This window comes from Neolamprologus brichardi, chromosome 3 (assembly GCF_056152115.1).
Source record: "Neolamprologus brichardi isolate AB-2024 chromosome 3, ASM5615211v1, whole genome shotgun sequence".
In the NCBI taxonomy this organism is placed as follows: domain Eukaryota; kingdom Metazoa; phylum Chordata; class Actinopteri; order Cichliformes; family Cichlidae; genus Neolamprologus; species Neolamprologus brichardi.
The window spans coordinates 19,898,673-19,951,232 of record NC_142106.1 but is presented as its reverse complement, the minus strand read 5'-3'; the positions used below and the strand labels follow the sequence as shown (position 1 = coordinate 19,951,232).

Here is a 52,560-nt window from a genome sequence, read left to right as displayed (position 1 = left end):
AGCTTATCTCCAGCGCGGCCTTGTGGGCAAGACCGAGTCCTGAGAACGAGCGGACTTGTCACTGTCACTGTCATTTCGTCTGTGGCCTTTAGGGGGAGCCAGCAAGTCGTGGCGCAATGTACGAGGAGATGATTTGACGCTCTGAGACTTCCTCTGTGAGGAGGGGGAGAGTTTTTGGACATCTGAGGATCTTGCTGACGCATGGACTCTTAGTGATCTTGATCGCGTAATAGGCAAGGAGGTGCTGGATGGGGTAACAGAGGAGGAGGTCTTGGAAGAAGGTTTGGGGGAGGGGTCTGACCCAATGTTGGGGGAGTGGGAAGCAGCAGGAACAGCAAGGTTGGTGTGAGTACGTCTGAAAGAAGAAGAGGCTGTGCTCCGTGCAAAACCCGGAGACACAGATGATTAGGAGCTAGTGGCTTTGCGCAAAGGAGTGGCAGGAGCACTGACGCTGCCTCCTCCTCCACTTCTTCCACCCTGAGAGAGTGCCCGCAGTGTGGAGCGACAGATCTTCTCCTCCTGCTGGGCTTTAGGTTTCATTAAGGGCTTTTGGCTGGACATCTTTCCTTGAAAGTCCTTGTTCTGTTCTCGGGCAGATGGCTGACTACCTGAACATTCTGGTTCTTTGAGTCCTTTGGATCCAAGGTCTTGGGGATCCCAGATTGTCGGGATGAAGGAGCATTTGCAGGCCTCGCTACTCGTCGAGGGGAAGCACTGCTTCGTTTTGAGGGAGTCAGACTGGTGGGCACTGTGGCGGTCACTCCATCACTGTCCCTGTTGGTGGACACTTCTGCTTCTTCCTCTTCCTCCAGTTCTTTATCTTTCTCAGAAGCATCTGCTGTGAGAGCAGGCACTACATTAGGTGTTGGAGATTCTTTCGGGCGCAACACGGAAGAAGAAACAAGCAGTGATGTGTCATCACAGCGGGGGACAGGCACTGGTTGGCTGCTGATGGGTACAGGCACTGGTTTTTCATTGGCCGGTTGAGGTTCTGAAGGCATGTCATTGGCTAAAGCAGAGGAAGTTTGTTTGTTTCCTCCTTGGTTATCACCCTTATGCTGATCTTTTTCAGTTTCTGCATAGGTGCTTTGTGTGTCACTTGTAGCCTCGCACACACCCGTCACACACCATACAACCACCTTATCCTCTTGCCCCTCATCGCCCTCTCTTGGTGTTGAAGAAGAGCTGAGCTCACCGACTTGCTCATCAGATTGTTTTGGATTTACAATCAGTTGGCCATTATTATGCACCTTATCAACTTGCAATTCATCCCCTTTCTCTTTTTCCAAATCTGTGATTGTCACATCATCTTGATGAAGACCAACATGTCTGTTTTCGTTATGACTTGTGAGGGTGTCGCCACTGCCAAACACTTTTAGCTCAGGAACCAACGTGCATTTCTCTAAAACCACCACCATGTTTCCTGTAGCAGTGCTGCTCTGTTGAAACCTCTTATCAGTGCAGTCAGTCCGCTGAGTTAAAACCAGTTCAACATCTTTTGGTTTGCTTGTTGTAAGTGTTGCATGGCTGCTTAAACCCATGCCAGGTTGATCACTGCTGCTTTTGTTGTTGTGTTCAGATTGCTGGTTTGAGTCAGAGGTAGGTTTGACTGCAAGTTCATTTGCACGATTAGTGGCATTTGCACAAGTCTGGGTAGCATTTTGGCTGAGGTAAGTGGCAGTTGCATGGGTTTTGTTTTTTGGACTCCTTTTGGAAGGTGATGAGGAGTTTTGTGGTGCCGTCTGGGTGGACACTGGGAATCCTGGACTTGAGGGAGATGGAAAACTGCTCCCTTTGCCTCTTTGCTGAATGTTTTTGCGATCAGTCGCCTTTTCCAGGAAAGTGCTTAGTTCCTGCTCAGCAGCAATAGATGGTGAGCAGGATGGAGACTTCCGGGAACGACGTAAGCTCCCAGCACGTCCCAGAGGACTGTGGGAGTTGTTCACTGGTGAGCGAGGGTGGGACCTAGGGGTCAGGAGTTCCATCAACAGTCCGGCCTCGTCATGCCGCGACAAAGCAGTGGACATGTCAAGCTCACTGTGGCAGCGCAGCCCAAAGACTCCATCCACCTATAACGGGAACAGAGAGTCGAGTCATTAGACATCTTTGATTGACTTTGTTTTACAGTGTCTGCGTACGACATCCTACTTTTTCTCTTCCAGCCCAGGAGTGCCTCTTCTTCTCCTCCAGCTCTTGTATCCGCTGACGACAAGCCGCCTCCTTCGCCTCCCTCTCCATGTTCTCCTTCAAAAAGAGAAAGAAGTTATTTTCCTGATGCGTGTGACTCTTCTGGTCCTCCATAGCCTACAGATATTATGCATGTTGATGCATCAGATCCTGATGCAAAAATCAAAGCAAACAAAACAAAAAATAAAACAAACTGTGAACCATTGGGCCTTAAATACAACTTCTCCTCTTATGCCTGATTTATGGTCTGGTGTTTGTGTCTCTGTCAACAGCTCATCGTGTGAGAGGGGTTTGGGAATTCAAACTACTCAGAGGCAATAGAGACACACTTGAGCCAAAAAGCCAACAATGGTGACATTGTTGGCAATCACACAAAACGGAAGGTTTAGAAAATAATATGTTACACTGTAAATCAGAAGCGTTATGAAATATGGGATGAAGACTAATGTATCAGTTGAAGTATACCAACAGTTTTAACCACATCTACTGGATCTTGTGTGGATTGTTGTACAGCTCGTGTAATGGATTTGCATTCATAGTTGTACCTTGACAGCATTTGTGAACCTGGAGCAGAAGGTGTGGAAGATGCTGAAACAGTCGTCCAGCCTGAAAGTGTCTCTGTCCTCGCAGAAAAAGTCGATCAGCTCGCTGCCTTCCCTCTTTAGCTGTTGCCGACTGCCGCGGAGTGAGCAGAGAGATGATGTGGCATGCTGAGACAAACATAAAAACACAAACGTGAATAGGCACGAAATTACTTTTTAAATTACACACTTATTTAAAGATTATATAAAACTAAAATACTGCCATGTGTGTTACCTGCAGAAAGCTGTCCAGTTGCTGCAGCAGCTCTGTGTCTCTCTGGATGCTCTCCTCCACTGAGTGTGTGCGAGATGTCAGCAAATGCAGCTCAGCATCTAATGTTTCCAATGAGATCCTACCAAAGGAAGGAAAACACAAATCCATTTAGCCTCATTTCTGCTCTGGTTTCATTCATTTTGTGTCTGGTGTAATTTAAGTATCAAATGAAGGACTGAAAAGAAACCAGCAGGGGGCGGTGTTCACTCAGATTCTGTAGCGATGTAATAAGATGATGGAAAGAAGGAGTATAATAAATAAATCCCCACCAAACAGGTTGATGGAGAAATGTAGTGGTGTATATGGACAACTGTAGTATTTAATATGTGAATAATATGAAGTGATGTCTGACCTGGCTGCAGCCTGGATGTGACTCAGCTTGAGAGGAAACTCCAAGAGCTTCTCATCTTTTTTATGGGCTTCCTAAAGAAAAACAAAACATTTGTTTTTTGTTTTTGAGCTCCCAGAGGTTTAACATTTAGGTTTTAGAGACATTAAACTCAACATTCATACAACTCTCACACATCACTCTGTTTAATGAGCTAAACTAACTGACATGGATAGAATCAACCCATAAATTTAATGAAGAAATGGAAACCATCTGCAACATCAAAAAATAACCACAACAACATGTGAAATGGTGCAAAGGGGCAAAAAATATCAAAGATGCTCCATCCATCCAATCATGAGACCCCCTCTCTCCAGCTACCTCCTCTTGCTCATTTTGGTGGTACAGAGGTGCTCTCAATCCACATAAAGAGACCCATTCTCTGCCCCAGGGTCCCCTTCTGGTAGACATTGCATGAAATCACCTTAAAGACATAATCTCACCAGCATATTTAGGCCTTCTACCAGTAGGACTTACCTGGAGCTCTATTCTGAGCCCCTCCTGAACTACTGAGCATCTCACTCTCTGAAGCTGAACCAACAACTTGTCAGAATAAACTAATTTTGTTGTATCTCCAATTTTATTCTGAGGGTTCGAATTTATATCGACTAGTTACTCAACATCTTCCCCTTCAGCTTCAGGTCTGCTAATTTTCATTGTAACCACTTCACACTGTGCTTCAAACTCCTACTGTCTCAAGAGCTAATTTCATTAATAGATTAATCAAAAAAAGGATTGTATCATCTGCAAAAAGGAGAGACGTGTTTCTGAGACCACCAGATCTGAAAGAGTCTGTACAAAACCAGCAGTGGCGGAGTCCACCACTCTCCAGGAATAAGTATGAGTTATTGACTGTAATGTGAACCAAGCTCTGGTTGCAGTTGTCCAGGTACCAAGTAGCCTGTAACAATGGCAAACACCCAAAGCAACACCAGGATGACAACCACATCATAGCATAGATCTTCCCTGGAAACTCTAAAGGTGTGATTCCCCATAAAAATACATCCTGTGGTCTTCCTTCCTAAAAAAAGAGGGACCACATCTCCAGCCTACCCATCCAGAAGTAGTGTCCCTGACCTCCTGCCAATGAGTGCCAACCAGCACAGCCGACTACATCCAGAACCTTGAGCAAATTCAGATGAATCTCATTCACCAATGGTGCCTGACAACCAAAGAGCATTTTAACTGTTTTTGTGTCTTCAGCCACACTGGCGTATGTGCAAAAATGAAATGAACAAAGACGTTACTCACCAGAGCGACAAAGTGCAGCAGGTTCATGCCTGGTTTGTTAGCTTTGGTGTCAGCCAGAGACAGGAGGGACGACAGCTTGAAGCCTACTGCGTTTCCTGCATAACCTCCCTGCAACGCACATAGAACAGAAATTAAACTCATAGTGGTGAACATTCAAACACTTGAACAACAGAATCTGAAGCTATAAAACTACATTTCCCACAAAGCAGTTGGTCTCCATAGTCAACCTGATACGAGAGAGAAGAGACAGCGAGTCTCCAGTTTGACTGTACACCTAACATGTATCGCCCAATTATCAGCTCTTTCTGTTAAACATTTATCAATTAAATGAACATAAATACATTTTTTCTGCAATCATTGTGTCATGACAGTCAAATGAGCTCATGCATTCAGACCCTGAGATTTTAAATGACAGCTTATTTACATAATCTTAGTATCTGACACTAAAATACAACTTCTGCTCAAACTAGCAATCTAAACCGTGAGAAATAAAAGCAGTACTTCAACAGCAGAGTGACTGGCTGTGATAAAAACTGCAGATCAACCTCCGAACAATTTAACACAGACAAACATTTTTAAATGTGCTTCGAAAAATGACCACAAGCCATCTGCTTGAAACCACTCCTCCTCTTGAAACAAGTCAAGGACCTGAAGATGTGGCCTGTGATGTCTGCACTGGGAGGAAACTGAAAGCCATCAAGTCCTGTTTATCTTGTCTGGCCTCTTACTGTGAGAAACACCTCCAACCTCACTATGATGCAGCTCCATTAAAGAAACACAAGCTGGTGGCCCCCTCCAAGAAGCTCCAGGAGAACATCTGCTCTCGTCATGATGAGGTGATGAAGATTTTCTGTCGTACTGATCAGCAGAGTATCTGTTATCTCTGCTTGATGGATGAACATAAAGGCCATGAAACAGTCCCAGCTGCAGCAGAAAGGACTGAGAAGCAGAAGGAGCTCGAGGTGAGACGACTAAACATCCAGCAGATAATCCAGGAGCAAGAGAAAGATGTGAAGCTGCTTCAACAGGAGGTGGAGGCCATCAATCTCCTCTTCTGCTTCTTTTTAACAGCGGACGTCCTTCAGGATCTCTCTCCACCCAACCAACATGGAGTCTACTGCCTTTAGCAGATGCTGCTCTGCACTTAGTTTCCTTTGACTTTCATGATAAAAAGTGACCACTGCATGAGAACCATGAAATACTCTTCAGACTATTACACAAATTTCACTCTGGGATTCACAATGTTTAGTTTCATAAGTATTATATGTCTAAATTATATGAAAACAGACATTCACTTTTTCTTGAGCCACAAGCATGTCTGCAAGAAAAATGTCATCTTCTGCTCTCCCTTTGTCTCACTGAGCAGCCATTTCAACTCTACTACATTAGGAAGATAAACAAAAAGACCAAACAATAGATGTGGGGCTGGCAAAGGCACTTCCATGCTCACAAACAATTAGAGTGTTTTTGACAGTGAGAGACAGTAAAGTGAAGATAATAATTACCTGAAATCAGCAAGACTTCCAGAAGAGCTTTGGAAAGAAAGACAAGAGAGAGAAAGTGTGTGTTTGTTAGTGTATAAGTGTTGGTGAAAGAGAAGTGCAGAGATAAGAATGGTTTGTGTTTGTATGAAGAAGGAACATGTGGCGGTAAAGGGGACAAAGTGCTGCTCGCAACAGGTGGAAAAAGAGGAAAAAACTTGTATTCTTATATAAAAAGCATGGTTAATTCTGTTGCGGCAGTGATTATAAATGCAAAAACAAAACAAAATGCAAGATTTTTTTTTGAGATATTTATTTTTTGCAGGAACACTGCTTTATATATGCTTTAATTAATGCAGCAGCCTCTGCTGTTCTGACAGTTACAAGTTTAGAATCTGGTCATGTGACTATAACCATGAGACATTTATGTCCAGAGTTCACTAATGTTGGACTTTTCATTTATTTATATAGAAGAAAGGGTTAACAAGTTTAAACGTTGAGGTGAGCAGTAAATAAAATGGTTAAACAAACTGCTCCTCTTCCTGGAGTGAAGCACAGCCTGATAACCCTCCCTCTTCTTCCTGCTCTTAAACACAGCACCTCCTCTCTGTCCACGTGTTTCCTCGTTCCCTCCCCTTCAGATCTGCACTTTGAAGATGGGTGTAACCAACATGTGGTGACGTGTAAGAGCTGACAGGCTCCATTCACTGCAGAAACATGTTGTTGAGATCAGAGCTCAGACTAGTTTCAGTTTTAAGGAAGAGAAACTCACACAGTCACTGACACTGAGAGGAGAAATGGCGCAGAAAGGAGTTCAGCTGGACCGAGAAACCTTTTCTTGTTCAATCTGTTTGGATCTACTGAAGGATCCGGTGACTATTCCCTGTGGACACAGCTACTGCAGGAACTGTATTAAAAGTTTCTGGGATGAAGAGGACAGGAAGGGAATCCACAGCTGCCCTCAGTGCAGGAAGACTTTCACACCGAGGCCTGTCCTGGAGAAAAACACCATGTTAGCAGCTTTAGTGGAGCAGCTGAAGAAGACTGGACTCCAAGCTGCTCCAGCTGATCACTGCTATGCTGGACCTGAAGATGTGGCATGTGATGTCTGCACTGGGAGGAAGCTGAAAGCCATCAAGTCCTGTTTAGTCTGTCTGGCCTCTTACTGTGAGAAACACCTCCAACCTCACTATGATGCAGCTCCATTAAAGAAACACAAGCTGGTGGCCCCCTCCAAGAAGCTCCAGGAGAACATCTGCTCTCGTCACGATGAGGTGATAAAGATTTTCTGTCGTACTGATCAGCAGAGTATCTGTTATCTCTGCACAATGGATGAACATAAAGGCCATGAAACAGTCCCAGCTGCAGCAGAAAGGACTGAGAAGCAGAAGGAGCTCGAGGTGAGACGACTAAACATCCAGCAGAGAATCCAGGAGCGAGAGAAAGATGTGAAGCTGCTTCAACAGGAGGTGGAGGCCATCAATGGCTCTGCTGATAAAGCAGTGGAGGACAGTGAGAAGATGTTCACTGAGCTGATCCGTCTCCTCCAGAAAAGAAGCTCTGATGTGAAGCAGCAGGTCAGATCCCAGCAGGAAACTGAAGTGAGTCGAGTCAAAGAGCTTCAGGAGAAGCTGGAGCAGGAGATCGCTGAGCTGAAGAGGAAAGACGGCGAGCTGGAGCAGCTCTCACACACAGAGGATCACAACCAGTTTCTACACAACTACCCCTCACTGTCAGCACTCAGTGAGTCTACACACTCATCCAGCATCAATATTCGTCCTCTGAGCTACTTTGAGGATGTGACAGCAGCTGTGTCAGAGACCAGAGATAAACTACAGGACATTCTGAGAGAGGAATGGACAAACATCTCACTGACAGTCACTGAAGTGGATGTTTTACTGTCACCAGCAGAGCCAAAGACCAGAGCTGGATTCTTAAAATATTCACATGAAATCACACTGGATCCAAACACAGCAAACAGACATCTGTTATTATCTGAAGGGGACAGAAAAGTAACAAAAATGAAACAACAACAGTCTTATTCTGATCATCCAGACAGATTCACTGGAGGTTATCAGGTGTTGAGTAGAGAGAGTCTGACTGGACGCTGTTACTGGGAGGTGGAGTGGAGAGGGGGAATAGTTTTAGTAGCAGTCGCATACAAGAATATCAGCAGAGCAGGGTGGGGCAATGAATGTGTATTTGGATATAATGAGAAATCTTGGGCATTATATTGTGACACAAACAGTTATATATTTCTGCAAAACGATGTCCGAACTGTCCTCTCAGGTCCTCGGTCCTCCAGAGTAGGAGTGTACCTGGATCACAGAGCAGGTATTCTGTCTTTCTACAGCGTCTCTGAAACCATGACTCTCCTCCACAGAGTCCAGACCACATTCACTCAGCCGCTCTATGCTGGACTTTATCTTTATGGAGATGGAGCCACTGCAGAGTTGATTAAAGTCAAATAGAGAAGACAGGTTCATGTTGATCCCTGACCATTATATGTACTTGTGTGGTTTCTAAATGAGGCTTTACATTTTAGAAGCTGAGAAGTTCAGTGGTCCATTGATGTGTGAAAATAATATTGCACTGATTCAAACTGTACTTACATTTATATACCTTACATCAATATAAATCTGAATTTGTTCTTATGGCTGATAATCATGTGAGTTTAAATGATACTACTCTTCATATTCAGCATGTTTGAAATCTGTCATCAGTCTGGTTAGTGGTTTTATTCTGTAGTTGCTGTAGTGGGTTGTCAAATGCAACAATATATTGGAGCTGCAGTGATTCATCAGTTAGTCAATGATTAGAGAATTGATTGTTTTATCATTATTTTAGTCACATTTAAAGCTGGTTCCAGTTTCTGAAATGTGAAGATAGTTGATTTTCTTGATCATATATGACTGTAAACTTAATGTCTTTGAGGTTTGAACTTTTAAAATGCAACAAAAAATTAATCCTTGAGCTTTTTGATATCATATTATCATTATTATTATTTTTATTGTATCTACAGTGATGACATTTAATGTCTTTTTGAGATGAAAAGCTTGATCACACTCAGTTATTTATACATTTAAATATAAAAAAACAAATCAGTGTTCCCCAACCCCCGGGCCCCAGACTGGTACCAGGCAGCAAGAGAAGAAAACATTTTTGTACCGATACTGGTTTTATTTTGTTGTATTTATCCACAACACCTTAATAGCCGGTTGGTGACACACAAAAGGTTGGGGACTGTTGAACTAAATGATACAGGCCTGTATATTGTGGAGGATAGACATGTGTCTTTGCCCTGAGCTGTGTCTGGCAGGCAGAGCGTCTCCACAAATCTGATGCTTCTGATTTGGAGAAAATGAGCTGAGGGAGACACCTGGTGGACAAACACAGACATGACAGGAAGAAAGACTAAAGTGCAGAGTGGATACAAACATCTGCAAATACTTGTTGGAAAGGATTGTCATGCTTCAGAAAAACACACAGCACACACTCTAACAGTCCTTTATTTACACTGAAGGAGACACGTGAAGAAACCAAATCACACAATAATGAAGTGAACACATTTATAGCCAGTGTTCAAGATGATGGATAGAAATGAAAATCATGGAGCATTTATGCATTTTTATGTCTGTCTTACAGCAGAAGCAGCATTTACATGAACTCACTGGCCTTTTCCCACTGAACACTCTCTTCTTCATCACTTCATCTTCCTCTTCTGATTGATGCTGAGCTCCAACCCTTTTTACCTCCTGGAGATTCATATTCACTGAAATTTTACTCATGACTCAGAAACTGTTCAGTTATTCTTCATTTATTAGTCTATTTATCAGGAACCTTTGTTGATTTTACATGTAAAGGATTTTCCTTCTATCATTGAACCTTTTAAGGGTTTCCTCATCATAGTTTTGGGGAGTTTTTAATTAGATTTACAGTTTCAGAATAACTTTGTGATGTCAGATTAGAAAGTCTGTGTCCAACCCTGGTGTTTGATCAGATGTTTGATCCTTGCAGGGTTGGATTTTTTATATGAATGTTGAATTTGTTGTTTTGGAACTGAGTTAGATTTTTATTGATGGATGATTCGTTGTAAAAAGTGGATCTACCAACAGTTTCTTTCTTTGTTATTAACCAGCAAGAAGACTTTTTCCCAGAAATAGAGTTTTGATTAGTGGAATCGACAAACAGTTTGAGGCTGATTTGGCTGATATGGGTGAATATTGTGCAGATAATGATAATGTGAGACACTTACTGACATGTACAGATGGATTTTCTAAGTATGCATGCAGGTGTCTTCAAACCAAGGCAGGAGCATCTGTTGCATCTGCTTTTGAGGATGAGTGAGGGACGTGTACCTGTTAAACTTCCAACAGATGAAGGCGAGGAGTTTAATAATAAACATTTCCATCAACTGATGGTTCAGTTTAATATCACACATTGATTAAACCAAGTTTTGTGGAACGTTTTAACAGAAGCTTTAAGGACCGTATGTGAAAATACTTCACATCTGTTAACTTATGAAGACATGTAAACGTGGTCCAGGACCTTGTGCTGTCAAAGCCAAGCGGCTGGTGTACAAAGGTTGGAGCCAAAAGCTGACTCAGTACATGTTTGTTTGATTTGAATGTTTGAAACTTGATTTATAGCAGGGATCATGAAGGTCGAGGCGAGACATGGAGGGAATGACATGGGAGCAGGACTCACTGTCTTCTTTGTATTAAATGCTGAAGCAAAGCTACAGAGAGGGGCGTTTCTCCAGGATTGCGGTGGAGTGAGGAAAAGAACAACATGTCTGAGGTGAGTTTCTGGACTTACACTAGGAAAATAAAAAAATGGCTCTATTTTCTGTTGCCTACATTGTAGAAGGTGACTTTGTCTCTAAACAGGAAAATGGGCAGTCAGGGGTTAAAGTGGATTCAGCAGGTGGAGGAACCCTAAAATCAGTTGCAATGGCTCAGTGTGGGGAAAACATTCACGACTCAGTATAATTACTGCTGAGAGCTCCAGTAGATTTTCTGAATGTACAGCCTGTGATCAGCTGACCTGCTGCTCTTTGTGGATTTACACAAGTGAATTCAACCAGATGTCAGCAGATGTTTCATTAGTTGACTGATTTCCATCCTCTACACTGACAGTAAACTGTTTATGCTCTTTATATTAGACACTATTCAGCTGGTATGAAGGTGAAATTCAGTGAATCTAAGCATCATCAGCTTAACTTCAAATTCATCTCTGCTACACTTGATGTATCCAAACTCTGAGCATGAAACCACAGCCACTGTGCAGCAGTCACACACTGTTCTTTACTTTAAATCCATCACAGTGCAGCAAACTAACCTGTTTATCCTGCACTAACCTGCAACCTTTAAATAAACCAGTTAGTCTGCCTCAGTTTGTTTAGCAGCACGTTTCACAATATGAAAAAACATAATGTCACATGTACAGAACCAATATCTGATTTAAAAACATGAAGACTTACATGTGAGCTTTACAATCAGTCGTTGGGCCAAAAACAAGAAAAAGGAAACACTTTAAGCCCTGACTATGACACATGGTTTTACCACTTTTATCTCTTTTTCTGTGATATTCCTGGTGATTAATACACCAACAGGAATGAATTTCATGTGTTACTGTTTAATCTCAAAGCAGTTTGATTTGAGGCTCGCAGTGACAAAATAATAACTCCCCTTTAAGGTGTTAAACCTAAAGTAATGAAGGTCTCCTAAAGGTCTCTTAGTATTAGACTCTTGCTATTTCTGTGCCTTCATTCTAATGTGTACACTCTGTGTTTAGTTCCCCTGGACGTGGCCCTGTTTTCCTGGAGCAGATCCTTAGTTGTGAATGATTGGAGAGTGGCTATAGCGAGCAGTGAGTGAGCGAAGAGAAGCTTTCCCTGTCCTCCTCACCTTGGATTTCCTGGAGCCTGGACCCCGTCACACTTGTATATAGCACAATTCCCTGCACTGTCTGCATACCTGGTGTAATAAATCCCACTATTTCTCCTCAAAGTGAAGAGTCCTGCGTGTGAGTCCTCAGTGAACGGTGACATCATTAGTACAGTAACAAAGTATTTGTACTTCATTACTTCCTTCCTCATGCTGTAACCCTCGATTTCATTTGGTGTGTTTTTCCATTTGATGAGATGCAGCTTTCCACACCATCTTTTCAAGGCCCTATTGCTGATCACCACACTGTGTTTATGTGCTAAAAGAGAAATCATTTCCTGCATCGAGACTAAACGGATTCTGAAGCACAATTACATTAACTCAGAGGGTATAGCAACTGTTGCAGTTTGTCTTGAAACAACTGTAATCTCCACATTTGGACTTTTTTCTCAATTGATTTACGATTTTAATCTCAAAATTGAAAGTTTATTTTCAATGTTTTCTATAATAGTTTTTCTTAATGTGGCTGTACAGTTTTTACTAAACTAACTACCTTTAATTTACTAAACTCCCACCGTAAGGGTGTGTCTTAACTGATGAAACTGTGTCGTACTCAGGCTCGAACATCTGATTGCTGCCTTTTATAAGCTTTATTGCACAAGCTAACACCAGTACAGTAACCGTGCCTTTACAGAAGCCAGGTAATCAACTGAAAGACACAAAATAAAACAACCTTATCATTTTGGAGACATCCCCTATTGCCGCATGCTCTCCCTCCCGGAAATGGAGCAGCACTGCCCTAATGGGATTCAGAACATCTGGGCCTTTCATCAAGATGCTGTTCAAACTAACACCTCTGTACATCTGGCTGCTGTCCCAAACGAGCCTCACCGGCGTGAGTGTGGGTTGGCCGCCATCAAATGGTTTATCCACCACACGGCTCCTTTCCATTCGTCCAACACCGTCTGGGAAAGCTGGATAGCGGCCCCCCTAGCCAGCATGTCACGCACCTGCTTAGCATAAGCTGCCTTCCATAACGGATCTTTCTCGAGGCGCTTTTCTGACTTCAGGAAAGTCGCCTCCACAGCTTTGCGGTTGTTAGGCAGGGTCGCAGGGTCCTCTTTCCAGGGATATTTAGCATCCCAATGGGGCTTGTCACTATGATCGTCACTCAGTTTGAAGGTTAGACCTCCTCTGATGATCTCCAACTCTCTTTCATCAGCAAGTGACATTTCCTTCCCTCCAGGGGCGCACTTCCCGCAGCGGCACCCGCCACACATGGGATCACAGGCGGCACCAATACTGTCCCACTGCAGCCATTTGATGATCTCAGTGTTGGATGTAGCCGTGGTATCAACCTCTACGCTGTTCTTCGGTTTTGGGTAGCAGTTACGGAGGGCCACAACTCTCTGAGACTCCGCCCTCATGGAGCACGCAAAATGGGTTGATGAGAGACGTGCAGTCACCTCCACATCTTCAAACAGATCTGGGTGTGCGCCACTGATGGTTTTCCCTAACGGACCATCCCACAGAACCAAGTCACCGCACCTCATCATTCTCTGGGGGGCTAGACGACCCTCCCGGGTGCTGATGAGTAGCTCAACCTTTTCCGGGCGGATCAGTTCCCCCGGTTCGATGGAGCCTGGGAAGAACTTTTCCAGGCGCTCCAAGTCCACAACGTGACACACATTGGCAATCTCCTCTAATCCATAGCAAACCATCTCATGGAGTCGCCATGTCCCCTTCTTTGTGGCTACCTTTATGCTCACCAGGTATCTCTTTGTCTCTACTTTTGCCTCCATGCCACCAACACCATGAACAACTAAGGTGATTGGTTCACCAGGCAGACCAAGCCTCTCCGCTGCCTGGTGGGTGATGTAATTCGTGTCAGAGGCTAAATCGATGAGTGCTCCAATCCAGTCTCCCCTCTTGGTGGTGACGTCCAACAACATCATGAGCTCCTTCAGACAACTCTCATCTTCCGAGCCTCTGCCAGCCCACAACTTTGAAGTCACTTTGTTTGTGCAAGCCTTCCGAACAGCCTCCAGCTGCTCCGGGGACAGACCTAGGCCAGCAAACACAGCCTCTTGCTCTTCCGTCGGGCCTCGGGGTTCTCTCCTTTTATCCCCTTTGGTCCCTTGCCTAGCTGCATCTTTCTTAGTTGGGGTTTTAAGACACAGGAAGAAATGGTGATCCGATGAGGCATCACCCCTTCTGCATCCCTCATTACGACACAGAAAGTTTTTACTACACGGGTCATCACTCCCATGGGAGTCCAGACACCTGGGACATACTTTTGTCTTTTTCATGTAAGCTCTCCGCTCTGACGGGTTGGCCTTTTTAAACGTCTTACAGCGGTATAAACGCCCTGTGTGACCCTCTTCGCCACACAAACAGCAAGGATTCTGTGACAGCTCACCTCTCGTCTCGCTCGCAGTAGCCTTGGTGAACGAACGTATCTCCATCCTCCTATCTGGTCTCTCTTTTGGTTTCTCGCAGGGGGCTCGGATCAGCTGCCCTGGTAGTATTAGACTGTCTGATGGATTGCAACTGCTCCAGTTGCACCAGAACTGTCTTCTGATCTTTCAGGAACTGCCATAGCTTATCAAACCTGTTCTGTGCACTGACATCATTGACAGGATCACATCGGTACAAAAGCCACCTTTCTTTCATACTGTCCGGCAGCTTACTCTCAAGTGACCGGATCACTAACTGTTTTTTTATGGCATCTTCACAACCAAGGTCTATTAGGTCCAACAGCGCCCTCTCTACAGCTTGGATCAACTGTAAAACCTCTCTGGGTTTGTTGTTGCGCACGCCCGGTAACTCCTCTAGTTCAAGTACAATGTCATCTGCTATCTGTGATATGTCACCATAACAGTCCTCTAAAACCCGGAAAATCTCGCTCGCAGTACGGCAGTGAGACAGCCTCAGTTCACATTTTACTGGATCAGCAATACTGTCCATCAGGTGGAAGAGCCTGCACTCCGGGGGAACCTGTGGGTTCCGCTAACGCTTGGAGGGTCCCCCAGTTACTCTTCCAGCGCCAGTAGCTCCTCCTGTCCCCAAAGAACTTTGGCAGGCTCAGGGGTGCGAGTGCGATCCTCGTTCCGAGTGATCCTTGAGAGACGGTAGACGTGCTCTGTCCTGCCCCAGCGCCATCGGGTCTCACATCATGCATTCCCTGAAGCTGCTGTGGCGTGCCTGAGAGGCCAGGGTTGAACACAGGACTCACCAGTCCCTGGGATAGTGGTCCCTGTGGTGGCGCTTGAAGGGCTGCAATGGAAGGACCTGCAGCTCGTGCTCCATCGGGGCCACCTTCATCAATGACCTGGTTACTACTTCCCACTGCAGCACTTTGGTATGCAGCAGGGTGCACGTCAGACTCGAGCGCACCACCGGCACGCGTTGGGCCATCATCTCCACCGGCAGCGCCACCTTCATCACTGCCTTCACTGCTAGTCCTGCTTCTAAGGTCGCCACACCCAGATCGCCTTCTTCCATCTAGGGTGGTAGCCTGCACCACCATAGCTACTCTCCTCCTTTCCTTGAGCTCTTTGAGACAAGCTCGCATAACATTCACTTCTTTCTCTGGAAGATAACAATCCCACTTATGCACAAACTCACTCAGAGCTTCCTCTCTGCCTTCCACAGCAGGGAGCATTGAATCAAACTGATCCTGTTTTATTTGACCCGTTTTGAGCGCCTCCACCTGGCTAATTGCATCTTTTAGGTCAACTCTTAGACTGTCCAACTGACCTGATGCACAACGAGACCATGAAAATTCCATACTGACTTTTTCCTTCTTGTTTATTACCGGCGTTATTCCTTTGCCCTCAACAAAGATGGCGGCGACCCACTTCCGGTCACTTAGCGGCTAGTAACTGAATTAAAAGTCAGTTTTCGGCGGCTGGTTTATCCTATGCCAGCGCCCTAATAGTCCCAGCAAGGAAATCCAAACACAGTCTCTCACGTACGACGGCTTGACGGTGTTTTGGGGACGAAGTCACGTCGATCGGCCGTGACGATCGGGCGGGCTCCGTCTAATTACTGGATTCTCCGTAGCCGACACAGACCCTCCGCCACTTCTCCGTTGCAGGGGCTGGCTAAGTGTTGATTACTGTACAGTTTTTACTAAACTAACTACCTTTAATTTACTAAACTCCCACCGCAAGGGTGTGTCTTAACTGATGAAACTGTGTCGTACTCAGGCTCGGACATCTGATTGCTGCCTTTTATAAGCTTTATTGCACAAGCTAACACCAGTACAGTAACCATGCCTTTACAGAAGCCAGGTAATCAACTGAAAGACACAAAATAAAACAACCATACAACATTAACAAAGCAACACTATTAATGAAAGTACAGTTTGGTAATAGTCATATTTGTATCTTTAACACATGACTTAGTTAACACAGAAACTCACCAGCTCTTCCGGGGCGCGGAGGGCCCTCGGGCCTCCGGCCTCTGTGCCTGCGGCTCGGTTCACTCTGGCATAGCTGGCACAGCTGGCTGCCGGCGGAGCCGGCGGGCACGCCGGTGCAGCCCCCTCTAGCTTCTGCCCGGTGGCTACTGGGTGACCCCCCGTCTGGGGATCCTCAGCCCTTCCCATGAAGGTGGCACGGATGCCCCTCCGGTGGTCCTCCTTGGGCTCTTGCACTCTGGGGCCTCTGGATGTCTGGGGCCTGGATCTCCTCCATGCCTGCTTCATGCCCTGGGGGACAGGGCTATGGCTCTCTACATCCTCTTGCAGACCATTACATGGGGAAACCATTTGAATACAAGCGCGCCGATCCACACAGGTGTGCACACGGGTGTTCACTGTTCGTAGACTTAAATCACACCTTTCTTGGCTGCTACTTCAAAGCACATTGTGCGCTGTCTGTCCTGCGTGCTGCACAACAACATTCAATATTTAGTATTTACTGCTGTTTACACTTAGCTAGATTAATGCGATGGTGTTGTGTTTAGTATGTTGCTTTGTTTTGTTTTTTTTGCTTGTTTTCTATTCTTTTTCTCTCAACAGGTGATCCCGGAGATATTTTTTCCCCCCTTTCTCACTGTCCCTCTCCCCTTCTGTTTTTCTTTTCCTTCCTCTTTCTTTCTCCTTTTCCTATCCCACACTCATGTCTGTCCCGTCTGTAACAACTGGAAATAAAATAAAATAAAAAATAAAAACAAAGGTCGATCAAATGGACCAATACGGCAATGCCATGATGATCCATTTGGCAAAATAAATCCATTGGGTATCCTTGTTGGTCTTCAGACAACAATTCTGACGGCTAAAGAACCAAATGGGACAGGCAAAAAAAAAAAAGAAACTCACCAGCTCGGCTTCATCAGTCATAACAGCAATATCAATGAAAAGAAGATCCGGCAGGTAGGATCTATGAGCGGCCGTTAACACGTACAATCCCAGACTTAACCCCATACACACACAGAGGGTCCACAACACTCACATTTCCAGAGTGTAACAACCAACCACCTGTGTGAAATCTGAAATGCCCATGGTGTTGATTCTATAATATATATTTAGCTGAAATCTACACATTTATTTGGGGAAAAATTGTTATCTGGCTGTGGTTCTAAAGATCTGTGATCGTTAAGTGTTCACTGACACCTGATTTATGCATACACAGTTATTGTGGTTCATTTCATTATGTCTTGGATTTGTCTGAATGTTGTGCTCCTTTATCAGTCTTTGCTTCCTGCATGTACAGCTTATGTGATTATTGACCAGGAGGGTTTGCAATTTCATCAAAACATGAGTTGTTTGTTGCTTTGATTATGACTTGGCTGACTATGGCTGCTTATACATTGCAGAGTCAGACTGTTACATTAATACACTATTAGTGTTTGTATATTGAGCCCGGATAGCTCAGTCGCTAGAGCATCAGCCTTTTAATCTAAGGGTCCAGAGTTCAAGTCCCTGTTTGGGCGCCAGTCTTTACTGAATTTTGCAGAGGAACCCACCTGAGGGATTAATAAAGTTTTATCTTATCTTGTGTAATGTAGGGGGGAAAATCTTATAGTGACAAATATTTGACATGATTGCCAAGTTGTCAAAGCACCGTGTCAGGTCTTTGAAAACTGTAATGCCCTTTCAGCTTCCTGCTGGACTAAACATGCCTTGTTGTTTCTTTCAAATCTGTCTAAACACATGCATGTTGTATTAGTTGATGAATTAAAATGGAAAATGGTGCTTTTGCCACTGAAGTCTGAATATGTGCCACTGGCAATGCAGTACTAGTTGACTTCTGTTTGCTTTCCCCCCAGTATGCTATGATTTGCAGTTGTTGATTTTCTGGTGGAGGTGGATACAAAATTATTTGCAATTGGTTTACAGGACTGGTGAAGGACTCTTGTTTCTGGTCACCAGGGAGAGTCAGTATCACAAAGGCTGTGAAGGATGGAGCTGCTCTAGATCAGAGGTGTCAAACTTAATTGTACAGGGGGCCAAAACTCAAAGCACACTTTAGGTTGAGGGCCAAACAGGGTAAGCATTTATTGAAAACACTAAAACAATGTTTTTTAAACATAAATATGAATAAAAACAGACAGGAATATTGTTTCAGAATAAATACACTTAGAATAAAGAATAACTTCTAATAACCGTCATAAGTTTTCAAACATGTCTTTTCCTATCGTTGTACCGTGCATCAATTTAACGTCCAATATTTCCTCTGAAACGGGCATATTGGAGTTCACTTCACGGATGAAGATGGCCAGCTGTGTAAAGCCATCATGTCTGTACTTTTATCCACAGCAAGAGAGTATGCTATAAAGTATTTGCTTCTTTCACTCATCTCTGTTCTTAAATCAGTGGTCATCTCACAAACCCGATCAGCAACCGTATTTCTACTCAAGCTCACATTTGCCAATATCTGCATTTTGTCTGGACACAAGACGTCACGCACCTTCATCATGCAGCTCTTCAGAAACTCTCCCTCAGCAAATGGCCGGGCTGATTTGACTATCTCCTCTGCTTCCACAACAGCTTCACTTTGTGATTTTGCTCTGGTGAAAAAACATCTGCTGAAATGTCAGATTACTGTGTAGCTCTTCTACTTTCTGTATGAGAACTGTGAATACATGGAAGGAGGTAACACAGACGATCGGGTAAAGACTGAAAGAAGGCACACAGACTAAATACACACAAAGGAGATTAGTGAAAGTGGAAACACATGAAGAAACAGCTGACACAAATGAGCATAATGACACCGCAGGGGAAGTGAAACTAAAACACGCACACACACGGCAAGCTTGTCAACATAGGAAACATGGACGAGATGATTCTACAAGAGAGACTTAAACACAAGCATACTGAAAATAAAAGACAGAACGTATAATACTGTGAACAAGAACAGACACAAGGGAGGAAAGAGAAAAATGTATATTGATTACAGAAATAATACAGAATGGCCTCCTCATGATTTAAGGCAATTTTACATTTCTACAGCAGATGTTTTTTACATTGTCTTATTGTATAAAAGTTATTACATAATAAACAGAAATCACCATGTCTAACAAGTCTCGATCAAAGCAGTGAGAATAAGACGAGACTTTGTTAAGTGGGGTTTTTGTAACGCAGGTTTAATGACAGAGAAGATTTTGAGCTTAAAGTTCAGTCACTTTAAAAATAATGACGGGAACTTTGATGCTTCACACTCAGTTTCTACTTGATATCTTTTGATTGTCTGAGCACTAAAGTTACTGAGATTCAAGTGAACATCTCATGATGTGTTTTCAGTGCTCTAGTCTGACAGTAAAAGTATATTTCAAACACAGGAAGTCAATCACTTATATAACAGATTCATCCACTAGTCCTAACAGCATCATTTAAAACATGTCAATAGAAAATGTTTTAAAAACAGAGACTATTATCTTCAACACAGACCAGAATACAGGAGGGATATGCACTATAAGCCCAACCCAGTGTGAGGGTCCATGTTTCCACAGTGAGTAAATAAATACAGTACTATATGCTGCTCAACTAATAGAAAGCTGAATTTAGTTTAAAATACACTTAATGACAAAAGATACTTGACTGTTGATTTGGTTTAGCATTAATAATCTTGGAGGTTAGACGACCTCTGGAAGATGGACTAGCTTTAGATGAAAACCGTTTTCGTGTCTCTCCTCTTCTGCTTCTTTTTAACAGCGGACGTCCTTCAGGATCTCTCTCCACCCAACCAACATGGAGTCTACTGCCTTTAGCAGATGCTGCTCTGCACTTAGTTTCCTTTGCCTTTCATGATAAAAGTGACCACTGCATGAGAACTATGAAATACTCTACAGACTATTACACAAATTTCACTCTGGAATTCACAATGTTTAGTTTCATAAGTATTATATGTCTAAATTATATAAAACAGATATTCGGGGGCTTCCGGTGACGCCATGATCTAGTCAAGCAGCATAAGGAACGAGCTCCGTCCAAATTAATACATTACTCCTAACTACAATTTTTAAAACTCGCCAAATTCCATTCCAACCAGCATGGCATTGTCCCTGAGAGGCAAGGGATCCAGCAAACAGGATCAAAATAAAGATAAAGGCGAGCATTTGAAGCAACGAACTTTGTCCTCGAATGCAGATGCTAATGCTACTGCTAGCACTCGTGATGCAGATACGAGGATATTAGCAGAACTGGAGAAGATAAGAAAACATAACAAAGACGGGCATAGGGAAACACAGCAAGCTCTGACGAGACTGGAGGCGTCTTTCAAGATTTTGAGAGAAGATATGACAAAGCTGGAAAACAGAACAATGGAGATGGAGGAGCGGATCGGCGACAACGAAGACTCCACCAGGCGTCATGAACGAGCCCTCCGGTACTTGTTACATAGAGAAATGGATCTCACAGCACGATGCGAGGACATGCAAAATAGACTAAGGCGAAACAACCTGAGGATCTATCGTGTCCCAGAAGGGAGTGAAGGGAGAGATGTTAAGCTGTTTGTACTAGAGCTGTGTAAATCAACTCTTCAACTTCCCGCTGATCTTAACATTGGAATAGAGCGAGCACACAGAGCCCTTGCTGCTAAACCCAAGAACCCCAACGCAGCACCGCGGTCACTGGTGGTCAGATTCTGGGACTTCTCTGTGAAAGAGACCGTTCTACGACAAGCCTGGGACCAGAAGTGTGTCTTATATAAGGGCACGCAGATATATTTTGACCATAATTTTTGCCCGGAACTGCAAAAGAGGAGGGCACTGGTATGAGATGCGGTGAAGCAATTAAAGCTGAAAAACATCAGAGCCAAGTGTGTGTTTCCAGCAAAACTGAGACTGTTCAAGGATGGTGGTGAGAAGTTTCTCAAGTTTGACAGAAGCCCTGCCGACGCTTCAAGAGCTGGGGATACAAGTGCGAGTCGACCAGAGGGAGCGCATAGAAACGGAGCTATCCCGGTGCCGATGGTCCGCTGAGGGAACTAGGGCAGGTATGACCCTTTCCCTCGCCGAAATGAAAACTTTCTTTATGGAGGACTGAGATGTCACTCCCGCCAAGTTCATTTTAGTTTTTCTTGGACATAAATGTTAGGAAGATATAAAAAAAAACTAAAAATTTTTTTCGCTTGCCCCAGGTCTCGGGTAAGGGTTAATGGTCACTGCTCTGACTTCTTCTCTCTAGGCCGTGGCACTAGACAGGGTGAAGTGTTATCGCCGTCCTTATTTGCTCTTAGTATTGAACCGTTAGCTGAACTGGTCAGATCCAACCCTCTCATACAAGGAATTAGAGATGAAACCAATACACAACATAAGCTGTCACTTTTCGCAGATGATATTCTGCTATTTTTAGAGAATCCGGTCACCTCTGTCCCAGCCCTTCTGAGCAACCTTAAAGATTATGGTACAGTGTCAGGTTATAAAATAAATACAAATAAATCTGAGGCGTTAATGATTGTTGGCAACTGGCCCACACAGCTAGATCATCTTGTATCTTTTAGACACTCCAGACAGGGCTTCAGATACTTGGGGGTAATTATTACTCCTAAAACCAATCAGCTACTTGCACTCAATTATGATCGGTTGTTCAAGGAGATTAGGGGGGACTTGGACAGATGGAACTTACTCCCACTCACTTTTATGGGGAGGATTGAATGTATAAGGATGAATATTCTTCCACGCCTATTATTCCTATTTCAGCACCTACCCATTTTGATCCCTCAGTCTGCATTCAAATTATTAGAACGCATTACATCTAAATTTATCTGGCAGAATAAACGACCAAGGGTCAGACTCAAAGTGTTAATGTCTGAAAAGGAAAAAGGGGGCCTCAAGTTGACTAACTTCAGAATGTACTATTGGGCAGCTCAATTAAAATCAATGGCTGCCTGGATTATTCGTGATTCAGAAATGCAGTGGGTATCTATGGAAGAGTATTCATTACCAGGTATCGCCCTTCGGAGTCTCCCATTTCTCAACCCACAATCACGGAAAAAGATTAAAATAACTAACCCACGGGTCAAGCACACCTTAAAGATTTGGAACCAAGTGTTAAAAATGTTAAAAGGGAATTTGACCATGTCTCGAGCGGTTCCCATAAATGGAAATGTTGAGTTCCTTCCATCGTTGTCAGATCGGAGTTTTGAGAGGTGGGCGGAGAAAGGATTGATTACAGTCAATCAGCTGTTTGAAAAGAATGCTCTTAAAAGTTTTGCCCAGCTAAGGGCTAAATATGCTTTATCCCCAGGGGACCATTATAGATACTTACAGTTAAGGGACTACATTACAAAGCATAAAGACTGGGACAATACTAGAAGAGAACCAATCGGGTTGGAAAACCATTTTATAAAACTGCTTGAAAAGTCAGGTACATTGAAAAACCAAGTGTTTTTGATCTACCAGAAACTGCTGATTGACATGTCTGATAATACCTATCATATAAAACAACAATGGGAAATGGAACTCAATATAATGTTGGATGATGTCACATGGGAGAGTGTCTGTTGTGGCTGCCATAGAGGGGTGGGTAGTCAAATGTGGAAGGAATTGGACTGGAAGGTTAAATTAAGATTTTTTAGAACTCCACTGAAAACCTTTCTATCCAAAAGTAATGTCAGTGATAAATGTTGGAGAGGGTGTGGGTCTGTGGGGGACCAGACGCATATTTTTTGGGACTGTGTTTAGATACAACAGCACTGGATGGATGTCAAGAACATTATACAAAACATATTGTCAGTCAACCTCCCAATGGATCCTCTGATCTTTTTGTTGGATATCTTTCCTGATGGTTTCTCCTATGAACAGCACTTTCTCCTGCATCTCCTCCTCATGACTGCAAGAAAAATGATAACAATTCAATGGCTCAAGCCAGAAACACCCACAGTGGCTTCTGAAAACTAGACACGTCTATACGATGGAACGGATAACAGCTCAACTACAACTAAAAGTGCCAACCTTTGAGAAAAAATGGAGACTAATTATAAAATATGTTTGTATGTTTGTGAGCACTTCCATGCTCACAAACAATTAGAGTGTTTTTGACAGTGAGAGACAGTAAAGTGAAGATAATAATTACCTGAAATCAGCAAGACTTCCAGAAGAGCTTTGGAAAGAAAGACAAGAGAGAGAAAGTGTGTGTTTGTTAGTGTATAAGTGTTGGTGAAAGAGAAGTGCAGAGATAAGAATGGTTTGTGTTTGTATGAAGAAGGAACATGTGGCGGTAAAGGGCACAAAGTGCTGCTCGCAACAGGTGGAAAAAGAGGAAAAAACTTGTATTCTTATATAAAAAGCATGGTTATTTCTGTTGCGGCAGTGATTATAAATGCAAAAACAAAAATAAATGCAAGAATTGTTTTTGAGATATTTATTTTTTGCAGGAACACTGCTTTATATATGCTTTAATTAATGCAGCAGCCTCTGCTGTTCTGACAGTTACAAGTTTAGAATCTGGTCATGTGACTATAACCATGAGACATTTATGTCCAGAGTTCACTAATGTTGGACTTTTCATTTATTTATATAGAAGAAAGGGTTAACAAGCTTAAGTTGAAGTGAGCAGTAAATAAAATGGTTAAACAAACTGCTCCTCTTCCTGGAGTGAAGCACAGCCTGATAACCCTCCCTCTTCTTCCTGCTCTTAAACACAGCACCTCCTCTCTGTCCACGTGTTTCCTCGTTCCCTCCCCTTCAGATCTGCACTTTGAAGATGGGTGTAACCAACATGTGGTGACGTGTAAGAGCTGACAGGCTCCATTCACTGCAGAAACATGTTGTTGAGATCAGAGGTCAGAGTAGTTTCCGTTTTAAGGAAGAGAAACTCACACAGTCACTGACACTGAGAGGAGAAATGGCGCAGAAAGGAGTTCAGCTGAACCGAGAAACCTTCTCTTGTTCCATCTGTTTGGATCTACTGAAGGATCCGGTGACTACAGCCTGTGGACACAGCTACTGCATGAACTGTATTAAAAGTTTCTGGGATGAAGAGGACAGGAAGGGAATCCACAGCTGCCCTCAGTGCAGGAAGACTTTCACACCGAGGCCTGTCCTGGAGAAAAACACCATGTTAGCAGCTTTAGTGGAGCAGCTGAAGAAGACTGGACTCCAAGCTGCTCCAGCTGATCACTGCTATGCTGGACCTGAAGATGTGGCCTGTGATGTCTGCACTGGGAGGAAGCTGAAAGCCATCAAGTCCTGTTTATTCTGTTTAATATCTTACTGTGAGAAACACCTCCAACCTCACTATGATGCAGCTCCATTAAAAAAACACAAGCTGGTGGCCCCCTCCAAGAAGCTCCAGGAGAACATCTGCTCTCGTCATGATGAGGTGATGAAGATTTTCTGTCGTACTGATCAGCAGAGTATCTGTTATCTCTGCTTGATGGATGAACATAAAGGCCATGAAACAGTCCCAGCTGCAGCAGAAAGGACTGAGAAGCAGAAGGAGCTCGAGGTGAGACGACTAAACATCCAGCAGAGAATCCAGGAGCGAGAGAAAGATGTGAAGCTGCTTCAACAGGAGGTGGAGGCCATTAATGGCTCTGCTGATAAAGCAGTGGAGGACAGTGAGAAGATGTTCACTGAGCTGATCCGTCTCCTCCAGAAAAGAAGCTCTGATGTGAAGCAGCAGGTCAGATCCCAGCAGGAAACTGAAGTGAGTCGAGTCAAAGAGCTTCAGGAGAAGCTGGAGCAGGAGATCGCTGAGCTGAAGAGGAAAGACGGCGAGCTGGAGCAGCTCTCACACACAGAGGATCACAACCAGTTTCTACACAACTACCCCTCACTGTCAGCACTCAGTGAGTCTACACACTCATCCAGCATCAATATTCGTCCTCTGAGCTACTTTGAGGATGTGACAGCAGCTGTGTCAGAGACCAGAGATAAACTACAGGACATTCTGAGAGAGGAATGGACAAACATCTCACTGACAGTCACTGAAGTGGATGTTTTACTGTCACCACCAGAGCCGAAGACCAGAGCTGGATTCTTAAAATATTCACATGAAATCACACTGGATCCAAACACAGCACACACACATCTGTTATTATCTGAGGGGAACAGAAAAGTAACATTTATGAAACAAGAACAGTCTTATTCTGATCATCCAGACAGATTCAGTACAATATGTCAGGTCCTGAGTAGAGAGAGTCTGACTGGACGTTGTTACTGGGAGGTGGAGTGGAGAGGGAGAGAAGTTTGTGTAGCAGTCGCATACAAGAATATCAGCAGAGCAGGAAGCTTAGATAAATGTGGATTTGGATATGATAACAAATCTTGGTCATTAAACTGTAACACAAACAGTTTTCAATTTCGACACAACAAAGTCCGAACTGTCCTCTCAGGTCCTCGGTCCTCCAGAGTAGGAGTGTACCTGGATCACAGAGCAGGTATTCTGTCTTTCTACAGCGTCTCTGAAACCATGACTCTCCTCCACAGAGTCCAGACCACATTCACTCAGCCGCTCTATGCTGGACTTTGTCCTTGGTTAGATGGAGACACTGCAGAGTTGATTAAAGTCAAATAGAGAAGACAGGTTCATGTTGATCCCTGACCATTATATGTACTTGTGTAGTTTCTAAATGAGGCTTTACATTTTAGAAGCTGAGAAGTTCAGTGGTCCATTGATGAGTGAAAATAATATTGCACTGATTCAAACTGTACTTACATTTATATACCTTACATCAATATGAATCTGAATTTGTTCTTATGGCTGATAATCATGTGAGTTTAAATGATACTACTCTTCATATTCAGCATGTTTGAAATCTGTCATCAGTCTGGTTAGTGGTTTTATTCTGTAGTTGCTGTAGTGGGTTGTCAAATGCAACAATATATTGGAGCTGCAGTGATTCATCAGTTAGTCAATGATTAGAGAATTGATTGTTTTATCATTATTTTAGTCACATTTAAAGCTGGTTCCAGTTTCTGAAATGTGAAGATTGTTGATTTTGTTGATCAGATATGACTGTAAACTTAATGTCTTTGAGGTTTGAACCTATAAAATGTAACAAAAAATTAAATCCTTGAGGTTTTTGATATCATATTATCATTATTATTATTATTATTGTATCTACAGTGATGACATTTAATGTCTTTTTGAGATGAAAAGCTTGATCACACTCAGTTATTTATACATTTAAATATAAAAAACAAATCAGTGTTCCCCAACCCCCGGGGCCCAGACTGGTACCAGGCAGCAAGAGAAGAAAACATTTTTTTGTACCGATACTGGTTTTATTTTGTTGTATTTATCCACAACAGCTTAATAGCCGGTCGGTGACACACAAAAGGTTGGGGACTGTTGAACTAAATGATACAGGCCTGTATATTGTGGAGGATAGACATGTGTCTTTGCCCTGAGCTGTGTCTGGCAGGCAGAGCGTCTCCACAAATCTGATGCTTCTGATTTGGAGAAAATGAGCTGAGGGAGACACCTGGTGGACAAACACAGACATGACAGGAAGAAAGACTAAAGTGCAGAGTGGAGACAAACAGCTGGAAATACTTGTTGGAAAGGATTGTCATGCTTCAGAAAAGCACACAGCACACATTCTAACAGTCCTTTATTTGCACTGAAGGAGACACGTGAAGAAACCAAATCACACAATAATGAAGTGAACACATTTATAGTCAGTGTTCAAGATGATGGATAGAAATGAAAATCATGGAGCATTTATGCATTTTTATGTCTGTCTTACAGCAGAAGCAGCATTTACATGAACTCACTGGCCTTTTTCCACTGAACACTCTCTTCTTCATCACTTCATCTTCCTCTTCTGACTGCTGCTGAGCTCCAACCCTTTTTACCTCCTGGAGATTCATATTCACTGAAATTTTACTCATGACTCAGAAACTGTTCAGCTATTCTCTGTTTATTAGTCTATTTATCAGGAACCTCTGTTGATTTTATATGTAAAGGATTTTCCTTCTATCACTGAACCTTTTAAGGGTTTTCTCATCATAGTTTTGGGGAGTTTTTAATTAGATTTACAGTTTCAGAATAACTTTGTGATGTCAGATTAGAAAGTCTGTGTCCAACCCTGGTGTTTGATCAGATGTTTGATCCCTGCAGGGTTGGATTTTTTATATGAATGTTGAATTTGTTGTTTTAGAACTGAGTTAGATTTTTATTGATGGATGATAGGCAAGGCAAGTTTATTTGTATAGCACAATTCAACAACAAGGTGATTCAAAATGCTTTACAGAGACATTAGAAACAAAAACAAATAAAAAGCATGATTTAAAATTGATTAAAACAAGCAAACAAACAAACAAATTAACAAACAAACAAACAAACAAAACAGTATATAAAATCAAAACAGATAAAATCAGAACAGTAGATAAAATCAGTAGTTAAAATGTAAGTTTTGAAATTTAAGCTTAAGTGCGAATTTGGTGCTTTATTTAAATGCAGCTGAGAATAAGTGAGTCTTCAACCTGGATTTAAATAAACTGAGTGTTTCAGCTGATCTGAGGCTTTCTGGGAGTTTGTTCCAGATATAAGGAGCATAAAAGCTGAATGCAGCTTCTCTGTGTCTGGTTCTGACTCTGGAACTGATAAAAGACCGGATCCAGATGACCTGAGGGATCTGGAAGGTTCATACTGGGTCAGGAGGTCACTGAGGTATTTTGGTCCTAAACCATTCAGAGCTTTATAGACCAGCATCAGAACTTTAAAGTCTATCCTCTGACGGACAGGCAGCCAGTGTAAAGACCTCAGAGCTGGACTGATGTGGTCCACTTTTTTGGTCTTAGTGAGGACTCGAGCAGCAGAGTTCTGAATGAGCTGTAGTTGTCTGACTGATTTTTTAGGTAGACCTGTAAGGATGCTGTTACAGTAATCAAGCCTCCTAAAGATGAATGCATGGACTAGTTTTTCCAGGTCCTGTTGAGACATCAGATCTTTTATCCTTGATATATTCTTGAGGTGATAGTAAGCTGATTTTGTCATTGTCTTAATGTGTTTTTCTAAGTTTAGGTCTGCATCCATCACTACACCCAAATTTCTCGCCTGGTTTGTGGTTTTTAGGTGTATAGATTGAAGTTCTCTGGTGACCTGTAATCGTTTTTCTTTGGCGCCAAAGACTATTACCTCAGTTTTGTTTTTGTTTAGCTGGAGAAAATTGTGGCACAACCAGTCATTAATTTCCTCAGTGCATTTACCAGGAGCCTGTACAGGGCCTCGGTCTCCTGGTGACATTGTGATATATATTTGTGTGTCATCTGTATAGCTATGATAGTTTATTTTGTTGTTCTTTATAATCTGTGCCAGTGGGAGCATGTAAATGTTAAACAGAAAGGGTCCCAAGATGGAACCTTGGGGAACTCCACATGTGATACTTGTCTGCTCAGATGTGAAGTTACCTATTGATACAAAGTATTTCCTGTTTTCTAAGTATGTTTTGAACCAGTTTAGTACAGTTCCTGAAAGACCTGCCCAGTTCTCCAGTCGTTTGAGTAATATGTTGTGGTCAACTGTATCAAATGCTGCACTGAGATCCAGTAAAACTAAGACTGACATTTTTCCACTGTCTGTATTCAGACATATGTCATTGAACACTTTGGTCAGAGCGGTTTCAGTGCTGTGGTTCTGTCTAAAACCTGACTGGAAGGCATCATAGCAGTTATTCTGTTTTAAGAAGTAATTGAGCTGTTGAGAAACTACTTTTTCAATGATCTTACTTAAAAATGGGAGATTTGAGATCGGCCTGTAGTTGTTCATTTGTGTCTTGTCAAGACTGCCCTTTTTCAGAATAGGTTTAATTACAGCAGTTTTTAGTGATTCTGGAAACACACCTGATAATAAAGAAAAATTTACGATCTGTAACAGGTCTGACTCTAAAGTCTTTGAGACCTTTTTGAAAAAACTTGTTGGCAGGACATCTAAACAGCAAGAGGAGGAGTTCAGTTGACCTAAGATGTCCTCCAGGTCTTTGCTGTTAATCGGGTGAAACTGTTTGATGGTGTTTAAACAGTTTTTCAGTGGACACAGTACATATTCTGGATCTGCTGTTGATGTACCAATTGTTTGTCTAATCTTTTGGATTTTGTCTGTGAAGAATTTGGCAAAGTCATTGCAGGCCATGGTCGAATGAAGTTCAGCTGCCACTGACACAGGAGGGTTTGTTAGCCTGTCAACTGTAGAAAATAAGACCCGAGCATTATGGCTGTTTTTAGTGATGATGTCAGAGAAGTAGGACCTTCTTGCACTCCTCGGTTGTAAATTATAATTGTGAAGTTTCTCTTTATAGATGTCATAATGAACCTGGAGGTTTGTTTTTCTCCATCTGTGCTCAGCTTTCCTACACTCTCTTTTTTCATTTTTCACTAGTGTGGAGTTTCTCCATGGAGACTTTTTCCTTCCAGAGATAACCTTCACCTTGATGGGAGCAATTGTATCCATTACATTTAACATTTTAGCATTGAAGCTATTGACGAGCTCATTGACTGAACCTCTGGACAGGTCAGGTGTTAATGGGAAGACCTGGTTAAATATCGCACTACTGTGTTCAGTTATACACCGTTTTGTGATCACTGCTGTTGATATATTTGTGTGTGCTGAAATTTTACTTTCAAAGAAAACACAGTAATGATCAGACAGGCCCACATCAGACACAGTAACCTTTGAAATGCTCAGGCCCTTGGAGATCAGTAGGTCAAGAGTGTGTCCTCTATTATGTGTGGCCTCTGTTACATGCTGAGTCAGCCCAAAGTTGCCCAGAGTGTTACTCAGGTCTTTAGTCCCTTTGTCCTGAGGGTTGTCCACATGGATGTTAAAATCCCCAACAATAATTACACAGTCGAAATCATCACAGATCACAGACAGCAGTTCACTGAGATCATTAAAAAAGTCTGTGCAGTATTTGGGAGGCCTGTAAACATTAAGAAACACAACTTTGGATGGGGCCTTCAGCTCTAAAGCCACATATTCAAAAGACTGAAAACTTCCAGGAGATAGCTGCTTACATTGAAATGATTAATTAAATAAGACAGCATCCCCTCCTCTTCTCCTGCTCACCCTGGCCTCACTGATAAAACTGTAGTTAGGAGGGGTCGTCTCGATGAGAACAGCTCCACTGTTACTTTGGTCCAACCAAGTTTCAGTTAAAAACATAAAATCAAGGCTGTGCTCAGTGATTAAATCATTAATTAAAAATGTTTTCCCAGCTAAAGATCTAACATTTAATAAAGCCAACTTAAATGTTTTAGAGGCATTACTTGTCCCCTCGTGTTTGGGAGCAGTCTGTGGCACACAAGGTATGTTTACTATATTTAAAGATCTTTTAGAGTGCAGCTCTCTGTGTTTTGACCAGGCCACATGTCTCCTTCTCTCACCTAAAAGTACAGAAATTTTAAAACCTTCTAGTAAACAGGGTCCCAGCTTCTCCTGGGAAAAGTCACCACTGCCATAATCCTCGCAGCCCGGACCCTCCACACATCACACATCAGACTGCGGAGACAGAGCATGAAGGTGGTAAGGAGGAACTAAGGGGGGCGAGGCTGGGCAATGTGACTTCGATTGCTCTGTTGAGGGTGGGGCTCGATGGCGAAACTTTGGCTGCTCTGGTGGGGGGTTTATGGGGGACAAAAAGGGATTGGGCCGGGGGGTAGATCTGAGCCCAGCATTGACCCGCTCCATCATCTCCTCAGTGAATTTCAGGTGTGGGGAGGAGGGAGAAAGGGAGGGGGAGGAGGGTGATGGCCTGTCAGGGGTTTGGGGGACTGGGGAAGATCGTGGTCCCTGGTCCTGGTCGTTGGTGTTGTTGAGAGAGTTGGAGGCAAATAGGGACCCCTCTTCTTGCCTCAGATGTCTCTCCTTTCTGAGGCTCTTCCCGGGTGGGGGCAGATGGAGCTCCTCCTCAAGGTTTCTGCTGGGCTTTGTCTGTTCTTGGAGTACTGTTTGTTCCTCTTTATGAGATAACTCCTCGTTTATCTCAGCCTTGGCACCAAGCACAGATGGATGACGTATGGAATAAAACAAGTTGGAGGTGAACAGTTTCACCCCTGACTTGTTAAAATTAAATCCATTTGCTTTAAACAGATGCCTGCATTCCCAAAAAATATTAAAGTTGTTGATAAAATGCACTGAGTGGTCAGTACATGCTGATATAAGCCATTTATTCAGTGTGAACAACCTGCTGAATCTCTCGTCTCCTCTTCTGACGGGCGGTACAGGTCCACTGATGAATACAGCTGCATACAGAGAGTTTACAGTATTTAATAATCCAGTAAAGTCCCGCTTCAGAACCTCCGACTGTTGTTTGGACACATCGTTTGACCCTGTATGCAGAACAATGTTTGTCACAGTTGGATATTCATCTGCAATTTGAAGAATTCTCTCCTTCAGGTTGTTGACCATATCCTTAGGAAAGCAGAGGACTTTAGTGTTCTTACCGCACATCCTTTGTACATCCTTTACGGCAGAGTCACCCACAATCAGAGTTTCAGGCCTAGCCTTTAGCTTTCCCTGTGGCCTTTTACTTTTCAACAGATTTTCAGACCTTACTTCGCTACTTTTAGATGGATGGTTGTCCGATATAGATCCAGGGTCCTTTAATAGTGGAGCAAATCTGTTCTGCAGTTTCACATTCAGTTGCTTTGGAGGTTTGTTGTTAACCTTCCTATTCACGGTTGTCCAGTCCTGTTTCCTCTCGTATACAGGGGTAGAAGAGCTTCTCTGTCTCGTAGGAAGTGAAGGCCAGTCGGTTTCAGAGATTTCAGCTCACTGTGCTCTGCCTGTGATACGTCCTCCCCCTTCCACGAGACATGATTTATGTCTTGGTATTGCACCAAGACAGTCCAAGGGGGATTATCGCTTGAGGATTTATAATAGTGCACAAAGTCTACTTTCTTGGTCATGTTATCTGTGCTCCTTAGCTGTGTACTAGCTTGCTCATTGCCATTGTTTTGAATCAAAGGCAAGGTTGTTTCATTTCCACACAGTCCATTTACCTCCACGTTTACTTCTAAGCGATGAATTTTTGTCTCCAGTACTGCAATCTTCTGCAGGAGGCTGTGGTAGTCATCTGTGGAGAGGGAAGGCATCTTGTTGCTAGTTAGCCTAGCGGTTAGGACCTTTCCAGGCTATTGAGGCTGTTCGGTGCCCAGACGCTGTAATCAGGCTTCAGCTGTGTCTAGGCCACAGATACACGGAGCGCTGAGGATAAGGTAACTATAAAAATGTTGCTGTTTCTGTTAAGAACACTTTAGTCCTAATGATCTATAAGTGTCCAGAAGCTCTCGCAGGTAAGCTCATACGGAAAAAAGGGAAAAATCAGCATAAAAATCAATAAAAGAAGCAAAGCATTTTAGGAAGATAAACAAAAAGACAAAACAATAGATGTGGGGCTGGCAAAGGCACTTCCATGCTCACAAACAATTAGAGTGTTTTTGACAGTGAGAGACAGTAAAGTGAAGATAATAATTACCTGAAATCAGCAAGACTTCCAGAAGAGCTTTGGAAAGAAAGACAAGAGAGAGAAAGTGTGTGTTTGTTAGTGTATAAGTGTTGGTGAAAGAGAAGTGCAGAGATAAGAATGGTTTGTGTTTGTATGAAGAAGGAACATGTGGCGGTAAAGGGGACAAAGTGCTGCTCGCAACAGGTGGAAAAAGAGGAAAAAAACTCGTATTCTTATATAAAAAGCATGGTTATTTCTGTTGCGGCAGTGATTATAAATGCAAAAACAAAACAAATGCAAGAATTTTTTTTTTGAGATATTTATTTTTTGCAGGAACACTGCTTTATATATGCTTTAATTAATGCAGCAGCCTCTGCTGTTCTGACAGTTACAAGTTTAGAATCTGGTCATGTGACTATAACCATGAGACATTTATGTCCAGAGTTCACTAATGTTGGACTTTTCATTTATTTATATAGAAGAAAGGGTTAACAAGTTTAAACGTTGAGGTGAGCAGTAAATAAAATGGTTAAACAAACTGCTCCTCTTCCTGGAGTGAAGCACAGCCTGATAACCCTCCCTTTTTTTCCTGATCTTAAACACAGCACCTCCTCTCTGTCCACGTGTTTCCTGGTTCCCTCCCCTTCAGATCTGCACTTTGAAGATGGGTGTAACCAACATGTGGTGACGTGTAAGAGCTGACAGGCTCCATTCACTGCAGAAACATGTTGTTGAGATCAGAGCTCAGACTAGTTTCAGTTTTAAGGAAGAGAAACTCACACAGTCACTGACACTGAGAGGAGAAATGGCGCAGAAAGGAGTTCAGCTGGACCGAGAAACCTTCTCTTGTTCCATCTGTTTGGATCTACTGAAGGATCCGGTGGCTATTCCCTGTGGACACAGCTACTGCATGAACTGTATTAAAAGTTTCTGGGATGAAGAGGACAGGAAGGGAATCCACAGCTGCCCTAAGTGCAGGAAGACTTTCACACCGAGGCCTGTCCTGGAGAAAAACGTCATGTTAGCAGCTTTAGTGGAGCAGCTGAAGAAGACTGGACTCCAAGCTGCTCCAGCTGATCACTGCTATGCTGGACCTGAAGATGTGGCCTGTGATGTCTGCACTGGGAGGAAGCTGAAAGCTATCAAGTCCTGTTTGGTGTGTCTGATCTCCTACTGTGAGAAACACATTCAGCTTCATTTTGAGTCTCCTGCCTTTGAGAAACACAAGCTGGTGGCCCCCTCCAAGAAGCTCCAGGAGAACATCTGCTCTCGTCATGATGAGGTGATGAAGATTTTCTGTCGTACTGATCAGCAGAGTATCTGTTATCTCTGCTTGATGGATGAACATAAAGGCCATGAAACAGTCCCAGCTGCAGCAGAAAGGACTGAGAAGCAGAAGGAGCTCGAGGTGAGACGACTAAACATCCAGCAGAGAATCCAGGAGCGAGAGAAAGATGTGAAGCTGCTTCAACAGGAGGTGGAGGCCATCAATGGCTCTGCTGATAAAGCAGTGGAGGACAGTGAGAAGATGTTCACTGAGCTGATCCGTCTCCTCCAGAAAAGAAGCTCTGATGTGAAGCAGCAGGTCAGATCCCAGCAGGAAACTGAAGTGAGTCGAGTCAAAGAGCTTCAGGAGAAGCTGGAGCAGGAGATCGCTGAGCTGAAGAGGAAAGACGGCGAGCTGGAGCAGCTCTCACACACAGAGGATCACAACCAGTTTCTACACAACTACCCCTCACTGTCAGCACTCAGTGAGTCTACACACTCATCCAGCATCAATATTCGTCCTCTGAGGTACTTTGAGGATGTGACAGCAGCTGTGTCAGAGACCAGAGATAAACTACAGGACATTCTGAGAGAGGAATGGACAAACATCTCACTGACAGTCACTGAAGTGGATGTTTTACTGTCACCAGCAGAGCCAAAGACCAGAGCTGGATTCTTAAAATGTTCACATGAAATCACACTGGATCCAAACACAGCAAATATGCATCTGTTATTATCTGAGGGGAACAGAAAAGTAACACGAATGAAACAACAACAGTCTTATTCTGATCATCCAGACAGGTTCACTGCATGGCCTCAGGTCCTGAGTAGAGAGAGTCTGACTGGACGTTGTTACTGGGAGGTGGAGTGGAGAGGTGGAACAGTTTCAGTAGCAGTTGCATACAAGAATATCAGCAGAGCAGGGACGGTCAATGAATGTGGATTTGGATTTAATGACAAATCTTGGGCATTAGATTGTGACACAAACAGTTTTCAATTTTTTCACAACAAAGTCCTAACTGACCTCTCAGGTCCTCGGTCCTCCAGAGTAGGAGTGTACCTGGATCACAGAGCAGGTATTCTGTCTTTCTACAGCGTCTCTGAAACCATGACTCTCCTCCACAGAGTCCAGACCACATTCACTCAGCTGCTCTATGCTGGACTTTGTCTTGGAGTTGGAGCCACTGCAGAGTTGATTAAAGTCAAATAGAGAAGACAGGTTCATGTTGATCCCTGACCATTATATGTACTTGTGTAGTTTCTAAATGAGGCTTTACATTTTAGAAGCTGAGAAGTTCAGTGGTCCGTTGATGTGTGAAAATAATATTGCACTGATTCAAACTGTACTTACATTTATATACCTTACATCAATATAAATCTGAATGTGTTCTTATGGCTGATAATCATGTGAGTTTAAATGATACTACTCTTCATATTCAGCATGTTTGAAATCTGTCATCAGTCTGGTTAGTGGTTTTATTCTGTAGTTGCTGTAGTGGGTTGTCAAATGCAACAATATATTGGAGCTGCAGTGATTCATCAGTTAGTCAATGATTAGAGAATTGATTGTTTTATCATTATTTTAGTCACATTTAAAGCTAGTTCCAGTTTCTGAAATGTGAAGATTGTTGATTTTCTTGATCATATATGACTGTAAACTTAATGTGTTTGAGGTTTGAAATTTTAAAATGTAACAAAAAATTAAATCCTTGAGGTTTTTGATATCATATTATCATTATTATTATTATTATTATTGTATCTACAGTGATGACATTTAATGTCTTTTTGAGATGAAAAGCTTGATCACACTCAGTTATTTATACATTTAAATATAAAAAACAAATCAGTGTTCCCCAACCCCCGGGCCACAGACTGGTACCAGGCAGCAAGAGAAGAAAACATTTTTTTGTACCGATACTGGTTTTATTTTGTTGTATTTATCCACAACACCTTAATAGCCGGTCGGTGACACACAAAAGGTTGGGGACTGTTGAACTAAATGATACAGGCCTGTATATTGTGGAGGATAGACATGTTTCTACGTGGTCCAGCCAAAAGCTGACTCAGTACACGTTTGTTTGATTTGAATGAAAACTTGATTTATAGCAGGGATCATGAAGGTCGAGGCGAGACATGGAGGGAATGACATGGGAGCAGGACTCACTGTCTTCTTTGTATTAAATGCTGAAGCAAAGCTACAGAGAGGGGCGTTTCTCCAGGATTGCGGTGGAGTGAGGAAAAGAACAACATGTCTGAGGTGAGTTTCTGGACTTACACTAGGAAAATAAAAACATGGCTCTATTTTTTGTTGCCTACATTGTAGAAGGTGACTTTTCCTCTAAACAGGAAAATGGGCATTCAGGGGTTAAAGTGGATTCAGCAGGTGGAGGAACCCTAAAATCAGTTGCAATGGCTCAGTGTGGGGAAAACATTCACGACTCAGTATAATTACTGCTGAGAGCTCCAGTAGATTTTCTGAATGTACAGGCTGTGATCAGCTGACCTGCTGCTCTTTGTGGATTTACACAAGTGAATTCACCCAGATGTCAGCAGATGTTTCATTAGTTGAACTGATTTCCATCCTCTCCACTGACAGTAAACTGTTTATGCTCTTTTTATTAGACACTATTCAGCTGGTATGAAGGTGAAATTCAGTGAATCTAAGCATCATCAGCTTAACTTCAAATTCATCTCTGCTACACTTGATGTAACCAAACTCTGAGCATGAAACCACAGCCACTGTGCAGCAGTCACACACTGTTCTGTACTTTAAATCCATCACAGTGCAGCAAACTAACCTGTTTATCCTGCACTAACCTGCAGCCTTTAAATAAACCAGTTAGTCTGCCTCAGTTTGTTTAGCAGCACGTTTCACAATATGAAAAAACATAATGTCACATGTACAGAACCAATATCTGATTTAAAAACATGAAGACTTACATGTGAGCTTTACAATCAGTCGTTGGGCCAAAAAGAAGAAAAAGGAAACACTTTAAGCCCTGACTATGACGCATAGTTTTACCACTTTTATCTCTTTTTCTGTGATATTCCTGGTGATTAATACACCAACAGGAATGAATTTCATGTGTTACTGTTTAATCTCAAAGCAGTTTTATTTGAGGCTCGCAGTGACAAAATAATAACTCCCCTTAAAGGTGTTAAACCTAAAGTAATGAAGGTCTCCTAAAGGTCTCTTAGTATTAGACTCTTGCTATTTCTGTGCCTTCATTCTAATGTGTACACTCTGTGTTTAGTTCCCCTGGACGTGGCCCTGTTTTCCCGGAGCAGATCCTTAGTTGTGAATGATTGGAGAGTGGCTATAGCGAGCAGTGAGTGAGCGAAGAGAAGCTTTCCCTGTCCTCCCCACCTTGGATTTCCTGGAGCCTGGACCCCGTCACACTTGTATATAGCACAATTCCCTGCACTGTCTGTACATATACCTGGTGTAATAAACCCCACTATTTCTCCTCAAAGTGAAGAGTCCTGCGTGTGTCCTTTCCACACCATCTTTTCAAGGCCCTATTGCTGATCACCACACTGTGTTTATGTGCTAAAAGAGAAATCATTTCCTGCATTGAGACTAAACGGATTCTGAAGCACAATTACATTAACTCAGAGGGTATAGCAACTGTTGCAGTTTGTCTTGAAACAACTGTAATCTCCACATTTGGACTTTTTTCTCAATTGAATTACGATTTTAATCTCAAAATTGAAACTTTATTTTCAATGTTATCTATAATAGTTTTTCTTAATGTGGCCGTAATACTCATTCGTACAGCAACATTGCCAGCAAACTGAAATTGGAAAAAAAAAATGTAAGCAAAAAAACACAAAGATGTAGGTTTCAAAACTTAGTTAATAATAGAAAAACAAATGTATTCGCACATTTACGGTTTCAATTCACCTTTTTTTCAGTTTCATTTTTTCCCCTTTCGATACAACATTTTCGTGTTAATTATTTTCAGTTTCATTTTAAGGTGGCATCATTTTAACCCCCCACACACACAGAGGGTCCATAACACTCACATTTCCAGAGTGTAACAACCAACCACCTGTGTGAAATCTGAAATGCCCATGGTGTTGATTCTATAACATATATTTAGCTAAAATCTACACATTTATTTGGGGAAAAATTGTTATCTGGCTGTGGTTCTAAAGATCTGTGATCGTTAAGTGTTCACTGACACCTGATTTATGCATACACAGTTATTGTGGTACTGTCAGGGTTCCTGGGTCGTTGACGCAGTGCTTTCAGTTTTGTTCATGTTCAGTTTATTTTGCCACTTCCATGTTCTCACTTCCTGCTTTTCCTGTGTCAGCTCGTCTCGTGTCATTAGCCAGATTATGTTCAGCTGTGTACTCACCAGTCTCTCATTATCATCCTCATCAGTCTGTGTATTTAAGTCTTCTTTTTCTACTCGTTCACTGTTGTGTCATTGATGTTAATGTCGTCTCTCAGTATGTATGTTCAGTTCATCCAGCCAGCCTTTCAGCCAGTCAGTCCTTCGTTCCTGCCCTGTTCATCCACGATTCATAATAAACCATCTTCAGTTCTTCACTATCCACGAGTCCTGCGTTTGGGTCACTTCCTCGCCTCCACACACGACACTCCTGACAGAATGACACGACCCCGCGTTGTGGACCCAGCGGACTCGGACCTTTTTGAGCGGCAGGAGGCAGCGCTCTCCTTGTGGGCGGAAAAGCTTAAGGAGAGACAGCGGCTCTTCGCGGAGCGAGAGCACGTCTTCGAGGGCACTCGCTTGGCTCTGGGCGGGCCTCGGAGACGCCGCGTTCACCCACCTGCACCGGAGCATCTGCCGCGGAGAGTGGGCGTTTCGCGCCGCGCTTCGGCGGCTCCCTCTCTCGCAGGTCCGCTCCTCGCTCACACGCCACCTGCCTCATTCACCGGACCTTCAACCTCGCCATGGCACAGCGGCTCCGCCTCCCACCTCGGCTCAACAGAGGCTCCCGCGCCAGAGGCTCGGCTGTGTACCCCGCCCGCTTCCTCTTCCCGGAAAAAGCGGCGCACACGCCGCCATAACACGGACTATTTTCAGCAACTCCCGGTGGTGAGTTCCAGTGACTGTTTTCCACCCTCCTCATTTGATTCTTCACCTAAAATAACTAATAGACTCATCTCTGATTCATGGGGAGTTTCCCTCCTAGACGAGGATGTAGACTGGGAAGAGTTTTTCTGCTCTGCTCCCCCAAAGACTGTTCAGTTAAAGACTGTAAATAGTGGTGGCAGAAAAACCAGAACAATCCCCGATAAACCTGCCAGTATCACACACCCAGTCACTATTTCCACACCCATTACTCAGCCATTTCCCACCAGCACGGCGGCCCAGATTCGGCCTTCCCCTTCAGCCGTTTCACCTCCTCAGATGGCTAGGGCCCAGTCTACACCCACACCAGTGCCAGCTCCCAGGAGGAGGGCAGGTGCGACCCAGTCTACCTCCACCCCCGCTTCTGTTTCTCGGGTGGGGGTGACTGGTGTCCAGCCACCTCCCGTGCCTGTCCCAACGCCCAGGCTGAGGGCAGCCAGAACCCAGCTTGACCTCCCTAGAGGCCTGGAAGAGCTAACCAGTCCACCTGCTACTTCACCACTTCATCCACCTCCTGACCCAGCCTTTCACGCCCTCGCACTGTCCCTAGTTAGATTAGCTGACCTGTCCCCTGCTCAGGCACCAGCTTTGCTAGCCCAGGCTGTAGCTCTATCCCCTTCACTAGCTCAGTCCGTAGCTCAGCCATTAGCCACACCAACCTCAGCTCCGTCGTCAGCCTCACCAACCTCAGTTCATCCCTTAGCATCTCCACTCCTTTCAGTTCCCTCGCCTGCTGTTCAGCCTTCACTCCAGTCCCCCGTAGTTCAGTCTCCTCCTGCTGCCTCCCGTCCTCCAGTCTGTTGTCCAGTCTTCTGTATTCCACTCAGTTCAGTCTGTCATCCAGTACCCTGTAGTCCAGTTGCCCGTTGCCCAATCTCCTGATCAGTGTCTGGTCCAGTCACTCATCCGCCACCCTGTTCAGTTCCCAGACCTGCAGCCACAGCACCCAGAGCTGGCTGTAAGCTCTCCTGCTCCTCAGCCAGGGGTTTCCGCGCCCGCTGGCCCGGCCTGTCTCCAGCCAGGGGTTTCCGCGCCCGCTGGCCCGGCCTGTCTCCAGCCAGGGGTTTCCGCGCCCGCTGGCTCTACAGCTGTGGCTCCGTCACCCCCGGCTCCCGTGCTGTCGCCCGGTCCAGCTTCTGCCTCTGCATCAGCCTTGCCTGGTCCTGCGGCTGCCACGCCGTCGCCCAAGCCAGCTGGACGTCATCGCCGCCTTCCTCGCGGCCGCCCACTGGACGTGCTCAGCGGCCGCCGCCGTCTTCCTCGCAGCCGCCCACCTGAACTGTCTTGTCTCGGCCGCCGGCCTCGTGGCCACCTACCTGAACTGTTTTTATAATTGTTATCTGGCTGTGGTTCTAAAGATCTGTGATCGTTAAGTGTTCACTGACACCTGATTTATGCATACACAGTTATTGTGGTTCATTTCATTATGTCTTGGATTTGTCTGAATGTTGTGCTCCTTTATCAGTCTTTGCTTCCTGCATGTACAGCTTATGTGATTATTGACCAGGAGGGTTTGCAATTTCATCAAAACATGAGTTTGTTGTTACTTTGATTATGACTTGGCTGACTATGGCTGCTTATACATTGCAGAGTCAGACTATTACATTAATACGCTATTAGTGTTTGTATCTTGAGCCCAGATAGTTCAGTCGCTAGAGCATCAGACTTTTAATCTAAGGGTCCAGGGTTCAAGTCCCTGTTTGGGCGTCAATCTTTACTGAATTTTGCAGAGGAACCCACCCGAGAGATTAATAAAGTTTTATCTTATCTTGTGTAATGTAGGGGGGAAATTCTTATAGTGACAAATATTTGACATGATTGCCAAGTTGTCAAAGCACCGTGTCAGGTCTTTGAAAACTGTAATGCCCTTTCAGCTTCCTGCTGGACTAAACATGCCTTGTTGTTTCTTTTAAATCTGTCTAAACACATGCATGTTGTATTAGTTGATGAATTAAAATGGAAAATTGTGCTTTTGCCACTGAACTCTGAATATGTGCCACTGGCAATGCAGTACTAGTTGACTTCTGTTTGCTTTCCCCCCAGCATGCTATGATTTGCAGTTGTTGATTTTCTGGTGGAGGTGGATCCAAAATTATTTGCAATTGTTTTACAGGACTGGTGAAGGACTCTTGTTTCTGGTCACCAGGGAGAGTCAGTATCACAAAGGCTGTGAAGGATGGAGCTGCTCTAGATCAGAGGTGTCAAACTTAATTGTACAGGAGGCCAAAACTCAAAGGACACTTTAGGTTGAGGGCCAAACAGTAGTGATGTGACGTTCTGTATCGAGGCTTCGAAGCGTGTGTCGAGTAATTGAGGGGACGTTTCCGCGATGCGCGTATCGAGGCTTGCTTCATTTATGGGAGGAGCTGAAAATGATGACGTCCGAAGCCTCGCTGCCCGGCTGTACCACGTGACTGGTTCATGAAGCGGTTCGAACTTTGCCGCGAGATATGACAGCGATATAAACCCCTCAGACTTCATTCAAAATGTGGGTGTTTGATGGAGAGTTGCGGTTAGTGAGAGTTAGAGACAGTTTGGAGAGAGTTTGGAGGTTTATGAGAGTGAGGAGAGAAAGTCAGGAGAGAATGGAGCCAGCTAAGAAGAGGAGGATGTCCTCCCCTGTGTGGGAACATTTTGATTTTATTCCTCCCAACAAGGTATGTAAATTTCTACAGAAGATGTATTTTCATAATACTGATGGTGCAATAAAACATATGTTAAGCCGTCTTTACTTTTGTACAAGGTGAAGTGTTTGCTATGTGCCAGGGAGCTGGGATATAACAACAACACCTCATCCATGCTTAGGCACTACAGAGCTTTGCATGAGAATAAGGGGAACACCGATTGTGGAGCAAGACCAGGTGAGCCATCAAATGCCATGATAATATAGCATGCAGTAATGTAACTAAATGATATAACAATATTATACAATGCAATAAGTGACGTGTGTGATATTTATATTTGTGCTTTGTTTTTATTGTCTTTCCTCAGAACAATCTCAAATAGATGAAGACCTGGTTAGCATGGTGATTGAGGACTTCCAGCCATTTAGCATTGTGGAGAACAAAGGATTTAAAAGATTTGTTAAATGATTAAATCCTAGCTATGTTCTCCCCACTAAAAAGGTCATAAAAGCAGTTTTATTCACAGAATAAAATGTGGGCAGGACTGTGTAGCTGTCCATACCTGAACGTTACAAAAGCACAACCACTGTCCACACCCCAACCTCACCTCACAGTAAATGATCATTTCCATTTTAAGCATTTCCAAATGATCATTTTCCATACTGCCAGCATAAATATACAAAGTATACTGCCATCACTACAATATAGATGTTTTACACACTCCTTTTGTTGTTGACATTTACAGGCTGTGTGCAAAAGGCCACACTCTTCAAATTCATGCCAACTAATATTTTTACGTCCAGTAGATGTCCTGCTAGAGCAAATGAAGCTTCAAGAAGCTTTGCGCTGGGGTGAACCAATTGGATGAAAAGCTTCAGTGCTTCATGAAGCTTCATCTGCCCATCACTACTGTCCAGCAAACAGGGTAAGCATTTATTGAAAACACTAAAACAATGTTTTTTGAACATAAATATGAATAAAAACAGACAGGAATATTGTTTCAGAATAAATACACTTAGAATAAAGAATAACTTCTAATAACCGTCATAAGTTTTCAAACATGTCTTTTCCTATCGTTGTACCGTGCATCGATTTAACGTCCAATATTTCCTCTGAAACGGGCATATTGGAGTTCACTTCACGGATGAAGATGGCCAGCTGTGTAAAGCCATCATGTCTGTACTTTTATCCACAGCAAGAGAGTATGCTATAAAGTATTTGCTTCTTTCACTCATCTCTGTTCTTAAATCAGTGGTCATCTCACAAACCCGATCAGCAACCGTATTTCTACTTAAGCTCACATTTGCTTATATCTGCATTTTGTCTGGACACAAGACGTCGCGCACCTTCATCATGCAGCTCTTCAGAAACTCTCCCTCAGTAAATGGCCGGGCTGATTTGACTATCTCCTCTGCTTCCACAACAGCTTCACTTTGTGATTTTGCTCTGGTGAAAAAACATCTGCTGAAATGTCAGATTCTTCTGTAGCTCTTCGTCTCGATCAAAGCAGTGAGAATAAGACGAGACTTTGTTAAGTGGGGTTTTTGTAAAGCAGGTTTAATGACAGAGAAGATTTTGAGCTTAAAGTTCAATCACTTTAAAAATAATGACGGGAACTTTGCTGCTTCACACTCAGTTTCTACTTGATATCTTTTGATTGTCTGAGCACTAAAGTTACTGAGATTCAAGTGAACATCTCATGATGTGTTTTCAGTGCTCTAGTCTGACAGTAAAAGTATATTTCAAACACATGAAGTCAATCACTTATGTAACAGATTCATCCACTAGTCCTAACAGCATCATTTAAAACATTTCAATAGAAAATGTTTTAAAAACAGAGACTATAATTTTCAACACAGACCAGAATACAGGAGGGATATGCACTATAAGCCCAACCCAGTGTGAGGGTCCATGTTTCCACAGTGAGTAAATAAATACAGTACTATATGCTGCTCAGCTAATAGAAAGCTGAATTTAGTTTAAAATACACTTAATGACAAAAGATACTTGACTGTTGATTTGGTTTAGCATTAATAATCTTGGAGGTTAGACGACCTCTGGAAGATGGACTAGCTTTAGATGAAAACCGTTTTCGTGTCTCTCCTCCTCTGCTTCTTTTTAACAGCGGACGTCCTTCAGGATCTCTCTCCACCCAACCAACATGGAGTCTACTGCCTTTAGCAGATGCTGCTCTGCACTTAGTTTCCTTTGCCTTTCATGATAAAAGTGACCACTGCATGAGAACCATGAAATACTCTTCAGACTATTACACAAATTTCACTCTGGAATTCACAATGTTTAGTTTCATAAGTATTATATGTCTAAATTATATAAAACAGATATTCACTTTTTCTTGAGCCAAAAGTATGTCTGCAAGAAAAATGTCATCTTCTGCTCTCCCTTTGTCTCACTGAGCAGCCATTTCAACTCTACTACATTAGGAAGATAAACAAAAAGACCAAACAATAGATGTGGGGCTGGCAAAGGCACTTCCATGCTCACAAACAATTAGAGTGTTTTTGACAGTGAGAGACAGTAAAGTGAAGATAATAATTACCTGAATTCAGCAAGACTTCCAGAAGAGCTTTGGAAAGAAAGACAAGAGAGAGAAAGTGTGTGTTTGTTAGTGTATAAGTGTTGGTGAAAGAGAAGTGCAGAGATAAGAATGGTTTGTGTTTGTATGAAGAAGGAACATGTGGAGGTAAAGGGGACAAAGTGCTGCTCGCAACAGGTGGAAAAAGAGGAAAAAACTTGTATTCTTATATAAAAAGCATGGTTATTTCTGTTGCGGCAGTGATTATAAATGCAAAAACAAAACAAAATGCAAGATTTTTTTTGAGATATTTATTTTTTGAAGGAACACTGCTTTATATATGCTTTAATTAATGCAGCAGCCTCTGCTGTTCTGACAGTTACAAGTTTAGAATCTGGTCATGTGACTATAACCATGAGACATTTATGTCCAGAGTTCACTAATGTTGGACTTTTCATTTATTTATATAGAAGAAACGGTTAGCAAGTTTAAACGTTGAGGTGAGCAGTAAATAAAATGGTTAAACAAACTGCTCCTCTTCCTGGAGTGAAGCACAGCCTGATAACCCTCCCTCTTCTTCCTGCTCTTAAACACAGCACCTCCTCTCTGTCCACGTGTTTCCTCGTTCCCTCCCCTTCAGATCTGCACTTTGAAGATGGGTGTAACCAACATGTGGTGACGTGTAAGAGCTGATAGGCTCCATTCACTGCAGAAACATGTTGTTGAGATCAGAGCTCAGACTAGTTTCAGTTTTAAGGAAGAGAAACTCACACAGTCACTGACACTGAGAGGAGAAATGGCGCAGAAAGGAGTTCAGCTGGACCGAGAAACCTTCTCTTGTTCCATCTGTTTGGATCTACTGAAGGATCCGGTGACTATTCCCTGTGGACACAGCTACTGTATGAACTGTATTAAAAGTTTCTGGGATGAAGAGGACAGGAAGGGAATCCACAGCTGCCCTCAGTGCAGGAAGACTTTCACACCGAGGCCTGTCCTGGAGAAAAACATCATGTTTGCAGCTTTAGTGGAGCAGCTGAAGAAGACTGGACTCCAAGATGCTCCAGCTGATCACTGCTATGCTGGACCTGAAGATGTGGCCTGTGATGTCTGCACTGGGAGGAAGCTGAAAGCCATCAAGTCCTGTTTATCTTGTCCAGCCTCTTACTGTGAGAAACACCTCCAACCTCACTATGATGCAGCTCCATTAAAGAAACACAAGCTGGTGGCCCCCTCCAAGAAGCTCCAGGAGAACATCTGCTCTCGTCATGATGAGGTGATGAAGATTTTCTGTCGTACTGATCAGCAGAGTATCTGTTATCTCTGCACAATGGATGAACATAAAAGCCATGAAACAGTCCCAGCTGCAGCAGAAAGGACTGAGAAGCAGAAGGAGCTCGAGGTGAGACGACTAAACATCCAGCAGAGAATCCAGGAGCGAGAGAAAGATGTGAAGCTGCTTCAACAGGAGGTGGAGGCCATCAATGGCTCTGCTGATAAAGCAGTGGAGGACAGTGAGAAGATGTTCACTGAGCTGATCCGTCTCCTCCAGAAAAGAAGCTCTGATGTGAAGCAGCAGGTCAGATCCCAGCAGGAAACTGAAGTGAGTCGAGTCAAAGAGCTTCAGGAGAAGCTGGAGCAGGAGATCGCTGAGCTGAAGAGGAAAGACGGCGAGCTGGAGCAGCTCTCACACACAGAGGATCACAACCAGTTTCTACACAACTACCCCTCACTGTCAGCACTCAGTGAGTCTACACACTCATCCAGCATCAATATTCGTCCTCTGAGCTACTTTGAGGATGTGACAGCAGCTGTGTCAGAGACCAGAGATAAACTACAGGACATTCTGAGAGAGGAATGGACAAACATCTCACTGACAGTCACTGAAGAGGATGTTTTACTGTCACCACCAGAGCCAAAGACCAGAGCTGGATTCTTAAAATATTCATGTGAAATCACACTGGATCCAAACACAGCAAACACACATCTGTTATTATCTGAGGGGAACAGAAAAGTGACACTTATGAAACAACAACAGTCTTATTCTGATCATCCAGACAGATTCACTAGATGGTATCAGGTCCTGAGTAGAGAGAGTCTGACTGGACGTTGTTACTGGGAGGTGGAGTGGAGAGGTGGAGCAGTTTATGTAGGAGTCGCATACAAGGATATCGGAAGGGCAGGAAGCTCAAATGAATGTGTATTTGGATATAATGACAAATCTTGGGCATTAAACTGTAACACAAACAATTTTAATTTTTGGCACAACAATGTCCTCACTGTCCTCTCAGGTCCTCGGTCCTCCAGAGTAGGAGTGTACCTGGATCACAGAGCAGGTATTCTGTCTTTCTACAGCGTCTCTGAAACCATGACTCTCCTCCACAGAGTCCAGACCACATTCACTCAGCCGCTCTATGCTGGACTTTGGCTTTGGTTAGATGGAGTCACTGCAGAGTTGATTAAAGTCAAACAGAGAAGACAGGTTCATGTTGATCCCTGACCATTATATGTACTTGTGTAGTTTCTAAATGAGGCTTTACATTTTAGAAGCTGAGAAGTTCAGTGGTCCATTGATGTGTGAAAATAATATTGCACTGATTCAAACTGTACTTACATTTATATACCTTACATCAATATAAATCTGAATTTGTTCTTATGGCTGATAATCATGTGAGTTTAAATGATACTACTCTTCATATTCAGCATGTTTGAAATCTGTCATCAGTCTGGTTAGTGGTTTTATTCTGTAGTTGCTGTAGTCGGTTGTCAAATGCAACAATATATTGGAGCTGCAGTGATTCATCAGTTAGTCAATGATTAGAGAATTGATTGTTTTATTGTTATTTTAGTCACATTTAAAGCTGGTTCCAGTTTCTGAAATGTGAAGATTGTTGATTTTCTTGATCATATATGACTGTAAACTTAATGTCTTTGAGGTTTGAACTTTTAAAATGCAACAATAAAATTAATCCTTGAGGTTTTTGATATTAAATTATTATTATTATTATTATTACTGTATCTACAGTGATGACATTTAATGTCTTTTTGAGATGAAAAGCTTGATCACACTCAGTTATTTATACATTTAAATATAAAAAACAAATCAGTGTTCCCCAACCCCCGGGCCCCAGACTGGTACCAGGCAGCAAGAGAAGAAAACATTTTTTTGTACCGATACTGGTTTTATTTTGTTGTATTTATCCACAACACCTTAATAGCCGGTCGGTGACACACAAAAGGTTGGGGACTGTTGAACTAAATGATACAGACCTGTATATTGTGGAGGATAGACATGTTTCTACGTGGTCCAGCCAAAAGTTGACTCAGTACACGTTTGTTTGATTTGAATGAAAACTTGATTTATAGCAGGGATCATGAAGGTCGAGGCGAGACATGGAGGGAATGACATGGGAGCAGGACTCACTGTCTTCTTTGTATTAAATGCTGAAGCAAAGCTACAGAGAGGGGCGTTTCTCCAGGATTGCGGTGGAGTGAGGAAAAGAACAACATGTCTGAGGTGAGTTTCTGGACTTACACTAGGAAAATAAAAAAATGGCTCTATTTTTTGTTGCCTACATTGTAGAAGGTGACTTTGTCTCTAAACAGGAAAATGGGCAGTCAGGGGTTAAAGTGGATTCAGCAGGTGGAGGAACCCTAAAATCAGTTGCAATGGCTCAGTGTGGGGAAAACATTCACGACTCAGTATAATTACTGCTGAGAGCTTCAGTAGATTTTCTGACACTGATTTAGACACTATTCAGCTGATATGAAGGTGAAATTCAGTGAATCTAAGCATCATCAGCTTAACTTCAAATTCATCTCTGCTACACTTGATGTAACCAAACTCTGAGCATGAAACCACAGCCACTGTGCAGCAGTCACACTCTGTTCTGTACTTTAAATCCATCACAGTGCAGCAAACTAACCTGTTTATCCTGCACTAACCTATCCCCTGGACGTGGCCCTGTTTTCCCGGAGCAGATCCTTAGTTGTGAATGATTGGAGAGTGGCTATAGCGAGCAGTGAGTGAGCGAAGAGAAGCTTTCCCTGTCCTCCCCACCTTGGATTTCCTGGAGCCTGGACCCCGTCACACTTGTATATAGCACAATTCCCTGCACTGTCTGTACATATACCTGGTGTAATAAACCCCACTATTTCTCCTCAAAGTGAAGAGTCCTGCGTGTGAGTCCTCAGTGAACGGTGACATCATTAGTACAGTAACAAAGTATTTGTACTTCATTACTTCCTTCCTCATGCTGTAACCCTCGATTTCATTTGGTGTGTTTTTCCATTTGATGAAATGCAGCTTTCCACACCATCTTTTCAAGGCCCTATTGCTGATCACCACACTGTGTTTATGTGCTAAAAGAGAAATCGTTTCCTGCATTGAGACTAAACGGATTCTGAAGCACAATTACATTAACTCAGAGGGTATAGCAACTGTTGCAGTTTGTCTTGAAACAACTGTAATCTCCACATTTGCACTTTTTTCTCAATTGAATTACGATTTTAATCTCAAAATTGAAACTTTATTTTCAATGTTATCTATAATAGTTTTTCTTAATGTGGCCGTAATACTCATTCGTACAGCAACATTGCCAGCAAATTGAAATTGGAAAAAAAGATGTAAGCAAAAAAGCCACAAAGATGTAGGTTTCAAAACTTAGTTAATAATAGAAAAAAAATTTATTCGCACATTTACGGTTTCAATTCACCTTTTTTCTGTTTTATTTTTTCCCCTTTCGATACAACATTTTCGTGTTAATTATTTTTAGTTTCATTTTAAGGTGGCATCATTTTAACCCCATACACACACAGAGGGTCCATAACACTCACATTTCCAGAGTGTAACAACCAACCACCTGTGTGAAATCTGAAATGCCCATGGTGTTGATTCTATAATATATATTTAGCTAAAATCTACACATTTATTTGGGGAAAAATTGTTATCTGGCTGTGGTTCTAAAGATCTGTGATCGTTAAGTGTTCACTGACACCTGATTTATGCATACACTGTTATTGTGGTTCATTTCATTATGTCTTGGATTTGTCTGAATGTTGTGCTCCTTTATCAGTCTTTGCTTCCTGCATGTACAGCTTATGTGATTATTGACCAGGAGGGTTTGCAATTTCATCAAAACATGAGTTGTTTGTTGCTTTGATTATGACTTGGCTGACTATGGCTGCTTATACATTGCAGAGTCAGACTATTACATTAATACGCTGTTAGTGTTTGTATATTGACCCCAGATAGCTCAGTCGCTGAAGGGTCCAGGGTTCAAGTCCCTGTTTGGGCATCAATCTTTACTGAATTTCGCAGAGGAACCCACCCGAGAGATTAAGAAAGTTTTATCTTATCTTGTGTAATGTAGGGGGGAAATTCTTATAGTGACAAATATTTGACATGATTGCCAAGTTGTCAAAGCACCGTGTCAGGTCTTTGAAAACTGTAATGCCCTTTCAGCTTCCTGCTGGACTAAACATGCCTTGTTGTTTCTTTCAAATCTGTCTAAACACATGCATGTTGTATTAGTTGATGAATTAAAATGGAAAATGGTGCTTTTGCCACTGAACTCTGAATATGTGCCACTGGCAATGCAGTGCTAGTTGACTTCCTTTTGCTTTCCCCCCAGCATGCTATGATTTGCAGTTGTTGATTTTCTGGTGGAGGTGGATCCAAAATTATTTGCAATTGTTTTACAGGACTGGTGAAGGACTCTTGTTTCTGGTCATCAGGGAGAGTCAGTATCACAAAGGCTGTGAAGGATGGAGCTGCTCTAGATCAGAGGTGTCAAACTTAATTGTACAGGGGGCCAAAACTCAAAGCACACTTTAGGTTGAGGGCCAAACAGGGTAAGCATTTATTGAACACACTAAAACAATGTTTTTTGAACATAAATATGAATGAAAACAGACAGGAATATTGTTTCAGAATAAATACACTTAGAATAAAGAATAACTTCTAATAACCGTCATAAGTTTTCAAACATGTCTTTTCCTATCGTTGTACCGTGCATCGATTTAACGTCCAATATTTCCTCTGAAACGGGCATATTGGAGTTCACTTCACGGATGAAGATGGCCAGCTGTGTAATGTCGATCATGTCTGTACTTTTATCCACAGCAAGAGAGTATGCTATAAGTATTTGCTTCTTTCACACATCTCTGTTCTTAAATCAGTGGTCATCTCACAAACCCGATCAGCAACCGTATTTCTACTCAAGCTCACATTTGCCAATATCTGCATTTTGTCTGGACACAAGACGTCGCGCACCTTCATCATGCAGCTCTTCAGAAACTCTCCCTCAGTAAATGGCCGGGCTGATTTGACTATCTCCTCTGCTTCCACAACAGCTTCACTTTGTGGTTTTGCTCTGGTGAAAAAACATCTGCTGAAATGTCAGAGTCTTCTGTAGCTCTTCTACTTTCTGTATGAGAACTGTGACTACATGGAAGGAGGTAACACAGACGATCGGGTAAAGACTGAAAGAAGGCACACAGACTAAATGCACACAAAGGAGATTAGGGAAAGTGGAAACACATGAGGAAACAGCTGACACCACAGGGGAAGTGAAACTAAAACACGCACACACACAGCAAGCTTGTCAACATAGGAAACACGGACATGACGAACCAACAAGGGAGACTTAAACACAAGCATACTGAAAGTAAAAGACAGACCGTATAATACTGTGAACAAGAACAGACAAGGCCATAGAAGAAAATCTAAACCATAATGAAACTCAGCTAAAACCTAAATGATGATCAACACCAGAACTTAACATATGTTCATTATCATGGGAGAGAAGAAAAAAGTATAAAAAAAAATCAAAAAGATGGGTCACAGACCCAGACACAGAACAGAAACTTGACTTGATTGACACTCTGAATTATTGAATCTGTAGATTTTGTCTTATTAGCACTTCATTTTGCCGGGCCATTAATAACAATAATAATGAATCTATATAAAAAGGATCTTGCAGGCCAGATATAAATGTATGCTGGGCTGGATGTGGCCCACGGGCCTCGAGTTTGACACGTATCCTCTAGATACTGAACAACTACATTTCTCCTGTGGCCTGCAGTTTCTGCATCTCACTGTCTGAAATACACAACGTAAACATCACTTTAATACTTTTTGCTTGTTAGAATAACGAACTACAGAAAGACGTCATCTTACCTAATAACTGCTGAGCACTGTTTGACTGGGACACAATGGGCACCTCTGCAGTCGACTCTGAATCTATACAGAAATGATCTCGCAGGCCGGATATAAATATACGTTGGGCTGGATGTGGCCCGCAGGCCTCGAGTTTGACACATATGATGTAGATTGATGGGTTTGTAAACGAGACAATGAAAGATTACTGTATTTCCCGGACTACAAAGCGCACCTGAATATTAGCCGCACAAGCTAAAATCAGGGGAAAATCCTGTTTTGTACATACATTAGCCGCACCTGACTAAAAGCCGCAGGTGTTTCAATGTTGACTTATCATATGTAAGAGAATATGCACAAAGGGAATTGTCAGGAAAGAGATGGCTGTTTGGAGACACACCCCTTTTATTAATATTTTGAAAAACAAGTTACAGGTACATATTTGCATAACTTTTTAGGTATATGTACAAGTACCGGTAAATACAAGTACAAAACATGTACTGTGCTTCATAAACGAGTAACAAATGTAGTACATAACAATAACCTACAGCACACCAGAAAAATAGATTCTGCCTACCTTTTAGGCTCAGGTGCAGTGACACGGCTTTAACAAGAAGAAAAGTCAGTCATTCACCACCATCTTTCTCTTCTTCCTGCGCACTAAAACCACCAAAGTCCTCTTCTCCAGTGTCGGAAACGAACAGGCTCAGGATGGCTTCGTCATCCACTCTCAGCTTCTCTCCTCGTTGTCACTTTCAAAACCAAACAGATCCTCGTTGTCAGTGTCAGAGTCGAACACCCTCAGAAGGGCCGTGGCGGTGTCCTGCTCTCCATCATGCAGCAGTCCAGCCCTTCAAAATCCGTTGGTGATCATGGATGTTTTCACACTTTTCCACGCTGTCAGAATCCACTGGTGGAGTTGGGCATAACTTGCTTTTCGCAAGTTTATCGCCGCTCATCATCCACGCCTCCCGCTGAAGTGT

At 42.9% G+C, this 52,560-nt stretch overlaps 4 protein-coding genes, 1 non-coding gene and 1 pseudogene across 26 annotated transcripts in view; 4 read left to right on the top strand and 2 right to left on the bottom strand.

Moving 5' to 3' along the window:
* Positions 1-4,826, bottom strand: part of LOC148103794 (uncharacterized) — a 6,067-nt pseudogene extending 1,241 nt beyond the window's left edge. The window contains exons 1-7 of the transcript XR_015718535.1: positions 4,682-4,826; positions 3,395-3,465; positions 3,004-3,121; positions 2,733-2,897; positions 2,149-2,244; positions 787-2,069; positions 1-748 (exon numbers count right to left, since the gene is read on the bottom strand). The exon at positions 1-748 is cut by the window's left edge and continues 1,241 nt beyond it. The product of XR_015718535.1 is annotated as an uncharacterized LOC148103794 (transcript). The remainder of the gene's footprint in view (positions 749-786; positions 2,070-2,148; positions 2,245-2,732; positions 2,898-3,003; positions 3,122-3,394; positions 3,466-4,681) is intronic.
* A 2,133-nt stretch (positions 4,827-6,959) lies between these two features.
* On the top strand, positions 6,960-8,646 carry LOC148103793 (tripartite motif-containing protein 16-like). Of its 4 annotated transcripts, XM_087833678.1 has the most exons (3): positions 6,960-7,701; positions 7,828-7,894; positions 8,012-8,646. In XM_087833678.1, the coding sequence occupies exons 1-3, from the start codon at positions 6,960-6,962 to the stop codon at positions 8,631-8,633; spliced, it is 1,431 nt and encodes a 476-aa protein (XP_087689804.1). In that variant the 3' UTR covers positions 8,634-8,646. The 4 variants fall into 4 exon arrangements, with proteins under 4 accessions (XP_087689804.1, XP_087689798.1, XP_087689794.1 ...); XM_087833672.1 differs by having other exon boundaries at positions 6,960-6,994; positions 7,130-8,646; XM_087833668.1 differs by having other exon boundaries at positions 6,960-7,431; positions 7,504-8,646.
* Positions 8,647-24,345: 15,699 nt separating this feature from the next.
* LOC148103791 (tripartite motif-containing protein 16-like protein) lies at positions 24,346-35,369 on the top strand. Of its 15 annotated transcripts, XM_087833630.1 has the most exons (4): positions 24,346-25,017; positions 25,192-25,560; positions 32,853-32,879; positions 34,938-35,369. In XM_087833630.1, exons 1-4 carry the CDS (start codon positions 24,346-24,348, stop codon positions 35,367-35,369), a joined length of 1,500 nt encoding a protein of 499 aa, XP_087689756.1. The 15 variants fall into 15 exon arrangements, with proteins under 15 accessions (XP_087689756.1, XP_087689762.1, XP_087689765.1 ...); XM_087833636.1 differs by lacking the exons at positions 32,853-32,879; positions 34,938-35,369 and having other exon boundaries at positions 24,346-24,380; positions 24,516-24,814; positions 24,887-26,105; XM_087833639.1 differs by lacking the exons at positions 32,853-32,879; positions 34,938-35,369 and having other exon boundaries at positions 24,346-25,087; positions 25,214-25,280; positions 25,398-26,105.
* Positions 30,506-32,061, bottom strand: LOC148103792 (uncharacterized). The gene has a single exon (XM_087833805.1). It carries the CDS (start codon positions 31,894-31,896, stop codon positions 30,934-30,936), a length of 963 nt encoding a protein of 320 aa, XP_087689931.1. The 5' UTR covers positions 31,897-32,061; the 3' UTR covers positions 30,506-30,933.
* Positions 35,370-40,317: 4,948 nt separating the features above from the next.
* Positions 40,318-46,918, top strand: LOC148103789 (tripartite motif-containing protein 16-like). 4 transcript variants are annotated; one of them, XM_087833824.1, is made up of 2 exons: positions 40,318-40,339; positions 45,216-46,918. In XM_087833824.1, exon 2 carries the CDS (start codon positions 45,218-45,220, stop codon positions 46,916-46,918), a length of 1,701 nt encoding a protein of 566 aa, XP_087689950.1. In that variant the 5' UTR covers positions 40,318-40,339; positions 45,216-45,217. The 4 variants fall into 4 exon arrangements, with proteins under 4 accessions (XP_087689950.1, XP_087689944.1, XP_087689936.1 ...); XM_087833818.1 differs by lacking the exon at positions 40,318-40,339 and having other exon boundaries at positions 45,218-45,252; positions 45,388-46,918; XM_087833810.1 differs by lacking the exon at positions 40,318-40,339 and having other exon boundaries at positions 45,218-45,514; positions 45,593-46,918.
* Positions 40,899-40,971, top strand: trnak-uuu (transfer RNA lysine (anticodon UUU)). The gene has a single exon. It is a non-coding gene; the product is annotated as a tRNA-Lys (tRNA).
* Positions 46,919-52,560: the final 5,642 nt, after the last annotated feature.

Coding starts and splice junctions, on each gene's coding strand:
- LOC148103793 (XM_087833661.1), top strand. CDS start 6,960: ATGGCGCAGAAAGGAGTTCAGCTGGACCGAGAAACCTTTTCTTGTTCA. Junction 7,685..7,717: donor GTGGAGGACAGTGAGAAGAT/GTTCACTGAGCT, acceptor CCTCCAGAAAAG/AAGCTCTGATGTGAAGCAGC.
- LOC148103791 (XM_087833599.1), top strand. CDS start 24,346: ATGGCGCAGAAAGGAGTTCAGCTGAACCGAGAAACCTTCTCTTGTTCC. Junction 25,745..35,082: donor AGCAGGAAGCTTAGATAAAT/GTGGATTTGGAT, acceptor TCAGCAGAGCAG/GGACGGTCAATGAATGTGGA.
- LOC148103792 (XM_087833805.1), bottom strand. CDS start 31,896: ATGTGCGGTAAGAACACTAAAGTCCTCTGCTTTCCTAAGGATATGGTC.
- LOC148103789 (XM_087833824.1), top strand. CDS start 45,218: ATGGCGCAGAAAGGAGTTCAGCTGGACCGAGAAACCTTCTCTTGTTCC.